Here is a 72,089-nt window from a genome sequence, read left to right on the forward strand (position 1 = left end):
CTTTAACTCCGTCGTTGTACTTTTCAGCTTCACTATATTCACTTCAATATCGTTGGTTTTGCATTTATTTACAAATCCATGGTTAAAAGCCGAAGTTAACGTGACGGCGGTATTCATTAAATCCGCTAGCTCACGTCATTAGCGTACTCCCATCATGCCTTTCGCTGTTCATGTACGCGCCGAGCAAGTCGATAACGCGGACGGCTCGTTCACATTGCCGAGGGTAATTATGGTAGGGACACTACTGCGCATGCTCTATGGGCCCCATAACCCGGAAATAAACGCGGAAGTCAAAAACTTTTTTGGCATATGCGCTGGGTGAGCAGCTTCATAGGAATGAACGGAAGCGAAGGGGCGGAGCTCTATCCAGTTCATATTATACATCCATGGGGCAGACGTGCAGTTTATGAACAGGCAAAGCGGCGGGCAACTGCTTAGGGCCCCGAGTCGATAGGGGGGCTCCCGACACTCGGAGCCTAAATGCATCAGTGAGCAGCTGCATCCCCGTCCCCCTTAAACAACAATGGTTGATTAGCAATGACATCTCGGTCGGAAACCTCCCTAAAGGGGCCCCACGTCACCTCACGTTAACCTGTGTGAAGCTGAAGGAAAATGAAGAGGAGTTATCAATCAGGAAGTTAGAAGAGGAAGAAAAATAGAGGATGAAGAAAAGAAGAAAAGAAAGACACACAGTTGTAAGTGGCGCTGCTGGCGCAGATAATGATATAATCATAACATTAACAGTCACTGTCTAACTAACGGGGACACAGACAGCAGCTAACATTAGCGTCAGAATGCTAGCTGACGCTAACGCTAACTAGCAGAAGCGGTGCTTCAAAGTGCTGATGAGGAATTTCCTGCTGTGGGTTTAGTAAGAAAACTATTTAACTTCTATACTTTATATTTTGTTTATAATGTGAGTTATTTACAGTGCAATGTATAGTTTTTAAAAAAAAAGTTATTTACAGCATTTTATTTTTTTTATTTATTTATTTATATTGTTTTATAATGTGTTTTTTTTTTTTTTTTTACAATGTAATGTTTCTTTTTTACTAAGTTTGTATAGGTTTTTACAAGTTATTTACCGTATTTTATTGTTCTTTATGTTTATATTTTCACATACTTTATTTATCCCTCCGTTCCTACAACAATATAAAGAGAAAATTAGAATTTTTTTGGGCATATTTACGAATGGTAATTAATCGTGATTAATCATGATTAATCCACAGCTACCCTGTGATTAATCTGATTAAAAATTGTAATCTTTTGACAGCCCTAGTATATATATATCTTGTTTTTTAATCAAGTCAAAAAAAAAAAAAAAAAAAGGTATGACCAAGTGCTTTAAAGATTTTAACCGGCACAGGTATAAAACATAAACTCAGTAAAATAGTGACATAATAGAATAGTAAAATGGTCAAAACTACATAGAAGTGTCCGGGTTGACTGTTTTGATGAAGGCCAAGGAGAAGAGGTGGGTCTTTGAAAGCAATTTGACTAGTAAGACAATTTGGCATACTAGTAGAACTACTAGGGCGCACTAGTAGAATGACTGAGTCTTACTAGTAATGTTTTTCCACTACTAGTGCCACTTTTAGTAACACTACTCGGCCCGACTAGTTGGCATGTGTCATGCACTAGTAGCCTCCTGGACCCTACTAGTAACACCAAAGGGCCTACTAATAGCAATAGTAAGCCATTTTTGACCTCACTAGTACTACTGGTAAGTACAAAAATGCCCACTAGTAGTAGTAGTAGTAGTAAGACCCAAAATCTCCAGTAGTAGCACTAGCAAGGTATTTTTGACCTCACAGGTACAACAAGTGAGGCTCAACATGTCTATGAGTAATACTAGTGAACATTTGGACCCTTACTAGTGGGTGTTTTTGTACTTACTAGTAGTAATAGTGAGGTCAAAAATGCCTTGCTAGTGCTACTAGTTGGCATTTTGGCGCTACTAGTAGGGTTCAGGAGGCTACCAGTGCATGACACACGCCTACTAGAACACCATGAGAAATAAGGGTTCCAAATTTTGAACCCTTTTAAACCCCTTTCCTGAATAAAGGGTTTTAAAGGGTTCTCCTATGAGGACAAGCCGAAGAACCTTAAATGGTTCTACTTAGCAATTTTATTTCTAAGAGTGTAGGGTTTTTACTAAAAAGTGGCACTAGTAGGGGAAAAACCTTACTAGTAAGATACAGTCATACTACTAGTGTGCCAAATTGTCTTACTAGGACAAAAAGCTCAAAAAGCATGGACCTTAAGTTCGATATTAAGGCTTTCCATACTTTCCGAATCAAATTGGATTGGAATTGGAAACTTCCAGATGTGTCAAACCTGAGCAGCACACAGCCAGACGACAAATGCACAAACCCACACCTGAAAAAGAGAGACTTTGAGCCTTGACACATGTCATTTGCATTTGACGCCGGTGCCCTTGTGACTAACCCAGACATCAGAGAAGTTACGACCTGCCATCAGCATTTGGCCAAGGATCCAAAGAGCACATGACCTCATAAAAAGAAGCTTAAAAAAGGAATGAGGCACCGGCAATCACCAACAACAACAGCCTGGAAATTCCATTGTTCGCGACGGCACGGCAGTCGCATTTTTTTATTGTTGGAACTAAAATTACACGCTGACACAGAGCATGCAGGGGGGGGGATTTAGCAGCTCTGTTGCAGTGGCGTTGCTGCGTTTACGGAGGGCAAACACCATAAAAAAAAAACTGTAAAACGGACAAATGTAGAGTCTGTGAGCATTTTATGGACTTTTACGAACACCACCAGAGGAAACGGCGTCAAATCCTGTGCAAATGGATTTCACCCCCAAACCTGAGACGCTAACACGTGTCTTTAACAGCACTGACATTTACCAGCATATAAAAAAGATTGCACACATTTAAATTTACAATTTAATTAACGTCACACTTACCTTAAAGTTGCCTTAAGTGAGTCAGTGAGTTCCTGTCAGGAAAGAGAAGAGTATTAGAAGAGTGTGAAGTGTAAAGCAAAGTATGTAGCTGTTTGGAAAAGCTGCATCAACAACTTGTCTTTCATGTGAAGCCCAGTATTTACAGCACACGTGGTTGAGCGGTTTATTAGGTGTAAACTAACACGGTTCTGCAATAAATCATTTTCCGTGAGGTTAATAATGCTCAGATTTTTATTGACAGTGTTTCGGAGAGGTGGTGGTGGAGGTGGTTCAACTTGAGGAGGATGCCATTTGTGACGCTGCTGAACATGAGACCGTTACGCAGAGAGGCATTTCAGCTATTTAGCCGAGCCACACGGATATAACCGAGCTGGATAAAGTAATAGAAACACCTGTCATCGTAACGCGGCATAATTTATCAGCACCAACACAAACAGCAGCAGGATCACACAGTTAAAGGACACAAAACACATTTTTTAGCCACTTCACCAAATCTACACCTGCTTAAGTCTCTTTTTTACCTACACCAACATCCCCAGAGATAACATAATCCACTGCTACCTGCATCATTAAGATTAAATGTGTTATTTTAGGTGATGCAAACTTACCAAACAAAAGTAGATCTGCAGCTCCTGTGTCCTGCAAACTGAAAACAAGAGATTTTTCTCTGTCATGTGGTTGACTTACACATCATAGACTTAAGAAGCACACATTGTATAAGGTGAGCCTTGTATTAAGTGGCTTAAATCATCTGTTTTTCTTCCTGTCCACACTGGCAGGCATGTTTTATTTGTTTTTTTTTAGTGACATTGTGCCTGCCTTAGGCCCCTGTGTTTCTTATTGCAAAAGAGCCAGCAGGGGGCGCACACAGCTCAGACAGCACAGAACCACACTCTAAAAAAACCTGAGCTAAGCACCTCCATATAGTATTGATTATCAAGTGAATTTTTTATAATCTTTATAATCTCTTTTAATAGATCAACATCAGATTAAAAGGCTTTCAATTGACCAAAATTACTAATCATTTTCAATCAATGAATATAATCTCACACACAGTTGTGTAAATCACAGAATAAGCACTTAATACACAACACAAACCAATGCACTCCAACTTTATCTATAAAGCACTTTAAACACAACAGCAGAAACAAAAGTACAAGTCGCACAAATATGTCGCACAATAAAAACACTAAAACGAGGCGAAGCATATCACACTTTACCTCAGTAGTGATGCATCGCTCCGAGGTTGAGTGGAACTGGGGTCACGTTGGCTGGTTGGTTGACCTTTGGTTCCATGGAGTCTGAGCCTGGGCCTCCTGCAGAGATCCAGGACCTCGACAGCCGCCGGGCGAAGGTCAACGTCTGTCTCCTCGTCGGTCCTTTGACACGGAACAAATAATATGTCTTAATTTAATTTGACCGAATGGTGTCCAATGGTGAGACGGCAGCTCGTCACAAACACAGAACTCCTCCGCTCTCAACTTCCTTTCACGAGCGAGAAAGAGCAATCATACATATTTATAGACCTGTAAATACTTTACATTTTGAATTATGTTAACGCCAAGTTTGGGGTCACTTAGAAACGTCCTTATTTTTGAAGGAAAAGCAGGTTTTTTTCAATGAATATAACATTAAATGAATCAGAAATACACCGTATACATTGTTAATGTGGTAAACGACTATTCTAGCTGCAAACGTCTGGTTTTTAATGGAATATGTACATAGGTGTATAGAGGCCCATATCCAGCAACCATCTCTCCAGTGTTCTAATGGTACAATTGTTTTCACTATAATTTTCACAGGTTTACTTTGCTCTTGGAAAGAACCATTCATTTTACTGCATTTTTATCCGTTTCCACCGATGTAACCGTGCTACAATGCGGCACCTCAGCTGTCTGGGGTGTCTGACCGCACGCTAAGCCAATGAAAGTATTCCAAATATAGCAGACAATTATAATGACGCTGATTGTTTTGACAGTTGGGCTTTCTTTTACTGGGCAAGCAATGTTTTCTCTGCCGTGCCGTCCATTCACATTAAAACTCTGCGTTTCTGAACACTGATTAATGTACACTACCTTTCAAAAGTTTGGGGTCACTTAGCAATGTACTTATTTTGAAAGGAAAAGCACTTTTTTCAATGAATATAACATTAAATTAATCAGAAATACACTCTATACATTGATAATGTGGTAAACGACTATTCAAGCTGCAAACGTCTGGTTTTTAATGGAATATGTACATAGGTGTATAGAGGCCTATTTCCAGCAACCATCTCTCCAGTGTTCTAATGGTACATTGTGTTTGCTAATTGCGTTAGAAGGCTATTGATGATAAGAAAACCCTTGTGCAATTATTATTTTTTAATTATTATCCCACCCGAGAGCAAAACAAATGTATCTTAATACCATAACTGTCATCTGCTATTCTTTTCTCCGCAGCCTGCACCTCGTCCGTCACCAGCAGCTCCAGAACTCTGGCTCAGTCTTACAGGCAGTAACGTGAGAACATTAAACATGGAGCTGAATCACGTTCGAGATCAGCGCTGCGGTAAACAGACAGATGACAGACGTAACGATCGGCCGACAACATGACAAAGCAGATGGATGTGAGAGCAGGAGAGACTGTGGCGGGCCTGTGTGGCAGATGGACCACCGTGAAAGTGCAAGGACGGCACCAATCTGTTCCCTCCTTCTTCGTCTCGTCCTCTACCTTAGCCGATGAGCGATGAAGAAAATATGTGTTATTACTGACAGAGATGGTGTTAGAGTCAAGCAATGACTGATTAGTAGACGAGTCCAAGTCAAGACATTGACAAGACTAGAAATAATGGAACGGAAAAAAATGTAGACATTTTCTTTTTAGCCCAAAATGTTACCAAAACGTCCTACTATACTATGTCATCGACCTCAATGTCATACTACACTATTTCGTCCAAAATCTGACAATTTTTTTGAAAAAAAAAATGTTGGTCCAAAATTTGACAAAAACGACATACTATACTATGTCGTCCAAAATGTGACAATTTTTTTGAAAAACATTTTTTTGGTCCAAAACTTGACAAAAACGTCACACTATACTATGTAGTACGTCATAGTACAGTATGTTGTCCAGAAATGGTCAAAACTGGTCAAAAACGTCATACTATAGTATGTCGTCCAAAAATGGTCCAAAACGTCATAGTATAGCCCTGAATGATAGTATCACGTTTGTCCACAGGAGGGCAGTTTCAACAGTTGAGCATCCATGAATAATGTAATCTCACGTTTGTCCACAGGAGGGCAGTTTAGATAAATCCATCCGGAATCTTCCACTTCCTGTTTGCCATTTGGAGCCAGCAGGAGCAGGAGGAGACAACCGGAAGGAGGATGAGGAGCAGCGGGGACAAACATGTGGTAACTGCTGCTTAAAAATGATCCACACATTTCTTAGATGTTCTATTGATGTTTACAACTGTTGTTAACATCCGTGATCTGATCACAGGTGTTCACATGCCACCGGCTAATGCTAATGCTAATGTGACGTCACTGCTCCACAGTAAACAAACACCTTTCATTTAATTTGTCTTCACATACGAATGATGTTGTTTTCTGTTTGTTACAGAAAGACAAAGAATGTTCATCAATGTTTCTCAAACCTGGAATTTATGATTCTCAAATGTCTTCTCTTTTTTTTAATCCACAAGCCAAAAATTATTCTGTTTTAATTATTTCTTTGTTATAAGGAACAAAGAAAGCAGAAAATGCTCAACATGTGTAATAAAATAAAACCATTAAAGAACCAACAACAATTCATTGATCATTAAAGTAATAGCCAATTCATTTAGTAATTGTTTAATAATGCTAATCCTTGCATCCCTACTTGTTTTATATATATATATATATTATTATTATTATTATTATATATATAAAATGTGTGAAATAAAATGTCATAACCCCCTCCTGTCATGTCTGTGGGGGGCCGGGGGGCTTGAGCACAGCCCCGATCTCCCACCACCACCAGTGAGTAATCTCTTGGGACTGCGAGGTGGAATCGAACCACAGACTGGCATAACCTTACAGGTGCGAATGAAACCACTACGCCACACATCCCTTTGTGATTTAGGAGCTCTTGGTGTTTTTCAGTATTCACTTTGGATGTGGAACCTTAAATGTTGGAGTATAAGGGAATTGAACCCACAAGCTCAACATCCTGAAGACTGCTCCTTAACCAGTTGAGCTAACCACACACTCTTGCTTTCATTATCGAACTCCTTTTTTCTGTTTGTGGTTGAATATTGTATTCAAAAATCAGCCCATGCAAGACCCAAACCTATACTCACAGGAACCAAGGGTTGGACCCATAATCTCAGGATCCTGTGTGTAAACCATTACACTAATGGCGCTTTTCCACCGGCCCGACTTTAAACGGCACTACACTACACGACACGGTTTAGCGAGTGTTTCCACTAGCGTAGTACCTGGAACTCGGCACTATTTTTAGTACCTGCGGTGGTGAGGTTCCATTCGTGGTGCCGGTACTATGCGCAGGTACTATGCGCTGATTGGTCAAAACTGCCGGTAACTGATTGGCCAGAAGTGTCGTCACTGGGTGCGTCATGAGCGCGACATAAAATACAGGATGCAGGAGTCTATTTCACCATTTTTCGAAAAATAGTAGCGCGCAAATACTTCGACATGGCGACTCTGCATAAGAACACTCCATGGTCCAACGACGAGGTCCAGACTGTCCTGTGTTTAATCGGAGACGACAAAATACAGAGAGCTGGACGGAGCCGCCCGTAACGAGCAGGTCTTGCCGGGAGTCGATGTCCGCTCACGGCGTAACACAGCAACTCCAATAACTCTGCACACGCCAACGGTAAGTTTTTTATTTTCAGCCTAAGAGCAACGTTTAACTACTGCTGAGAATAAACTCGCTTAAACAAGACATTATAAAAGTAACATCATGTGTGTCGGTAATCTCTGTCCGTCTGTTTACACGAGACAACGTAGTTGGCTAGCTAGTTAGCAATGTCGCTATTAGGTGCTCAACCTACAACAAAACATTACGTAAACCTGTAAAAGAAACCAGATTTGTACAAGTCATGAATTAGACTTACTACCGTGTAACGTTTTGTCTTTGCGTGTTAAAACAGACTAGACCAGAATATACAGTATGGGTTCTATATTTACATTATAGACAGAGAATGAGCATCGGATATTATATGTCTATATTACACTTTTTCAAAAAGACAGTATATTGCACATGGGATGAGGAGCCTGGTTATATGTTGTCTACTGAGAGCTAACAGCTGCAGGGAGGAATAAAGGATAATAATAATGATAAAGCTCCTTCATTTAGGGTGTTTCAGTCTGTGGCTGAATATATATATATTGTTATGCGTGTAATTACAGCGTATGTATACACTTCTTTTGTTCAAGAATCCCATTCCATATGTGAGGAGTGTTCATCCACCCCAGCAGAGCCATCAGCTGCTTCGTTATCGGGGGCACCAACTTCGCCACAGACCACAGATCTGTGCAACTGGTAAGAAATAATAAACATGATTTACAGCATTTGTGTATTTCCTTAATGGTTTGATTAATAACCCCTTTTCTCTTCTCTATAGTGTTATGTAGGGAAGAGAAAAAGAAGCACACAGCTGTCCTCGCAGAGCTTCAGGTGGAAGATGTTCAGTAGCAGGAGTGGAACCGGACACAACGTAACCGCCACATCACGAGAGTGCTGCGTTCAACCACGCATTCCTTTGAGTGATTGGGCAGCTTGTCCAGGCAATAGGTGGCAGGAGCATGCGACCTATTTCCTCCCTCCTGTCCTAAGACTCCACCACCTATGTACAGTTTATTTGATTTGCTGTGCAATTTAACTTTGGTTTGCTGTGTTTTTTTGTTTGAATAAACAACAATGTGACTTATGTGATTACGTCATGCGTATTTCTTTTCTTTTAATTGTGGCAGCCTTTACAAACAAAACGTATACAGACAAAAGGAGACATCTCTGCAGAAAGTACAAACTTTTATTTGTAATTCAGTGAAAAACAGTACAATAATAAAGCATTTTACAAATTCACAACAAGTGACACATCAGGCCCTCACCTACATCTCTGCCATCCTCTACACCCTGTGCCACTGCCACCACAGGTTCAACCACTGTAGCTGCTGTGTGTGCATCTCATTCAGTGTCATAGGTCTCACCATGATTTTCACACAGGTTATGCAGAGCACAGCAGGTCATCACCACCATGGATTTCACCAGCTGGACATCACAGTCATTCCTTTTCAGGAGTGACAGAACCATCTGAAACACACAGGCAGCATGCTTACGTTAATACCAGAATACCAAAAATAGAGATTGCTTTCGGTCATTACTACGCTGTACAATTGTACAGTACTATGTAGAAGTCTGAGGCCACCATTAGATTGTTGCTATAATGACAATAGAGGATCATTATTTCTATTTCACCATACTGGAACACAATCAGAATATATGTATGCAGTTTTTTGTTGTTTTAAAAAAAACATCCTCTACAGGTGTCCAGTATTTAGTGTGATCGACCCTTACACTTGAACAATAACACAACTCTGTTAATACTGGAGTGGAACCTTAATTAATGTTTCTGGTTCAAGACATGCATGAGTATTACATACTCAAAAAAACAACATCGTTTCTGCACAGTACTGTATATGAGCTAGTTAGCGATAGCAACTATATTAGCTTACCCTCACTCGTCGTCTCGTAACATCTCATCTTCAGTTTCATGATGTATGACTTCCCAAACTTCTCTGTACTCCTCCACAGTATTTCTTCTTGCCGCCTGTAGCTTTTTCTGGCGATCTTCTCTTCTGTGTGTGAACAAATGCCACAGACCGAGCAACAGAACGAGTCCACGTCCGTCATTGTTTATATGCGTGTGTGTCTCGCGTATAAGACGTCATAGCAGTTTCGCGCAGCCGGGTTGCAGCCGTGTTGTGATAACCACGCCCACGTTGAGAAGGTACGTTCTCTGTAGTGGAAACACAACTAAACCGTGCCGTTTCGTGTCGTGTCGCTCAGTGCCGTGTAGCCCGGAGCTAGTGGAAAAGCGCCATAACTGTTTGGCTGGGCTCTCGTGCTGAAAAGACATTATCAAGTAGTTCAATACGTTGAAGTCATAGGTTTGATTATTGAAAGGCTTCCAAATTTAGCAAATAAGCACACAAGGACAAATAGCTCATGGGACTAAGAGAATGACTCAAGTTCCTGAGATTCGTGTGAGTATGGGTTCAAATCTTGCATGGCCTGATTTTTAAATACAATATTCAACCAGAAAGAGTAAATAGGAGTTCGAAGAATCAGAGAAAGAGTCTGGAGTTAGCTCAACTGGTTAAGGAGCAGTAATCAGGATCCTGAGGTCATGGGTTCAACCCTTGGGTCCTGTGAATATGGGTTTGAATCTTACATGTACTGAATTTTAAATACAATATTCAACCACAAACAGTAAATAGGAGTTCGAAAAATGAAAGAATGAGTGTGGAGTTAGCTCAACTGGTTAAGGAGTAGTCATCAGGACCTTGAGGTTCTGGGTTCGATTCCCTTATCCTCCAACATTTAAGGTGCCACATCCAAAGTGAACACTGAAAAGCACCAAGAGCTACCAAATCTCTCAGGGATGTGTGGCGTAGTGGTTTCGTTCACAACAGTAAGGTTGTACCAGTCCGGTGGTGGCTGGTTCGATTCCACCTCGTGGTCCCAAGACATTACTCGGTGGTGCGGAGCGGCATTAGAGTGGTGGTGTGGTGGGACCGAGGGAGGGGCAGGAGCTTCTCCCCCGGCGTTTCCAGAGACATGAATGGAAGGGGTTATGCCATTTTATTTCACACATTTTTGACCCACAGTAAATCGGTGTGGTGTGTCCCACCACACCACACCACCGTAAATCGGTGTTTCCCACCCCACCACACCACCGTAAATCGGTGTGGTGCGGGTGTGTCACACCCCACCCCACCCCACCCCACCACCGTAAATCGGTGTGGTGCGGGTAACTGAGAGGGAGAGTGTTTGTTGTGAAGAGCTCCAATTTTTGTCAGCAGATGTTCACGGTAAACTATTGTGTGATCAAACTTATTCCAATATCAACAATTTTGGGAGAGCCTCCAGCGTCTCCTGTCTCTGGCGCTTTTTAACGCGAACAACCTACATGCTTACCATGTAGATGGATGGATGGATGGAGGGAGAGCAGAGAGGCAGTGACACAAAGCTCCTGTGCCACATCATCTGTCAGCTGACTTGGCGACAGGCAGCAGGGTGCGGGGTTGTTGATATGTGATATATACGACATACACACAGAGCAACAGATCTGCTCTGTGTGTGCAGGCCAGCACCACAGAGGGATGAGGTGTGCTGTCAGTACCACACCGGGCTTACGGGGGGACGTGCTGCAGATGCGGTTCCCCCTATAACGAGACGCAAATTAGAAACAGCGAGAAGGGATAAACGACAAATGCTGCAAAGAGAGCATAAACATGTCATCATCTACTTGAAGCACCACTTCACCCCTAAACAATATACAGTTTCTTTTTCATCAGACAGTGGCTCTGAGATACAGTTCTCATTCGCACAACAACAGAGGTAAGGTATTAAAAATGATAATAAATACATCTTCTACCGTTCTATCCAGGGCCGGGTCGCGGGGGCAGCAGTCTGAGAAGGGATGCCCAGACCTCCCTCTCGCAGGACACTTCCTCCAGCTCTTCCGGGGGAACCCCAAGAACTCCAGCGTGTCCTGGGTCTTCCTCTGGGTCTCCTCCCGGCGGGACATGCCCGGAACACCTCCCGAGGGAGGCGTCCACCTGACATAAATTTGACCGTGAAAATAAAAGCCATACACTGCTCGACACAGTGTTTCTGTCAATTACAACAAGTATTAGGATCAAATTGAATCCAACTCTCTAATATGACGTGACTTTAAAGAGAGATAACATGCTAAATCAACCTTTTAATCATTTTAATACTCAGTCTAAGTACAGGAGTTAAAACGCGCGATGTCGACTTCCGCACTCATTGCTACGTCGCAATAGTATCCGGAAGAGCGGAAGTGCGCAAAAAGTGTTCTATTCTCGGCTCCACAGTGCCGCACACGGTTTCTACACAAACTTCCAGCCTCAGGAGGAGGCTCAGAGGATTTACGTGTCCAGTGGATATAGTTTATATATGACCACAATGTGCCGGCTAGAGTCGGGGAAATGATGGCTTTTTCAAATGCTAACTGCTGTTAGCTGCCGTTAGCGCTGACCTAGTTTCCTGTGTCTCATTTGCATTTGAAGAGACAGTCACTCAAAAGCGAGCGTTTTGAACAAGGCTGTTGTGAACTGCTGTTGTGCTTCATTCTTAAGGTATTTTGACCAAAATCATGCCACAGACATGTTCATTAGGACACCAGGGAACTAGGTTAACTTGTAGAAATAAGGTATAATATGTCTCCTTTAAAAAAAAAAAAAAAAAAAAAAAACCACAAAGAGACTTAGATCCATTGCAACACAAGATCAAGTGATGACATAAAAGGTCCAGTGTGTAGCATTTAGGAGGGTTAGGGGTTAATAATCGATCCTTCATTCATTCACCTTCTACCACTTTATCAAAAGCTCCTAAACAGTAAAGAACATTTCAGGAAAGTGAAGCTCTCTGAATCACTGCCAATGTGATGAACTAGTGACAGACAATCAAGAATGAAAAGGTGTCATGTACAGCATCTGAATGAGTGTTTCTCACACACTCAGCAGTGTAAAAAAATGTAAATAAGCGCTCCATAAATACCAGATTATGGCCTGTGGTGGAGGAATAACAGCTGTGAGCTGAGGTGAGATGAGGGGTTGTTATTTCTATTTTCACTTCAGAAGTGTGAATTATTTTGTGGGAGAAGCTGGAGGAGAGCAGCACAGGGAGTGAAATGTGAAATCCTGAAATAGAGCCAGACACTGACATTCAATATTTTTTTTTTCCCGGTTTCACTAGCAATACCACGTCGTCATCATCATCATCATCATTACGCACAAACTAACCCCGCTCTGCTCATTTTTGCTTCCAAAGGTCAACAAAAAAAAAAGGCGGCTGACGTCAGTGCTCCTGTGGACCGAGACGATCCGCACATCTGTGGCATCACAATAAAGATCCGTCTGCGGAGGTCACGCGCTTTAAGACACAGCAACACACGTCAGTGCGAGGCGATGATACGCCAGAATGAAAGCTACGCCATGTGCGCCATGCGGGCTCTTCCCCCCCCGGTACACTGCAACTCAACAGGATCAGTGGCATCAACAGCAGAGATGTGAGAGCAGCGTGACGTGTGCAGGTTTGTGACCTTGACGCCCCGACAGCTGCTGACCTCATCTCCACCGCGTCCTGACAGAGGGTGAAATCTGCTGTTTCCTTCTGTTGTTTCAACATAAACACAAATATGAATGATTAAGCATTTTGTTATGAGCCCTTTGTACGTACATGGTGTACTAATATTTACAAATGTAGTCAGAGATGTTTCCAAAGTGTAGATTTTCACATTTTTATCAATTTTTAAAGCAAATTTAAGACCTAAACTTCCTAAAGTCCTAACTAAAGATTCAGAAATCTCTGAATGGCAGGAAGAAATCTTTGAATCTCAGAGAGAAATCTTTGAATCTCAGGAAGAAATCTCTGAATCTCAGGATGAAATCTCTGAATCTCAGGATGAAATCCCTGAATCTCAGGAAAGGAATCTCGGGAAAGAAATCTCTGAATATCAGGATGAAATCTCTGAATCTCAGGAAGAAATCTCTGAATCTCAGGAAGAAATCCCTGAATCTCAGGAAAGAAATCTCTGAATCTCAGGATGAAATCCCTGACTCTCAGGATGAAATCCCTGAATCTCAGGAAAGAAATCTCTGAATCTCAGGAAAGAAATCTCTGAATCTCAGGAAGAAATCTCTGAATCTCAGGAAGAAATCTCTGAATCTCGGGAAAGAAATCTCTGAATATCAGAATGAAATCTCTGAATATCAGGATGAAATCTCGGAAAGAAATCGCTGAATCTCAGGGTGAAATCTCTGAATCTTGGGTAAGAAATCTCTGAATCTCTGGATGAAATCTCTGAATCTCGGGAAGAAATCTTTGAATCTCAGGAAGAAATCTCTGGAAAGAAATCTTTGAATCTCAGGATGAAATCTCTGAATCTCGGGAAGAAATCTTTGAATCTCAAGAAGAAATCTCTGAATCTCAGGATGAAATCTCTGAATCTTGGGAAATAAATCTCTGAATCTCAGGATGAAATCTGAATCTCGGGAAGAAATCTTTGAATCTCAGGAAGAAATCGCTGAATCTCAGGATGAAATCTCTGAATCTCGGGAAAGAAATCTTTGAATCTCAAGAAGAAATCTCTGAATCTCAGGATGAAATCTCTGAATCTCGGGAAGAAATCTTTGAATCTCAGGAAGAAATCTCTGAATCTCAGGAAGAAATCTCTGAATCTCAGGAAGAAATCTCTGAATCTCAGGAAGAAATCTCTGAATCGAGAAGAAATCTTTGAATGTCAGAAAGAAATCTTTGAATCTCAGGAAGAAATCTCTGAATCTCAGGAAGAAATCTCTGACTCAGGAAGAAATCTTTGAATCTCAGGAAGAAATCTTTGAATCTCAGGAAGAAATCTTTGAATCTCAGGAAGAAATCTCTGAAACTCAGGAAGAAATCTTTGAATCTCAGGTAGAAATCTCTGAATCTCAGTAAGAAATCTCTGAATCTCAGGATGAAATCCCTGAATCTCAGGAAAGAAATCTCTGAATCTCAGGATGAAATCCCTGAATCTCAGAAAGAAATCTCTGAATCAGCCTATCCCTCGACCGATTGGGGTGAAAAGAAAAGTGGGGACGGCAACGGCAAGAGGGAAGCGAGGTACAGTTAGGGACAGAGGAGCAAATATATAACAGTTGTGTCAAGTGAAATAAATTGTGACAGTTTAACATGCTGTTAAATTGTATGTTTAGTTGACCTAATAAACACACAGGGTTGTATACAGTCATGCTCTTGCTCTTTCTCCTCTTCTTCATTTCCTCTTTAGCTGAGGAAGCGTTTTCCACATCGAGGACACAAAACACTTTTTAAGATGTCAAACCACAGACTGTGGTGTTGGAGCAGGTGCAGTAACTCGGGAGCGAACAGCTTGTAAACTGCTGATCAAGCACACAGAGGCCTCTTGTTATTACAGCGTTTGAGGAGGAGTTTATGACGCCAACTACAGCCACTGAGCCATATATATACACACACATATGTACATGCATATATATATATACACACACATATGTACATGCATATATATACACACACATGTACATGCATATATATATATACACCACACATATGTACATATACACCACACATATGTACATATACATACATACGCACACATGTACATTCATATATATATATATATATATATATATATATATACACACATATGTACATACATATATACACACATATGTACATACATATATGTACATATACATGTATATACACACATGTATATACACACATATACATATTTATATATACATAGGCTGGTTTTTCTCTTTTATCCTGTGAAAAAACAAAGTGTGATTAATTGGTTCATTTAAAATTAAATAAATCCACTTAGTCACGAATTTAAATAAAAGTAAAAGTTGGATTCATTTAAAAGGTTTAAAAAAAAACTTGTGAGACAGACCGAACCATGTGACTATAAAGGTACCTGGGGCACAGCACCACCTAGTGACCCTTAAAAGTCACATCCAACACATGGATGCTGCATGCAACATACAGTTTTAAGTGTTTTATTATTTTTGTTGTGAGTTTTCAAATAATATACGTATATAAAAAAAGAACATAACTTTTTTTTTAAAAGAATCAGATTTGAAACTAGGTTCAACACATGAGAGGTGTAATCCCAAACTAAATATCCATTAAGGAAAAAGTGATAAATTACAACTTAGAGCTCAAGCTGTGAGTCTCTAAAAACACTGCATCACTGTTTTTTTTTGGGAAACATCAAGTCAACAGGCTGTGTTAATGTCCCAAATGGATATCTAATGGAATTGAACCTTTCACATGTTTAAATGACCTAAAAACAGGAAATTACACAATACAGTAACAAGAACCACAGCTATAACATTGAAGCCACTGGTGGTTGCTTATGACAGATACATGTTAGCATCGTTTCAGGAATACAAAGAGTATACAATACAGGAACCTCGGAGCAAACAGGAACGTTAGGGTGTCGACAACTACCCGAATAAGTCCCGCCCATTTCCACTGAGCTTTAAGATTTCACAAAACAATCTCTCCATCTAAGTCGTATCAAAAGCGTTTTTTTATTGTACACGAGAAGACTTGTTCTCTGAAAAAGTCTTGAAGCTTCGTAGCATCTAAGCTTGATTTGAAACGACAGATTACCAAACCTCAGCTCATGAACATTGTTTGTAAGAAAAAGGGAGGTGGGGGGGGGTAAGTAAGCCATGGCTAACAACATCAAGATGAACATGAAATGTTATTCCACCTCAAGAGAAAAGCTGACTCTTTCTTTAAGATGACTATTTTAAAAAAACCTGGTGGATTGGGCCAAGATGTAAATGGCTTTGAGCTACGCAGTGCATTGTAAAGGTGGAGGAGGTGATAAGAGAGGATGATGGAGAGCTGAAGACTTTAACCATGGGTGGTGTCATCCTCCACAAAGTCTTTGGCCTGCTCCGCTGTGATGACATCAATGTGACTCACCTAAAAACAAAAAAAAACAACATTCAAAGACCGATGAGCTTCTCCATTTTTGTCAGGGCCGACTAAACAGTTGTTGGAGGAAATATTGTGTTTTTGACCGAGACAGATGAGCAGAAAACAACAAATGTGAGTCAATGGAGAAGAATGGACTGAAAGCAGAAACAGTAATTGCACCAAAGGGAAAATACAGCAGCCACAATCAACTGAATTTACACAAAGAGACCTCATTATGAAGATGTCTGACGGAACAAAGGTAATTCTGCTGAAAAGGACGAGGAAAACTTCCCTTCCTTCCCCGTTTTTGTTTTAGTTAAAGCTCACATAGAGTGGTCCTGTTGCACATATATGTTAGTTATGGAGGTCTACTTACATACATTAACTTGTTTTTATGGTCAAAAACCTCAGAGTTGCTGTAAACGAGCTGATAGAAATCCTCTTTTCTGACGCTGTTGCCCAGCCGCGATATTTCAGACTCAACTCTCACACCCAGAAGACAGAGTCTTGTGATTGTGAGTGCCCGGACAAGTGCCCGGACAAGTGCCCGGAGCAGGACGATCTGCTGTTCCGGAGAACCAGTGTTTACGTAACCGGACCGGGTTTTTTCAGAGATCTCGCTGAGCCAGAGATTACAATAAAACACAGTGTTCTCAGCAGTGGCTGAACTGTTTGTTTAGAACCTTCAGGGCTTCTTAAACAAGGTAAGAACACAGATACACACCAAAAACAGCGTTAATTGGAACTCCTGGTCTAGGTCCGCTTTACGACTAAACAAGATAAGGTTTAAATTGTCCTAAGAGACCAAAGAACATCTCACAAATACATAATATGAAAAAATATCTGTTAATAACCTAGAGAAACCTTACCTTGTTTCTAAATTTCACACCATAGAACTTGTCGGCGGACTCGAGCAGCTCAGGCCGGAAAGTGGTGGTGATGAACTGGGCGTGGCCGGCCAGCTCAACAATCATGTCTTTAAAGGTCACAAAACAAAGAGAGATGAAAGATGTGTCTTCAGTTGTTCAATAAAGTGAGATTTACTCGTCTCTCTCTTTACGCATTTTTTTTACCTGAGACGGCCTTTCTGTGCTGGGCGTCCAGGGCCTGGTCGATCTCATCGAACAGGTAGAAAGGTGCGGGGTCACACTTCTGGATGGCAAAAATCAGAGCCAGAGCCACGAGAGACTTCTGACCTCCGGACAGCTGCTGCATCTCCCTCATCTCCCCCTGCTTCCCTGTGAACGACACCTGCACAGGACACGTGTACAAAGATTAGACTGGCGAATCTAAAAGTCGAGTATTCAAATTTAAAAGTATAAAAAAAAACGACAGGAAACAAGTTCTCACCCTGATGCCGACACCAGTGAACTGGTCCACTGAAGGAACGCTGCTCTGTGAGCCGGAGCCCCTCTCGCCGTCTGCTCCACTCTCACTCTCATCCTGTGACTGGCTGCCTTCTGCGTCGCCCTTCTTCATCACCAGCGTAGCTTTGCCACCTGGCACCAACTTCTGGAAAACCTCGCTGAAATTCTTTGACACCTACAAGAGACACGAGAGGATGGTGAAAGTGGATTATTAGTAAGATTAAATTAGGAAATGAGACTCCAAAACATGACAGATTACTCAAAGTATGAGGAGGACAATGAATAACTAATAACTTGTTGTGTACCTGTTTGAAGGTGAGCTGGATGGCTTCATACTTTCGGAGCTCCAGCACGTTCATGAGCTCCATGATGGATTTGTGGCCGCGGTCCAGCTCGTCCTGACGCTTGATGAGTTTTTCCTTCTGCTCGGAGAAGTTGACAAACTGGTCCAGGGCTTTCTTGTTGACATGGCTGTACTTCTTCAGCTCTGTGTTGCACTGCTCCAGTTTTCTGAACAACTGTTGGAAAAGACACATTAAAAATGATTGGTTTGTCATATTAACTTCGCCTGGAGCTAACCTGGAGGAGATTGGTGCGGAGCTTTTGAAATTTTAAGGGTCTGAGGGTACCCAAAGGGGAACATTGTTCTCATTACACCATACAGTTGCATGCAAAGGTATGTGAAACCTTTGGAATAACCTGGATTTCTACATAAACTGGTCATAAAAGAAACCCAATATCCAAATGTACACTACCGTTCAAAAGTCTGGGGTCATTTAGAAATGTCCTTATTTTTGAAGGAAAAGTTATTTTTTGAATATAACATTAAACGAATCAGAAATACACTCTATACATTGTTAATGTGGTAAATGACTATTCTAGCTGCAAACGTCTGGTTTTTAATGGAATATGTACATAGGTGTATAGAGGCCCCTAATAGCATTAGAAGGCTATTGGATGATTAGAAAACCCTTGAAAACTCGTGTGCAATTATGTTAGCACAGCTGAAAACAGTTTTGCTGGTTCTTTAACGAAGGGCAACATTATCATTTTTGAATAAAAATCACTATTTCTAATCTTGTCTTGGCTATATTTTCTATTCATTTTGCAACTCTTTTGATGAATAAAAGTTTTAATGGAAAACACAAAAAATTGTATAGGTGAGCCCAAACTTCTGAATGGTAGAGTATATTCTTGATGGGTCATTTTCATACCTTTGTATCTAGATGAAAGTTAGCGCAATGGTCCTCAATTTTGAGCGTTGGCCGCAAATCATAGTGTAACAGGCCAATACGCTACCATGCGCTAGCTAGAACCTTGGCAAAGCTCCAACAAGGTTGCAGTTTCCCACATACTTCACCGTACAAGGTTAACAATTGTAAAAAGAAAAAAAACTAAATCTGTCCTTCAGGTTTCGCACATATATGTCGCTCCTCGACATCAGAAGAAGAAAAAGCAAGCAAAAGCATAACTCCCTTGGCTGAGGTAATCACTAATGACAGAGGGCACATGAGCAACAGCCATTATCACATGCTCCTTTCAACACTTGTGCAATCAGTGGGCCCCATGACACGTGGAGAAATATTGACACAATTATGAAAGATGTAGCCAAGTTCACTTAATGCTCAAGAGTCCCAGTGGCAGCTGGCTGAAAATAAATCTCTGACAGATAACCAGCTACAGTCTGAGTCACAGGTGAGTGGGTGTGACGCGCTGACCCTGGGCCTCGTTTCTTTGGAGAAGTGGGTCTATCTGTGTGCATGTCAACTTACACACAAGTGTGACTCAGGTAATTGAAGAAACTGAAATATCTACTTGGTGTTAGTGCCGCTTCTGCTGCTGTGTCAAAAGTCACGCTAGGAAAGTGAGGATTAGGATTACGACAGCCCTGAGTCAACAAATTGAAGACTCAAACTGGCTTTTACGTTTCAGACACAACTATAATTTCTTATCATCGTCACCTCAAGGGACCCAAAAGCTGCAATAACTGTTTCCAAACAACTGTGGCAGCTTAAGCTTAATAAGTATCCAACACATTTGACACCTCATAATTGCACTGCCGTTTCACTGAAGAGCTGTGAATAGTGTTTTTGGTTAGCCTGGGCAAACAAATATGAATATCTGTCAAGGTCACACTAACCACCTGCAGCACTTGGAGGAACTGGCAAATTGTACTTTGCGCTGAAGCTGTGAGCATTACCACAAAGCGCATACATTCTCTCCTTGCATACCTGTTAATTGGGTGTATATGTCTGACAGTATACTCATAAATCCTCACCCTAACTGATCTATACATTATATTTATAAGAGTCAGTTCACAACAGACAAAAGGGATAGAGGTTATTTGATCATCGGGGGGACAATAGCAAGACTCTTAATGCTAATGTGTCTGCACTGTTTGTACATAAACACCTGCTTGCTGGCACATTCAGTAACAGCTTTATCAAGTCAATAACGGCATGTCACTGTGTTTACAGTTTGCTCTGCAGGGCGTGCTATTTGGAGATGTTCTCACCAGCTGTCCTACATTTGGTCGTTGTCAAGGCCTGTCAGATTTTCATGCTTGTCCAATTTTACAACATCAAACACAATCACCGGCTGCCTACTACACATGCACAGGCTCCACAATAATGAGAGTAGAATTCGTTTTTTAATGCCGTGGTTAAATTTAACAGCTCACTGTTACTGGGTACTGTGTGTGTGTTTGCGTACCTGTTTGAGTGTGAGAGTCTGGTACTTCTCAAAGGCCTCTTGAGGAAGTGAGCCAAGCTCTCTGATCTTCTTCATGCACTCCTCTTTCTTCTTGAGCAACATGCCTTGCCTGTTGGTCATTTTCTCCAGCTCCTTGGTGTCATGGTTGATGGCGTCATTCTGCTCTTTCTCAATGTTCTTCCAGCGATCCATGCTCTTAATGTGGTCCTTGATCTCTCCCTCCGTCTTGTCAATCATATTATCGAGTTCTGCGGAAGACATAGGAGGAGGCGATAAGGGTGATGGATTCCAAACCAAATGTGGTCTAAATGTGCATATATTAGTGAAGTCTCTGGCTGAGAAACTTAATAAAACTGTCACAGACAAGATGGGTTTTAAAAGGTAGTGGAATTCACTTAAAAAAAACACACCAATAAATAAAAGAGGAGTTTGAGCTTCCTTTCCCAACTACAATTAGAATTAATTTGGCTAAATATCATTCTACTGACAACACTCTAATGTGGATGCTCTTTCAGCCAGATATGATAAAAGAAGTCAAAAGAAAATCAGATCAATGAATCATAACTAGAAAATATCAACCTCGCAGCACCAGCAGAACATTTCTACAACTATGTAACCAGTCTCATGGAACATATTATCCAAATCTTTGAGTCAGATAGCAAACCCTGCCATATTCTAGGGAAACCATCCCAATGAATGAGTAAAGTAAAGGTTAGTAAAAAGGTTTTAGATGGCAGAAGAAGGGAATCATTTTTGTGGCAGGTTAGACACAACTATAAGGTTAAGGTAGGGGAAACACCGACGTTGATGTCAGATGTCGTTTCTGTTCTTTAAGTTTTAGTCTACATATGCATGTATATGATGATTGGACCAAAAATCAGATGTTTTGTCACAGTTGACTCTAAAGGCTGATACAGTGCAGAACCATGTAGATTGCAAAAAGTGAAGCTGAAAAGCAAGTAAACAATATAGAACAATAAAGAGATTGGTCAGGTGACATATCATCGTTTCTTGCATGATCACACGTACAAGTCCTGGGCTTTACTCAAACCTATTATGAATAATGTTGCATCCGTTTTCTGATTTACATTTGCCCCAGTGCCAAGAACTGCATTAACTAAACATTTTAATATTGCTGGATAATACATTACATTCCAAATTGCTGCTGTACTCAAGCAGCCAATCAGCATCCACCTCCAACAAGAGCTACATAAGTAAAACATTTATAACCGTGTTTATATACTACATACTAATGAGTATTCATGCTTTATAAATGATTAATTCAATATTTATTAATGCTTAACAAATGCTAATCGTGTGTACTTATTATAATTTTCTGATTCTCTTATATTTGGTTTGAAGTAAATGTAAACAGTGGAACTCCAGGCCATTCGGGGGCTTCTATACACATCACACTACCACCCAGTAGAGTCTTAAGAAAACTGTGTACCGTCTGATCGAGCCAAAGTCTCTTTGACGCGTTTATTGATGCCATCCAGCTCAGATGTTGTGGCTGTGAGCACTGTGCCTCCCTCTGTTTCACGCAGCTCATTCAGCTCCTGTGTCAATGGAAATTAGGCCACATAAGAACAAAATAGTCTTGTAAATTCAAATACCCCTCTTCTTCTGATAAGTGTGAATGAGAGCATTAAATCCAAGACTCCATTTACATAGACCACAATTCAAACATATTGTATAAATAAATAACAATACAGTTGTTTTACATACATCTTTCATAATGTGACAGAATGCATTTGATATGCAGAGACTTAAAAGAGGTGCACGCCATGTTTCAAGGGACTTCGAAGGGACAGTTTACCTGCTCCACTTGGTCAAGACGTTTCCTTAAGTTCTCATTGAGATACGTTTCCACTCTGGTCATAATGCCTTCAAGCTTGATCCTCTCATTCAGCAACTGTCTGTTGTCCTGTGGTAGGGAGACCAAAATGATAGACCTGTTAGGAGGCTGCCTTGAGTTGTTAAAGACATAAACCATTATTAACTGGACAAAAACCTCAGTTATTTCCAATTTGAGGCATAACATTAGCATTTAAAAAGTGAGATTTTTATCTAAAAGCCCATTTTTAGATTATCTGTCCTTGGTATCTTACCTGGAGTGACCTGCTGTACCCGTACCTGCTGCCCAATAAAATAAAACCATTGCTAAAACTGACAACTAGTGTCTGCTAAAGAACGGCTACATCTTTATTTATCTGTGAACTACGCGTGAGGACACTCGCAGCAATAAATAATCGCACCAAAAATTTTATAAAAATATCACCCCACGAGTACATCTACTTGTGTCAAGGAGAAAGTGTTATGGCTGACCCGAAAGTAGATCAACAGTTGCCAACACTGTAAAGGCTATACATGAAAAGCTCAATGTTGAAGGGGGTGGAGATGTTGCGTAACGATCGCAGGAATGGTTAAGAGTTCATCGAGGTGAAAGCCGAGAGCAGCTGGCAGCGAGAGAAAAACAGTGGATCACAGGAACATCCCACACACAGCTGCTGCCTACTTCTCTCACCTCAATCAGGTCATTTGAATACACAGGCAGGAGGCGGGGAGGGGATGGGAGGGGGGAAATAAAACAAAACAAAATGTGGGTAGTAGGTATTTTCTCCCATCTATTTTAGGGCATGATTATCCAAGCACCACAGCATGAATAACCAACATGCTTTTGTTTGTCGCACCATCTAATATTAAATATGAAAGTTTTCAGGTCCAGACTAATCATTTTATTTAACACATTAATGTAGGAAAACTAGTAAGGCAACAGGCTGTGCATCCATGGGTACATTTTGGATGAATTGCTGTCAGGTCCACAATCAATTTTGAATTAAAAATAGCAGATACTAATATTTTCAAGTTATCTATCACAATATTATTTAAAATAAGTAATACTAATGGCTAAAGAAGAGTTGGTTTATATGCAAGCAGCAGGTAGCTCCTTAGTTCGTTTAACAGTATTTCATGTTGCCGACTGACAATATGATCAACTGGCTTGTTTCTGGCTTGTTGTTCTCCTGACCTGCTGCAGCTGACGAATCTCATCGTTGAGGTCATCGACGCGCCTCTGGTCCTCCAGGCTGAGTTGAGAAAGCAGATCTGTACCCAGCTCTGCCTTCAGTGACTCCCTCGTGGACTCCATGGCATGGAGACTGGCCTCCAGACTTTGCAGACTGCGTTGCTGAAAAGGAAAAAAAAAAAAAGATGATTTAACTGGACAGCATAGACATGAGGTCAATGTTTCAGTTGAGTCAGGTCTTAATGACCATTACAGCATCAGCGAGTGATCACCTTGGGCATGAATGTTTTCTCCGACTGCTGCCTCTTCTCCTTTAGCATCTTCATCTCTGAGAGAATGCTGTCTCTGGACGCCTTAAACTTCCTCTGTTGTGTTTCAATCTGCTGCATCTGGTTCATCAGTTGGTCAATTTCATTGTTGATGCGTGGGGGCAGCAGTTCAGGAAGAATGATGCTACCATTGGATGTTGATTGGATGCTACCGTTTCATTATTTTCCCAGCAGTTTTTAAGCAACAATAACTCAATAACCTTCCATAGATGTGTAAAAAATTAAAATTGTGATTCTTGATTCCTCAAATAGTAAATTGATTCAAAAGTTCCAAAAATATTTTTTAAATGAGGACCCTGTCGTGCCACAGAACAACCGTGAGCAATGCATGAGCAAGCCAGCTTGGCTCGGAATTAGCAGTGTTAGCATGGGGTAGCAAGTGAGTATTTTGGTGTACTTTGGATTCTACAGTTTATAGGAAGAAAGAGCTCAACATGACTCACAATATGCAAGATGTACAAGTTCTAGTTGTTGGAAATACAACAAATGCAAGGGTGCAGGCGACATGCCATCAAGTCACACCAGCAGCTAACCAGCGCACACTGCACCACTGAAACAAACTTCCAAGCTATTATGACTGGACAAAAAGAATAACTACATCCATACTCCTCTTCATTTCAAAACACCTGTGCCCTTTCAGCACAGTAGAAAATGGAGGCTTTTCTGCGTGTACAGGAGGCAAACAATTTGGTTTCTCGTTGCTGCTCTAATTGGTGAATTAAGTCCTGTGTAGCCTTAAAGTTCAAACCAGAAATGTTCAGTAAGTAGGCTATGACATCAAGGCAGCGGCTGTCCATACTCATCACTGAGCTAATTTAATAGACAAGCTTATCGATCTTCTCAGACTGTGGCACACCTCTGGTCCTTTGAGGTTCAACAGGATTCAATAAAACAGAGCACAAATCCATCAGCTGATTTAAATGGCTGATGGATGTCAGAGGGCTGATCTGTTTGCCATCCAGGTCAAGTGGAAAGAAAATAAAGATTTAAGACCTCCAATAATAAATTATATTACATACATACATACATATACATATATATACATATATATGTATATATATATATATATATATATATATATCATGTACATTTCAATTACTTTCTTTAAAAGCAGTTATGAAGAGACAAAGTTCAAGGTCACAGCATGACATGAGAATGGCACCTAGAAATAGAAGGAATAGGTAAGATGCATAATCTAATGATTAGCAACTGGGCAAAGGTGCAGAGTGAACAACAAGAGGCTTTTAAATAATTGATCTGTTCGCTGACTCACCGCTGCAAGAGGAAAGGACAAGGGCTATGTCATCAGCTCAGTCATTCATTTCCCCTGCCTACACACACACGTATGTAATCCCCAGCTGCATACACGCTACTGGCTTGAGTGGGTAGCAACGCAGTCACACAGGTGTGTAAACTGAATCATACCCTAGTGGCTAACTGGCTATATCAAAAAACATGTTCTACATCCAAACACAATTCTTCTCTGGTATGCCTGTTTTGCTTTCATTGGCTGTTAAGTGAGTCATGGCTCTGGCCAATGTGACCTGACTCGCACAAATCTTTTCTCAACCTGCTTAGACCCTCTTTCGAGTCAGCCTCCTGTTGGCTTTGAAGGAGCTCCACAGCCCAGATTGGAATCTCATCTAATCTACATTTAAAATATAGACTCTGCTATATGATATATCATATCATCTTGTAGTCAATAGGGTAGACCTGAAGAGTCTTCAGCACAAGGAGCCAACATTGCCTTGTGCAAATAATATAACATTTATCTTGACTAACTACTTGATTTAGTAAAAAGGATATGTTCAATATTTCTGCGCAGATTCTCATTGAGCTTGGCCTCCAGTTCGCCCAACTCCTCCTCAGCCTTCCTCATGTCTTTCTGAAGCTCCAAGCGAGACTTTCTGGTATCGTAGTAACCGCCCGTTAACGCTCCACGGTGGCTCACTTGGTCACCTACATGTTCACAACACAATGCAATGTAGATAACAGATACTCTATGTACAACATGCAAGTCTTTGTAAGGGACATTTACATAGATGCTTTACATAAGATTGGTAGCTCAAACAATTACACAATAACACCGAATATTACATATTATAAGATTATATAAATACTGCTGCTGCAGTCAATACAATATGTACTTTGTCTTGAACAAGTGTAACAAATTGTCACAGACACAGTGTGTGACTAACAGTACCTAAATATCCAGACATATTCCTATTTGTTCTTCCTTTGTTTTAAAAGATGACTGCTGACTCAGTCAGAATCTCTAGGTTAAATTTCTTCCCAACTGTACCGTCAACAAGATTCTCAGCTTACCCTCCAAAGTTATACAGTCCATGGTGAAAGCCCTGGCCAGCTGGGTGGAAACTTCCATGCTGCGACAAATCAAGGTCTTTCCAAACACATGCTTGAAGGCCTTGTCAAATTGGGTGCTATAGCGCAGTTTGCTGATCATAGGAATAGCATCCTTAAGGAACAAAAACAAACTGGTATGAGCACAACAGAACTGGGATTTACTACCTACAATGTACCAGATGCATCAAATAAATGTCTCTTACGTTGGTCTCAGGATAAGCTGTGTCTCGGACGTCAAGCTTGGTCAAGGGCAGGAATGTGACTTCTCCAGGCAGGTTCATTTTGTTGAACTCCATCAATATTTTGGTGCTGACTTCATCTGTCTCCACAATGTGGTAAAACAGTCTAGGGAAACATGAACATATTGACAAGCAGGTTAGAATACATGACAAAGTGTATCTGAATCAAATGTAATCTCCTCCCCTTAGGTTTTTGGCAATCTGCTAAAGGGAGGAGAACACAAACCTACATTCATAATCAGCCGTAAAGGGTTATAATCAGACTGTGTATTAAGTTCAGAAGGTACTCGTGAAAAAAAAAAAACCCTCACCTGGTACCAGCAGTCACCTCCACACAGGTATAAAAAGCGGGCTCACACTCAAAGTTATTCATGACGATGCCGTGGTAACCGTTGATAACATGCTGGTTAATCCCTTTCCGACGGAAATGCTCAAGAACTTTGTTGATGCTGTCAATGCCATTCAGGATGGCCTAGAAGACGAGATGAAATCATTTTAGACAATTTGACAATTGTATGAACATACATGAAAAACTTTGCAAATATAACCATGATGTTTGAACCATTTTCAAACAGCAATTCAATCAAGAAATCACAATTATTTTCATACGACTATCAATTTCTTACACCACAAAATCACATAAAATCTTTTGAAATGAGGAGTTTCTAAAATGATGAAATTGGAGCTGAAACGATTAATCGATGAATCGATTATTTATCGATTACTAAATTAATCGCCAACTATTTTGATCATCGATTTGAAGCTTTTTTCATTATTAAAACAAGACTTCTGATTGTTTCAGCTTCTTAAGTGTGAATATTTTCTTTGCTCCACATAACAAAGAAATCATTAAAACGGAATCATTTTGGTTTGTGGACAAAACAAAACAATCGAGAACATCATCATTTCCAGCTTTGGCAAACACTGATCAACGTTTTTTTAACATTTTCTGACATTTCATGAACCAAACGATTTATCGATTCATCGAGAAAATAATCGACAGATTAATTGATTACGAAAATAATCGCTAGTTCCAGCTCTAGATGAAATGGTGCACTGTGAACTGTTAGTGAAAGTTACAAAACTACAGAATGAAGATGATCTGTTCTCTTCAGTAAAACCATCATTTGATATGCAGATTGTCGATTACCAGATCAGTTTTTGTCACTGCTCGCTTTAGTCTCATTGCGCTCTATAGACTTCATATTACTATACTATTGCTTGCCTATTTATCAAGTAGGAGTGCTGTTGTTGTGAAGTTATTTTTGTCACAGTCAGTGGTCATTTCAGCACTACAGCGACATTGAACAGCTCCTCTGCTCTGGCTTGCGCATTGTTTTCACCTCAGTGCGGTTCACGCTTCCCCTTTGACCTCTCCTCTCTACTAAAATACGTATTGTTATTTATTTAAAATATACTATATAAATGATAGACAGCATTCGCGACTCCAGGACTAGAGATGACATGCATCAGCCAGCACCCATGAAAGAAAAAGTATATGCAAGACATTTGTCCATGGAGCTGCAAACAACCTCCATTTAGATCAGCCAGACATTATTCAGAAACTCAAAAATGTTGGGTACCATAAAACAATAATGGTTAAAAAAAATGGGTCTGTTATCCTGGGACGCACTGTTGCTACAAAACACTAAAAGCTCCCACCAAGATTACAAGGAGGACCTGATGGAGTCTGTCAAACTAAAAAGAGGGACTAGTCCACAACCGTAGCTTTAAGCAGTTACAAGCAGCATGTGCAAGGCATTCAAGAGGCACCAAATATACATGTACCTCTAAAACAAGCTACAAATGCATTGCACATATTGTATGAGCTGGAAGCAAGTCATATTTGATGGTATCTCATATGGTTCTGCTACATCCTGTTTAATTCTATTATACTGATTTGAAGCTCGACTGCTGTAGTTAAGTTATGCAAGTTAGTAATTGCGCAGTCATGCACAAAGTAACAGACCTTGCCAGTGGCTGCTCGAAGGAGCTGCTGTTTCTTCTCCAGATCCTCACGTTTGGCTGCCAGGGCCTGCTGCTCTGCGTTCTCCTCACGCCACAGGTAGCTGGACAGACACAGACAGTCACACACTGTTACACTTCTGTCACAACGAACACCAAAACCCGACTGAAAACATGATGCCCCCAGGAACAGCAAACAAGGAGAGAGAGACAGGCATAAGTATTATATAATTGTGCACATATAAAACAGGAAAAACTTTGTGTACCCATTTGTGTACATACAGAAGTTCCAAGTGAGGTGTTCAATCTAACGAATTACGGGTAATTGTGCACATATAAAACAGGAAAAACTTTGTGTACCCATTTGTGTACATACAGAAGTTCCAAGTGAGGTGTTCAATCTAACGAATTACGGGTCATTTGGTTCGTACTTGATTTTTGGAAAGAGTGCAGCTCCAATTACCCATCATTATGAGTTCATTCTTATCATATCTGTGATCTTTTGGATAGAGTCCTGTATTTTCAAAAAAGAGGGTCCATTTTTTAGATCCAGATGTAAATTCTTCAGTGAGATTATTTTATGGATCTTTTGTGGAGCATTTGAGAATCTAGTAAGCTACAGTAAGGAAAACAGGTACTAAACACTAACACTATCTATCCATTTTCTACTGCTTTATCCTCCACAGAGCGGGGGGAATATTGTTTTTCAGAACACTTGAAAATTGAGAAACAATCATTTCAATTATAAAAGCAAGGACACTGTCAAAACATCACCCTCTTGTTTCCATTAGGGTAATTTGTGTATGCTGATATTTTTAGATTATACATTTATACATGGTCGATAGCTTGCAGCTGGGGGCTGTGCGATTTTGAGTTCCTTCTATCAAAGCTGTCATTATGCTGCTCTTCACCCACTAGACTAAAACAATGGATCACAGTGGAGTGCCTGACAGATTTAATACAAACATAATTTTTTTTTTTACTTTTTGTTATTATTGTCCTTTATTAAACTAAATCAGATTCAGCTCTAACAAGAGAACAATGCATACTTTTTAGAATTAAAACAAATCATTTAGGGGTGTGTTATTTTTCCACAGAGGGAAACTTAAACTAAAAAATGCCCAATTTGTTGGATTTGTCAGTCCAACAAGGGAAATCTTGTCTATATTCTCATGTTAATGCACTGCACAACGCATCCAGCCTGCGAGACCTTTTACAGGCATAGCTGGCAGCAGCATCATCCTCTGTTACATATATCAACCTCATTGTTTAGGAGGACAGGGATGCATGGTGACATTCAGACAATTCTCCAATATGCAGCTAAAGGTTGCCAACCGGAAACAGTATATTGCTTAAAGGAGGGGTGAACAATTCAACCTTTTATCTTGATACAGGAAACATGATGACACAGAGCAATGTCAAATCTGAAAACAGTTCCACTGAGATTTTGTGTTGAGGATTATAAGTTGCATCTAAAACTATGGCTCTGTAACTCACAGGAGCCATAGCAAATTCACCAACTGCACCTGCTCCTACACTACTGCCTTTTGTTTGCTAGCTAGCTGAGATGTCTTGGCCCTAAAAATGTGTCTTACCTACACAAACACAGTAACGTGCTGTCACTTCATTTTAATGTTATTTTATCCTAGTGTGCGCCTGCAGGTACCACTTGTAAAGAGGAAGAGGGGGCGAACTGTAGTTAAACCAACTCTGGTTGTGTATAGTATGATGGTTACTAGGATTAAAAATGGAGAAAATGTCGCTACTCTGCATATTTCTTAAACAAGTGATTTAGGACTGGAGCATTTACATTTATATTAAGTACAAATACTGACGAACAATGACGTTCACAGACTCTGGTCCTCAGTTAAGCGAGTGGGAGAAGAGGACAGAACTCCCAGCAGACTTGGACACATGCAGGATTTAAGTAGGGCCAAAGCATCACTTCTCTAAATGTTTGTTGAACGGGGAGTTAAATAACCAGAGCACACAATGTTGCTCTGGATGTTGAATTATACATGATTTCATATACGAAGACAAAGTCAGAAGAGATATTTTCATCATCTTACAGGGACTTGAAGGATAAACTTTAAATTCGATCAATGAAAAGGCAAAAAGATAAGAAGGATCTTACTTTCTTTCACTCTGCAGCTCATCTTTCCGGTTCTTCACTTCATAGTATTTTTTGTCCAGCTCCTCCACACGGGTCTTGACCTCATTAAGGTCTTGATCGAGTTTCTAAAGACACAAGTTGAAAACAGGTCAGATATGTGCCACTGTCAGGTTAGATAAAAAATATAGAAGGTAACATAATGAAAAATAGACTGCTTAGTTTCAGGGTGTGTGCTGATTCCGAGTTGCACTGTCCTGACTTCCGTTGTGAACAGAGCCACCATTAATGTGATCAGTACCAAATGTTTTCCCTTTAAAATCAGCAATTAGCAATGCTTTACATTCAGCAGAAGTCATGACTGAACACCAAGGTCACAAATGCAAGTGACTATGTCGAGATTTTGTTTCTGCCCGTCCAGAAGTTAATGCAAGGAAAGAGTGTTGAAATTGAAAATGTGCAGTGTCTCTCTGTGAATTCCAGAGTAGTACCAGGTGTGAAGAGGTCAGTATTGTAAGCTGAAACGTTTTTGTATGGGTGCATCCCATAAATGAGCACTTTAAGTATCAGAGGTAGAAGGAACATGTTATAAATTTAGTAGCAATTGAAAGGTAATTCCAAATCTTCCTTTCTAGAAAACCAGACGGTATATTTATAGCTCTGAATTGTCTTACACTGTACTGCTCCAGGTTCTTCTCTTTATTTGTCTCCGTGTCCTCCAGGTCTTTGTGAATGGCTGCAATCTGCCTCTTTTTATCATTGATGGCCTGGTCCAGAGATTTCAGCTCCTTCTTAATCCACTTGTCCCTCTCCTCTTTGGAGGTAAACTGGCTGCCACGTCCTTGCTTAGCGTACAGGTCTGTTCTCTCCTGAGTAGCTTGGGCGAGCCTGGAAGGATAAATGTGTTGACTGTGAATGATTGAAAGCTAAACACGTTCACACAGGAAAGACACACGTTAAACAAGTCAAACAAAAGAAAACGTGCACACTTTCAGTTATTGCTACACATTTCCTGCTGGTTGCCCTTGTTGTCTTGAAGAACAGGTGTGATTTATTTAGGACTTCCAAATGAATGAGTAAGAGCTAAATAGGAATTTATCTTTGTGGACTTGAGGTCCCCAACTGTTTGCAGCAGTCCAACAGGCTGCTTTGTAGGAAAATCAACAAATTACAGCCAAGAAATGGAAAACATGGCTTACATGGCTTCAGTACATTCAAACTGAAGTGAACTATATAAGCCTACTTATATTAAAACCAATTATCTTCAATTTAGTGCTATAACCACTTCTTTTTCCCCCAGAGTTAATGTGCTGAAAATCATGACCTAAAGAACAAAAATGAATCTATGTCTTTATACTTCCAATCTGAACTACAAAGTCTATCCACCTACTGAACTCCCGGGTTAGGGTTAATTCAATTCAAAACATAATAAATGACTCATTGATGCCTAGTCACCGGCTGCTCAAGGAAACGTAGTGGAGGATGAGTCATTCCTACCTAGAGATACCCCGCTCTTCTTTCTCTTTCACCATGTTAAACTTGGGCTCGGTCTCCTGCAGCTCTTTTTGCTTCTCCTCAATTTTCTCCAACAGCTTCTGACGTTCCTTTAGCAGGCGTTTCTGGAAGAGCAAAAACATCACAATTCACATTTTCAAAAATATCCAAATACAGAGGATGGGAAGTGAAATTAACAAAACGTTGATAGTGGAGTGATAATTACACAAAGATGTAGAGAAAAGACACTGACACAGACATGTTTAAGAAAAATCGAACAAAAACAAACTATCTCAGATGTAATTGTTACTTCCCTGAGGGAGTCATCCCAAGGGATCAATAAAGTCAAGTCTAAGTCCAAAGTTTCCTTATGACCTCAATGAAGTTGTGTTTAAATGCATTTATTCACATGCAATTACAATGTTTTGTTATGTTTTTTTCTTGGTTGCACCTACAGACTACAAAATGGTTAGAGGGCGTTGACATGCTGATAATGCAATAATCAGCGGGCTTGGTACATCCAACATAAAATATAGAGGGACGTCATGCATTATCTGCGACCACGCCTGCCCCATTTTGCCAAAGCCAACTAAAACCTAATCAAACCAGGACCACCAAGCAGCTAGTAACAGAATTCTGTCTTCCGTCCTTCCTTCCTTCCTTCCTTTTCATTTTGCTCCAACAACTTTTGGCTGATGCTGTGCCAGCCATAGCCAGGTGGGCCTAATCCAACCACCAGCCAACATAGACGCACGCTGAACACAAGGCCATGCGGAGAGTGATTTGTGCCAGCTCAGTATACAACAAATTGTGCTAGAGATACATAGTGACGTTCCAGGCTACTCTGCTTTAATTCTCATATTCTTATCCTTAGTCCAGCAAAGATTAATCTGTGAACTTGGCTCAATATAAGAAACTTTTCCTAATGTACCAAGTTTTAATGTTCTTCTCTACATACAGTATTGACGCAAGGGCCAAGGGAGGGGAAGTGTTGGTGCAGTATCACGTGTGCCTAGTGACGCAGATGGGAGGCTTCCATACCCTCTGTTCGCTGTTGCCTGCCAGCTCGTCCTGCAGGTCCTTGGCCTTCAGCTCGAGCTTGGTCCTCTGCTTGATCTGCTCCTGGCGTTCGGCCGACAGCTGCTCTCTTTCCTCCTTCATGGCGGAGATTTTGGACTTCAGCTCCCGCACAACACGTTCCGTCTCCTACAGAATTGGAGATACAAAAAAAGACAGCATCCTGGATTCACAAGTTTGATAATGTATTAAACAAGGCTGAGCGGCTTGCTTGCAAAATCAGGTCACATAGTATGAGTTAACAATATTCCTTTTCCTGGGTACTGGATTTTATTTTTACCTCTACTTTGTCTCTGGCATCTTGCTGAGCATCACGTAGCTGTCTGGATTTGTCTCCACAGGTCTCTCTCTTTGAGGATAACTGCAAACAAACACAAAAACAACTAAATAAATACCACACAGAATGTTACACAAAAATCTTTGGTATGGTAAGCGATACTAAACAGAGAATAGTTCAAAATCTTCAGAGCAAAAGCCATGGTGAATGTCTGATTATATATCATTCCATAAATAGAAAAATGTATGATGAAATGTATTCTACCAATTCATGTTAACTGCTTGATATTTAACATGGTTAAGGGGACAAGACAGCGGTCATATCAATATTCACTAAAACAGTAATTCCCACTGCCGCAGCGATGCATTACCTCGTCCAGTTTGGCGCGGGTCTCATTCAGCTCCTGATTGTAGATGGTGTACTCCAGGGCTCTTCTCATCTTGTCCCACTTCTGGTACTGAGCCAGTTCTTCCTTCTCATCCTCCAGGGTATGCAGACGCTCCTCAATGTACTTCAGCAGCTCATTGATCTTTTCTCGTTTCCCCTCTGGGAAACAAACACGCCAGGCTCTTTTTAAATTCAACCCAAAATGTAGTGCAAACATAGTTCTGTGAGTGTCATTATTTAACACCAGTGATTTACCCGTCTCTTTCATGAGAGAAATACTCTCCTCCTTGCGCTCATCATACACCCGTGTCCCGGCCACCTCTCGCAGCAGCTTTAGACGCTGTGAGTCGGGTGCTGTGGCCATTTGGTTGATCTGATTGACACATTGAAAGAATGCATTGAAGGAACACCCTGTTGTTTAGTGTACTGCTTTCCTGACAGATATTAGCAATACCTTTACCACATGATTTACCACCATTTTGGTGCTAATAAGGCAATGGAACTCTTTATAAAGTCTTGCTTTCATACTGTAAAACAGCAGTGAATCACAAATGATGTTATGAGTGTGTGAGGTGGCCACCCACTCCTTTCTCACCTTTCCCTGCTTGACGATGTAGTAGGGGTTACTGCGGGAGAAGCCAGCACTCTCCAGAAGGTTCATGACATCATTCTTACTGCAAAAATAACAGACGCCATCAAAAAAGTGGTTGTGCAGCATCACAGAGTTGTAATTTCCTGTGATTACAGGGACAAAGACAGCCACCCCACAACAATACTTACGTCACCATCTTCTTGTCTAAGAAGTACTGGTCCTTCTTGGCGCCAATGACACGGCGAAGGGAGACTTCCTCCTTGTCAATCTGAGGGAAGAGATGTTTATTGCTAGTCAAGATGAGAACAGTGCACTTGGCTAGTTGTGCTTTAGCAGTATCAGGGCACATGATTAGAGTTAAAGACTAGGTTAAAAACTATCTTTGGATTTATAGCTCAGTTTTTCTACCCCATCTTAGTCATCAGAATAATAACAACTATGTGTGCTAGAGAGTTTACTGCATGGAGACTACAATCAGTGGTCAGAGCAGTCATCAGCAATTCAGACAGGCATTATTACATAGGCTTACTGAAAAGTGTGATCAAGTTGAAAATAATCAATTATGTCAACATTTACAGTAATGGGATCACTATGAAATTTTGGCATTCCTACCGGCAGTCGGTTGTCAGAGTTGTCAAATATAATCTCCACAAAAGCCGAAATGACACGAGGACCAGTTCCTTCCTACAGTGAAAGGGTAGGAAAGCACATAACCATGTCTTTATTAATGGTTTCACAAGTTAACATGCCCCAATGTTAATGAAGCTCACATGATGGAACAAATTCCATTTCTTAACAAAAATACTATTAACATTTTCATAATGCACAAGTTACTGTAAAATTGCACATCCTTTTGTCAACATCATCATATCCAGCAAAAAACTTTTAAAGAACTACCAAGTCCCCAATATCCAATTTGCCAGTACTTACATGGAGCAAGGCCAGGCGCTGTTCAGGTCGTAGGTGACTGAACTCATCACTGAGCACAAACTGAATGGCTATCAAAACAGAAGAGCAACAAATTTAGAAAACAAAAACGGCAACAAAAAAATACACTACCGAATGATAAACTGAGGATCTCATACCATAGAAAAAGTTACTTTTCCCTGAGCCATTTCTCCCGACTGCAATGAGATAAAACAAGATGAGAACATGGCATTTGTTCACAGCACCACACATGAATCTTCTGCAAAATCGTTTTCAATCTGGTAATTTATTACAGAATTACAGAAATGACTATTTCTTTCAAGGAGTTTTATATTTTGGACTGCACTTGTCAGTAAGCAATATTATTAAAAAGTGTTAAGGATGAATTTGGACAAAAAAATAATAATTCTGGGCATGTAGGTTATATTACAAAAACAAACTTTTAGGTTTCTGTAGTGATGTGGATGATGATTGTAGACATTTAAAAATAATTGTTATTAACCTTGAAAGATAACTGACGATCAAATCTTCAGTATCTATCAGTAGAGCATACACTTACCGATGACATTGTGCTTTGGACTAAATGGGTCAACCACAGTTTGGTCCCTGTAACTTCGGAACCCCTGGATGATGACCTGTAAAAAAAACAGAGACCCGTCAACGTACTACGGTGTACGACAGCGTTTATCTAACACACAGGACGGGTATTTTAATGTGAAAGGACAGTCAAAAAATATCAAGACCGATCTCTAAATGCTCCAATTATTACAGTAACCTCACATACTCAACGTGTTTATGTCATGTGCTAAGCGCTGCAACAAATGTGTTATGAGCGGACACGGCTTCCAGCAGGGCCTTTACCGACTGCTACTCATTCATGAACCGGTGTGCATGTTTACATATTGATAGTAACGGTATGGGGCAGGCGCTATACAATCGAAACTCGTTATTACATACATTAAAATCGATAACAGCATGTGGGTGTGCAACGTGTATGGTAAAATGATGTATTGGCCAAGTTAACGTTAGCCCCGTTGTGTTAGCTTAGCATCTAGAGAAGGGGGCGGGCAATTCAAGATTTGCCCGGGTGCCGTTAGCTAACATTAGCATGCTGGATATTCAGCTTCTTCAGTAGCCGGTGCGTTAAACTCCGCTACGTCAGTCAATTAATTGTGGACAGCGTGCAAAACCACAGACTTCCCGAGTACAGCCATTTACCCAATATCACTTAAACGTAACATAATCTACGTCAGGGTAGTGACAGCCGGGAACACCAACGAGTACGATGTTAGCTTACCTGTTTGATGTACATTGCAGCGTAGGCTGGACGTCTCCTTTGCTGAAAATTTAGTTAAACTCCCCCCTCTCCGGTTAACAGGAGAAGCTGGGACTTTAATGCCCGAAAACCAAGCAATATTTTGCGAATTATTGCATTCAATTTTCGTAAAAAGGCTCTGTGGGTAAAGAGAATAACATGGAAAATGGCGTCGGGGGCGGGATAGAATGGCTCATACCATTGTGTGATAGAAAGGGTTGTGGCGATTAACACTTTGTAATTATTTGTGGAAGTTGTGTGACTACAAGAAATAAACACTCGATAATATCGACATCGCAGAAGCTGCACTGGAAGTTAAATGTGACTACGTGTGTACATATACAATAATTCCGTCACTTTTGATCATATTCTCCTTTTTTATTTGAGCAGTTGGTAGAGTCCAGATGTCTGCCCAACTCGGCGCCAAACATTGGAGAGACTTTCCTCGGAGTACCATACCCCGAAGAATACGCAAGACTAGAGCCAAACTATATAATATAGGTTTATGATTTTGCTAATCTATTTCTAAAAAGTGTAACCAGTTAGAAATCCAGATCAAAATGCATGATTTTAGTAGTTGCACCAACTTGACCAAAAACCCTGGCACATGCAGCCTCATCAAGGCAAAGTCAAGTCACTGCAGGTGTCACTGTTGTCTACTGTTATGAAGTCAGAACTAACATACTGTGAATCTGTTTTGAACAGTTTTATTTAAAAAAAATAAATTAAAAAACAATCAATCATGGGTTTTTTCAGATGATGCAACAATGATTACATGACAGCAAGTTTATTTTGTGGTGAAAACATTTATTAAACACATGTTAATAGCCACATCGTTGAAAAAGATCGGACATACAGTATCTTTCAAATAATTTAGATTTAAATGCATGACTTTATTTTTTTTATTTTTTTTGAATAGGCAAATAAATCACAATATTAACCTAAGGCATGTATATTGCAGTTTATTACTGTGCTGTGTTGTTTCATATCTGCAGCTCAGACGGAAGGAAACCAGCATTGATACCTGCTGCGGGCCATTTATTTGTTAGCTTTTTCCACAGAAGCCATTTTGAGATGTCACAGTAGGAAAAACCGCATTTGTAAATAATTAAATAATAGACATCTGTGTCTTTCCTATTACAACAAGTCAAAAGAACTGCCGTAAAAAAGGCCACTTTCCCAATCCCCATACAAAGAGTACTATTATGTGATCTCCAGTCTATCAGCTGGTTTCAACACCAGGCACGCAGAGAGCAATTCTTTTTTTTTAACTTTTCAAGTAAGACTACAAGCAGTCACAGTTCACTTTAAGGCAGTGCAGTTATTGGGCTCAGTTTGAACTGTTGGTGGACCGGGGATTGCAGGTAAGAGGTAGGAAGGGCGATCACGGACGGCTCAAAGTTTTTGGTGTTGAAGGTGGGGAAGTCATTGGCAAAAAAGGACGCCGACTCTGGGATGCAGGGCGTGGCCGGCTCGGGTGTGGCGGCGTGAGTCGGCGCCGTGGACAGGACCTCCGACTCGAACTGCAGCAGCTGGCCCATGAAGCTGAAGTTAGGCGAGACGACGTCCCTGCGCTGCTTGATGATGTCGAAGGCGGCGTCCAGCTGCAGCTGCTGCGTCCTCATGATGTAGGCCATGCAGATCGTGGGGGAGCGCGAGATGCCTGCTTCGCAGTGGACCAGGACCCTCCCCCCTGATTGCTTGACGTTATCTGTTGGCAAAATGGGAAGTAAACGTTAGAGGTGCATTATGTAATAAAGCTAAAGCAACTGGTCATAAAATCCTCCTAATATGTCACAGAGACTCAGGAATAATGTTCATATAACAAACTGAACTCACCGACAACAACAGTACAGCCAAAATATTTACATTAAAAAAAATATTTTGCAGACTGCAAATCATGTTTATGTTTGAAATCATGTTTTGGCATGTGGCGCCACCAACCAATCATTGCAGTCAGTAGAGTCTCAGCTGCAGAGCAACCACGGGTTGCCAGTCTCGTCAAAAAAAAGTATTTTGAATTTGAATGTAGTAACCGTTTTTGGCCAAATTCTTACATATGGCACCTTTAATAATAGGCTCTAGTGGAGATTTATTACCTGTGTCATGTTCATTATTAAAAACAAAACAGCCATGGTTGTTGCATCATGTGTTATTTTTGTTTTGCTAGTCTGTGTCTGTAATTGATCTTTTTAAAGCGGTGGTAGAGAAGGGTACAATGGATCGACGGGAAAGAACACTTTGATTATTCCCTTTGTATTGCCCCCGATCATCAGCCCTTTCAGGAACGCAGTAAATGTACACACATCCTATACCAGTTTCAGTTGTGCGCACAGACACGAGTGAGTCACAGAGCACAGCTGTATGTGAGACTTCTACCTACGCTGCAGTGGGTGCTGCTGCAGAGTTCACCGTGGCACAGAGCTGTGTTCTAAGTCAGAGCCGCAGCACTCCTACACGCACCTATCCGGATTATCTAATGCCAGCGCACGAATCCCACTCTCTGTCATCTGTGTAAGTGTCGCTCGTGTGACGCATTTCAAGACTCTCTCAACTCCTAGAAACGCTGCTCATTCATCTCACACGTCTACATATAGATACAGGCAGAAAAACCTCCTCACTGTCTCATGTAATCGCTCTCTCTCTCTCTACAAATGAGGGCCACTTGTGTCTGGTCCTGAGAGCCACTGCAGGTAGAACAATGAATATTTCTGACATCTCAGTGAATCACGAATTCCCCCCATCTGCACAGCAAGAGGGGCGACAAAGAAAAGGACTCGGCAGCAGCAGCAGCAGTGGGCGTTTGTTTTTAATGACCATCCTCAACTCAATGGCTGGAGATGGAGATGTTTTCATCCAGAAGGTCAATAATATTTATGATGTCCTCCCCTCCCGACAGCACATCTGTCACCAAGTCAGAGTGGTTGATGAGTTTCGGAGGCCCTCTCTGAAAGCAGGTGACGCTTTTTTGCAGCGTTATGTAACCGACGGTGTTGCTCAAAGGCACTTCAAAAGGTAACAATGCACAACAATAACAGCCTCAGAATTGGTCAGCCAAGCTGCTTGTGGGGGCGAGTGCTGCCCTTGGTTTTGCCTGGTTATAAATAGGTACCAGCACATTGTGTACATCTTTTGCCACTGCTGCTGCTGCTGCTGCTGTTATTATCCTCTCCCACACACACACACACACATGCTGCCTTTTCTTCACAAACACATTCCCTGCCCTCCAGCTGCCCTCAGGTAAATCAATGATTTCCACCTGTACAACAACTGTGCCTTCTATTTGTGTCAATCAGAGCTCTTATCCTCCACTAAACAACCCTGAGTGTATGTGTGTGTTTTTTTTTCTTGTGTGTGTGCCTCCTCTACCCCCGCCATTAACAAGGACAGCTAACCCACTTGTCACACTGACTGGCCACACCCGGTGGACTAAGCCACTCAGATTAGGCCTAGGAGGGCAATGACGGCATGGGAGAGTCTTTTTAGAGTTAAGACGGAAGACAGGGAGGGAGGGGATGGGAGGGGATGGGGGTTGAAGTGAGCAAATCCTGAATGAACGCAGACTGGCTGGAGAGGATGGGGGGGTGGGGGGTGGAGGGTGTTGGGATTGAAACCAGGCGTTCAAGTGATTACAGCCAGGTTTCTTTTTTAGCGCTCTATTTGCGAATGGCAGCGGGTTTGAGGGCTTATTTGAAGACATCCATCTATGTATAGGTGTCAGTGTTTTTGGCACCTTCAGCACCCTAAATATACGAATGGTAAAGCTGGTGTTGGAGGAATGTGTTTATTTCCCTCTCTAGGCGGTGGCTATCAGAGTAAATCATTTTTTTTAACAGAACAGAACACTATGTGATCAGGAAAATAGTAAAAAAAAAGTGGTGTGTTGAACTCACCAATAAAATCTATGGCCTCCTGGAAGTGGGAGCTGATGTCGGCCATGTGGCTGTCCTCCACCGGGATCCACTTGTAGTCGTAGTGGCCCTTGGCCGGCTGCAGGTCCCTGCGCGACACGTTGAGCAAGGCCGTGATGTGAAGGTCACTGAGATAGTCCTGTCTGGAGGCGTGGTAGGCACTACCGAGGTAGAGGAAAGGCAGGATCTCGACGGGTTTACCCTGAGAGTGCAGGAAGAGAGGTGGTGGTGGGGGGGGGAGGACATGGTGAGATAAGGTTTAGGACACAACACACGACCCACAGTCCAAGCCACAACATCCAAGCACCTGCGAGCAGACAAAATGTACGCTGATCCCAGGATTAACGTCACCACAGAGTGAAATGACCTACTATACGACAACCTCAAAACACCTTAGTGTTCCGCAGAGGTTATAAAAGGTCAGATATGAAAGCGTGCTTTTCTGATGTCAGCTGGGCACCAGTCAGCGACCACTCGCTCAACTTTTTTGAGCCAAATATATGATGGCTTGGAAAGCGGTGAAGGTCAAAGACTATCGCATGCACATTGATACGGTATTTTCACGAGCAAATGCCAAATATAAGTCTGTCTGATGTCAGCAGGGGCTTGGATGTGTTTTGTTTCTTATAAATATACGAGGTTATAAATAAGCGAGAGGCTGCGTGAGAGCGCACAGAGATGTCAGGGGGGTGGGGGGGGGGGTGGTGTTTTCATACCTGATCATAATCTGGTTTGTGGCGAGAAAGCTTCTCGTTGTGGGTGTTGACTCTTTTCTCGGTTTCAGTTCCGCTCTGGTCAGTGGATTTCACCTCAGTGCAAAGTTCGGGGTATTGAGAGTGGAAGTTCTCGTATCCTCCTGAGAACAAAGAGTTGAGGGAGTGAGGGGGGGGGGGGGTGAAACACAGGAACATGAATACTGTAATACTGAGAAAGAAAGAAAAAATGCCACCACCTGCACCCACTGACACACACACACAAACACACACACACACACACACACATCTTGAGCAATCGTTTATGAAACAGTCTTAACATCGGATTATAACCTTTATAACCTGATTACACGGGGCGTAATTATGGAGCGCGAGGCTGGTGGTGGACCGCTAATCCGTTTAGGGCCAACATCCTGAGGACGCAGAGGTGACAGACAGGCGGAAGTGCGTTTGAACGCGTTATCACGGACGTGGAAAGAAAGAATTTAATTTAAGAAAAATAACTAAATTAATCTTTTTTTTTTAAATTACATTTTTTTTCTGATTTTCGTCAGTGGAGTATGTTGCGCCACATTTGCCCCGTATTTCTTCTTCTCGCGCACTGACTCATCCGCTCCGTTGACGCACACACACACACACACACACACAGGACATTTATCTCCACAAGAAGAAGTGAGACTGTGTATTGAGAAAGATAATGGGAGAACATTCGCTTTGGCTTTATGAATCAATACCGTGTGACATTTTAAAATCGTCCCTCAAATATGGCTCGATTTTATTTATTTATTTATTTATTTATTTAGTTTTAGTCTCATTTTCTATTTTTAGTCCAACAATGGAAATACTGGGGTTAATAACTATTTCAAGCCTCGAGACACAAAAACTACTTTGTTATAATCTGTATTTAAAGAGAGTCTACGTAAACAATAATAAAAAAATAAAAATATTAAAACATTAATTGCTCACCTTTCAGGAAACAGACGTTAGCTCCGCTCGTCAGATGTGACAGTGTGTTTATTACTATTTGTGCTACGCTGTCCTTCTTCAGTTTCTGCCAGTGGGACGTCCGGTCATCCACAGCTACGATGGCCGAAATGCTTCCCTCCCGAAGCCGTAACAGGGCGCTCTCGTCCGGGATGACAAACTGCAGAGGCACCGGTCCTCCCCGGGACCTGCGCACCACCACCGAGTTGAGGTTGACATTGACGGAGCCTCTGATGTTCGAGTTCGTGAACGACAGAAAGGGCCGACAGTCCACAATAAGGCAGCTCCCACACTCCTTCCTGATGATTTTCCTCAGATGCCGGCAGTCGATGCTGGATACCTTCATGTCGACGCCGCGGGGATGTTGTTGTTGTTGTTGTTGTTGTTATTATTGCCTGGAGAATAAAAGCGCTGGATGCGGGCGACAGTGGAGCCCCGTGCGCGTCTGTGTCTACATTTCCTCCGAGGGGATTCCGGCCGATCGGTTTTATGTGAATGGGACCTCCGGCGCGTGACGTCACGAACCACATATGGACACCGGTGAGGAGTGATCACTGCCGATAACCACGCCCACAACGATGACGGGGGGACTGTGACTCCTCCCCCCCGAGCCCGGGGAGTAAAAACCCCTACTATGCTGTTGTGTTTGATTCAGCCATTACTCACTGTGTGTGTGCTCTGCTCCCGCTCCACGTTAAAGCTGCACTGCGTAACTTTTGGTAAAAATCTTTTGATTATGATGATGATATAATTTTGCTTCCGTTTGATCTTATTAGACAGAAATGATGTAGCATTATTTGTATGTTGAGTCCTTCATCTTAAACAGGCTTTGTCAAGCAATACTATCAGACCTGAGCAAGGGACAGGTGGGGGCAGGAGGCATTTATCCCATATATTATATATGTATTTAAATATATACATATACGTATATATATATATATACATATATATATATACGTACATATATATACATATATTTTATTTTGCCGTGGAGGTACCCACAATCAATTACATGTAGAGGAAACCCTGTATATATATACACACACATATATGTATGTGTGTATATATATATGTATATGCATATATACATATATATATATATATATGTATATATACATATATGTATATATATATACACACACACATACATATATATGTGTATATATATATTTATATGTATACAGGGTTTCCTCTACATGTAATTGATTGTGGCGCACCTCCACGGCAAAATAAAAGCCACCACACCTTCATAATTGTTTTTGTTGTTTTGTTTTGTTGTTTGTTTTTTAACCTTGTTTTCATGTTGTTTTATGTTTATATTAATGTAAATTACTGCATGAAATGTGATTTTGGCACAAAACATGGTTGTTTTTTGTGAAATGTGATGCTACACTGCAAATAGCCTACTCTTATTTTGAAAAACCAACACCATATGCATACATATACTATGCATGTATATACATTTACATATACATATACATATACATACCGCAGGTTTATCCTAACATCACATTTACGCTGATAGAATAGCACATGATAAATGTGATTAAGTATGATATAATACATATCTGCATTTACCAAGTCATAGACGTCCACACAATTTTTCATTTAGGTCACTCATGAATAATCTCTCATGTGATATATGGAGTTCAAGGGTAGTTCAGATGAAGGATGGAGTTGACCAATAGCCATCAGTGTGTACGCATTATATCCCCAAATTAATGAATTTGACATTCCCTGCTTTTACATCACGGCACTCAATCCTAACACATGGATCAAATGTGTGTTTGCATATCAATATGTATGATGACTGTAGTCTACATAGTCCAAATTCTACAATTTTTAAACCAGACTATGTCATACTTCCTGAAAATAATGTTACTCAGTGGCAAGAGTTATATCTTCAAACAAAAGCACCTTTATAAAAAGAATAATCATTTTTAAGTTGTAGTTTGACAGTTTGGGAAACTCTGTACTGTATCATCTGTACTGTAAACATGACAACATAAAGATTGTAAAGGGGGAAACAGCTACAGCTTCTTTTCAAAGGAAACAAAACCAAAAAAAGCTTCCAAATGTCAACCTGTTTCCACAGATGACTGAAGATACTTGTTACTGTAAACTTCCCCATTACATTGAAGCATATACTGTTCCTGGGACGACTTGATCATTTGATCTTATCTCTTGTAAACAGAAATAACACAGACGCGGATCCATTCGCTTACTGTAATCAGAGAGCCGTACTAACTCATGGGGAAATGAATTCAACGTAAGCAAAGTGACAAACACAACACAGACCACCACTGATGTCATCTCTCATTATAGTAAAATGATGTCCTCTGGCAGGCACGCATCCTGTCTGTGTTTCTTAACCCGAGGCAAGGAGTCACACAATCGTTACTTTATGATCGCTCTATGTAGTGACGGCTCTATGTGATAACAATATAAAATGGTGTACAGCATATTAAAGAAATGTCGTGTTGCGTGTGCTATGATGGATGCGAGGACCAAACCCACGGTTTAGTAAATGCTCACACAGTGAATATGTGAGACATGCAATGTGTTGGGTCTGCTGAATAAAATGAATGAATGAATGAATGAATGAATGTGTGGGAATGAAAACGAGGGCAAAACAGACAGAGAAACAGAGCGGCACTGAGCGGTCAGACAGCGAGGCAGACACAGACACAGATGGGCATACTACAGATACAAACAAACAAACAAACAAACAAACAAACAAACAGAGGCAGCAGAGCGAGAGAGAGCACTCCATGCGACAATAGACAGAGCGATGGATGAACAGACGAATAGACAAATGGATGGATGGATGGATGGATAAGGAGATGCCTAGATGGCGGCTGAGGATTAGAGGGACAGCAGGCAGCGTGCCATATGGTCCCGTCTAATCTGGGCTTGTGACATCATGGCTGACGAGCGGGGAGGCCCAACATCCGCTTTCCAAGCCCTCATTTTTTAATGGGGTTTGTTAGTGTCAGCCACAGATAACAACAATGGACTCAGATAAGCCAGATCAATAAAACCACGTTCTACACTCTTAGAAATAAGGGTTCCAAAAGGGTCCTTCTACAAGGGCTGAAGTTCTACCTGGAACCATTGGCTTCTGAAAAACCCTTTCCCGTTCTTGGTAACGCTAAGGGTTCCAGTAAGAACCATTTTGATCCAGAGAACCTTTTAAAACCCTTTTCCTGAACCCTCCAAAAGGGTTCCAGGTAGAACCTTTATAAAAAGGTTCTACCTGGAGGCAAAACGGGTTCTCCTATGAGGACAAGCCCAAGAACCTTATATGCTGACGTTGCTAATTACGTCACTTCCAGGTACCTGGCCAATCACAAGACAGTTGGGAAAGCTCTCGTTGGCTGGCCAATAACAACACAGTTGTGTCTTCTGGGGGTGAGATTTCGGTGTGAAACAGCTCGGCTGATGAGAGCTTCAGTGAGGAGAGATTTGGATCGGGTGATTTCCAGCAACTAGGAGGTTTTTGACCATAAAAACAAGTTAATGTATGTAAGTAGACCTCCATAACTCACATATATGTGCGATAGGACCACTCTATGGGAGCTTTAAAGCAGTGGGTCAGTATGTGTATCTCTGACCCACTTAAAAAAACAAAGAAAGAGGCTGGACAAGGAGGCTGATGTATGTTGCCAGTTTGTGTTCATAAGGGTTTTTCTTTTCACAATGATGATGACTCACTCAGCACGATTGTTGTTTACATTATGTTTTGTTGACAGAAGACTTTACACTGGGGCCGTTTTCATGTGTCCGTTTCTACACTACACGCTATAAGACTCCTTATTGACACCAAACAATGACTGCTGTGCCGACTGAATTAGTACGGTATGCGAGTGCGTCAAGTCACTTCCTGTTCAGAATGTCCCCTTTTTTCCATGTAACTTATAAAAAGCCCTCGAACACAATGGGCTGCCTTCGCTGGGACATGTGTCTCCCGCTCGCTGCTGCTCCCCGCTGCAGCTGCACAGGTGCTTCCTGGTTTGCTGACGGAGCCTTTCAGATGATGATGCTGTTTTCCAAGTAGGGCTCACATTACTCATTTCACCTCAGCTGACCACTGAGTATCACGAGCTGGAATTCCACTCCTACTGAAAATGACTCAAAGAAGAAGTTTCAGTAGAGACACACTAGCTGGCTGTACTTTTATTGGGATAACTTGGAATAATGGTCATTTCTGGAAAATGCTCCCCACAGAATTAAAGGGAAAATCCAAATATGTTTTTTTTTTTTTTTTTTAAGAGAACTGATTTATGATGACTCTGAAGTAATGTTTCAAATACTTCTGGCCACAGTAAATTCAAGCCAAAATGTTTTTTCCAGCTCTTTTGAAGTTCAGCTTCAGCAAAGACACATTCATCATATTTGTCTTCTCTCTGGAAACGGAAAAACAACACAGGCATGAAGGATCACAGACTGACTGAGAGGATTTGTCAAATACTGGACTAATCATTTTGTTTTATTTTCTAAATGCACTTTGTTCATTTTAATAGAAACCTTAAAGAATGTTTAATGAAAATATAATGGGAGTGTAGCTTGAAAGTTGGAGTAGTGTATCAACAATGTCAAGACACATGTATATGTATACATATATGTAGACACATATGTATACATATACACATATGTATACATATACATACATACATGTATACATATACACATATACATTTATGCATACATATACACATATACATATATGTATACATATATACATATATATGTATACATATATAAACATATATATGTATATATATACACACACATATATACATTTACATACATATACACACACATATATACATACACACATATACAATGTATCAACAATGTCAAGACACATATGTATACATATATGTATACATATATACATATATATACATATATACATATATATACATATATATGTATACATATATATACACACATATATACATTTACATACACATACATACATACACATATATATACATATATACACATATATATATAAAAGTGGTACAGTGGGTCTTCTTCCTACCATAGACCCAGACTTTGACTTCTGACTCTACTCTGCACACTGATGTGTCCCTGCGCGAGACACTTAACCCCAAATTGCTCCTGTTGTGTTAGCAGCGTGAGAATTGACATGACCGATGCGTGGCAGACAAATGTGACTGTGTGAGTAAAATTGGTGTGAATCAAAGAATGGCACGACTGTAGAGTGGTCATCAAGACCAGAGTGGCGCTCTATAAAAATAACATCCACCAATATAGCGCCTGGTAACCAGAAAAATGCAACAACAATTGCACGTGATTTCTAAGTAATAACGAAACGGGGGGGAATGGCGAAAGCGTGTTGTCACATGCTGGCTCTTGTTTGTGCAGCACGTCGAAAGGCAGCAACAACAAACGTCAGCACAGTGAGTAAACCACACACTGCAGTCACAATCGCAACCAGTGTGGCAATGGCTGCCAAACTCAACACGGGCCAAGAATGTTTGGTATTTTCTGAGCTCAAGTCATGATATGATGGCCCAGATGACACATGCTGAACACACACACACACAAAGGCTTGAGTCACCCCTCCTTTTCCACCCACTGCTTACCGTCATGTCGTGACACTTGAAGGAAACTGAACTCGGAGAGTTGTGTATCTGTGGCTACGTGTAAGACAGAGAGAGAGAGTTGTGTGTGTGTTTGTGTACATTTTATTTCAAGTTAGACATAAAAACCTTCCTTGTTGATAACGCTTACAGTTAGGCCTGGCTCAGGGAAACCTGAAGCATCCCTTAGTCATGCTGTCGTAGACCTGAGTGAACTCATGTGGTGCACTAACAATCACGCCGTCACACTCAGGGTGTGAATATGACTTCATTATACGTCATTAACCTTGTGAATTTCCATCTTGTCCCCTCTCTCTCGCTCTCTCTATGGCCTCATCTTGTAGGCTGCAGGATCCAGATCCAGTTTCAAGGCTATTATTGTTATCATTAGTCGTATTGTCATCATCATTATTATGAAATGTTATCAATAATCTATGCTACTGCTTGTCATAACTCCCCACCCCCCTTTCTGTCCCTGACCTCGCCTCCATTTTTCCCTTTCACCCCAACCGGTCGAGGCAGATGCTGCACATTTTTGAGTCTGGTTCTGTGAGAGATTGCTTCCTGTTAAAAGGGAGTTTCTTCTCTCGTCTACTGATTCCTAGTGCTTGCTCATTATCCTGTCTCTCTATAATAACGTAAAGGTTTCTGCCTTCAGATAATGTGTGTTGTGATGTGAAAAATAAAATTGAATTGAGGGTTTTTCCATCTTCTCCTAGTACTGGACGGAAAATTGACTCTGGGTTTCCAGGCAAAACGTAGAGTCAAGGCCTGAGGCGGTGACACATTTAGCTCACGTTTTCAACGTAGAGGTGACTGTGCCGTGGGAATTCACTGTACTGAACTTGAGGCACTGAAACCACCACTTGGTCGAAATGTGAAGAAAAACAAGCCCAAAACGACCTGCTGAAGTTCATACTGAACATATGATGATGATATACTATAGAGGACATTGAATCCAACAAACTGCAGATCTCTGCTGGAAGTTTCATGCATAACCATATCTAGTGTTTGCAGAGTCACGGTCATAAAAAATAAAAAAGGAGAAAAAATATCCAGTGAGCAGCAGTTCTCTGGGCACTGAAGCAGATTATGCTACAGCAGCAAAAGTCCACACATAGGGCCTCATTCCTGCCTCTTTGTTAGGTGCTCTGTGTACCGAATACCTAAAGGCAGGTGAATATTTAATTAAAGGGGTCATATTATACCCTATTTCACCCTATTACCCTATTTGTGTCCTAATGAACATGTCTGTGACATGCTTTGGTCAAAATACCATAAGGATGAAGCACCACAGCAGTTCAATCACCCTGCCAAAACAGCCCTGTTCAAAACGCTCGGTTTAGTACGATCTCTTTAGGTCCACCTTAAAGGTCCACCTTAAAAATAAAGTAAAACGCAACTTAAGGGACAGGAAATGACATCAGCCACAGAGTTCTACTGGGAGCTAACATGTACCCACTGGACAGATACATCCTCTGAGGCTGGAAGTTTGTGTAGAACTCTGTGCTGCACTGCGGAGCCAAGATTAGAACTTTTTCGTGGACCTTGCGGACTTCCGGTTTTCGGATACCGTTGCCCTCGCCAGCACTCTCTTGTGTTTTACGGACAAAGCGGAGCTCCGCGAGACAACAATTCCAGGAATTTAGCGCATTGTTGACGTCCCAGTGAGCGCCAAAGTCAACATCGCTTGTTTTATCTCCTGTAAGACTGAGGAGGACCACAAAAACATCTTTTTTCACACTTTGCCGACTGATAGGGCCTCCAGAGTCCCAAATATAAGGATTTAAATCATTAAAAAGTTGATTTTGCATAATATATCCCCTTTAACAGTGAACTAACACTATCAAGTACATCTAAATGTTTCCTTTGCACTAAAAAAACTACTGTGTGTTTATCTACAGTCGGTGCCATTGTGAAGCCATGAATATTCACAAGGAACTGGGTGTACATAGGCCACCGTTTGAAAGTTGACTTTTTAAAGTCAGTATCAAACCATATATATATATATATATATATATATATATATATATGTATATATATATATATATATCGCGGATCTGTCTGGGAACAAAAGGACCTGGGGCTGAGTTCCGACTATTGACAGATGCAGCGATGAATTGTTGTCGTTTTCGTGGGATTTGTCGACGATGAGAAACGTTACAGAACAATGCAAACTGTATTATCTGAAAACAGACCCCATCAGCCGTGCTCTTCAAAAGCTACACTGTATGAAATTGATGATCAGAAAAAGCAGCTTTTCTGCAAATTTAATATTACAGACTCTCGCCTCTGGCTTCTGTCGTCAGACTATTTTCAGAACAAAAGAAAGCTGCTGCACATTTCGTATATCTTTGCTGTATTTGTACACCGCGGACGTCACGGTCACGCCGGTGACGTCTCTTTCTCTTCTTTTTTCCTTTTTTTTCCCCCCTTTTTTGGCTCCCTTCGCCTTCTTGTGTTTCAGCAGAAAAAACGTTGGGCCAGAAATGCAACTGCATGAAATCCTCACGGCCGCGGTGATAAATCAAGTTGAGAGTATGAACACAAGCATGGGAAACTCTCACCCTCCCGTCTGCCTGCTCTGCATTACTACGACTCAGTATTATACGACCGCTGTACAACGATACAAAGCCGTATCCTCTCCTGCTTTGCCCCCAATTAAGTTCAGTGCCTATAAATACACACAGTATACACCACGTTTTTTTTTTTTTAATATATGTCCTCATTTGTGCTACAGCCACAAAACAATAGGAAACCATGTGATAAATGAACAGCAGCAGAGAAAATGCAGCTGGAGTTGTGTTAATGTTACTTTGAGGTGGCACTAAATATCACTTATAGAGTCAGATGGCGGATTATCGACATGCACTTTGCATGGCAGAGTATATAGGTTTTAATACAATAGACTTTGTGGAGAAGTAATACATCACAGTGGCCGTGAACTTGAAGTATTAAACATTATTTACTAACAAGTCTACAGGAAGTGTGTCAGTCAGTGTTCGGCGCATTATTTTCTTCCCCTGCGCCTTTTACGGGCACCGTCAGCAAACAAAAGCCTGGGGGAATTAAAAAATGATTTACAGGCAAAAACAGCCTTCAGCTTCTAGGGAGGATTTCCCATCCTGGCAAACCGGCTTTTGTTGTTGAAGGAAGTACGATCTCTGAACAAGCTCGAAAACATTCCTGTAGACAAGTGTTTGCAGTGTGCAGCTGCGAGTGGAAATGCGGGTGAAAGTGGACAAGCGGCGGAACCATTTTTTCGACAAGATCGCAACCGAGGAGTCTAGAGTCACGTCAAACGCAGAGTCCAGATGGTTTCAGCGCAAAGTGAATTCTTGTTTTTTCTCAAACATCTGAGCAGTACCAATATACCAGAAAATTAGATCATTTTAAAACCCTTTAACACCGAACGTATCGCAGACGACATGTTTGCGCGACCGCAATTACGCGGCGGTTCGTGCGGTCGGAAAAAAATCCTGTGGTTTCTGAAAGCTGAGAAGTTGCACGTGTGGCTATTGCGGTCATTTCACTCGCGCTGTTGCAGGAAGCCGGAGAACCAGCGTCTTTGTCGAAAAACACCTGTACACAAGTGTCCATTAATTTTTTTGGCCTGTTTCTGTACATTGAGACAAACACTCAAACAAATGTGACTTTAAATATGTTTTATACTGTTTATATTTCAAATTTAAAGGTGCAAGTTGCAAAGTTTTGATACCTGAGGGCCAATTTAGGAACCCAACATTGGACTGAGGGCTGCCAAAGGAAAAAAAAACAGAAAGAAATCCCATTTGTAATCATTTTAATGACCAGATTTCATTTCTACAGTTTAGCATTAACTAATATAAGCGTTAATATAATAACACTTTATAATTTACTGGGTAATTACCCAGTATTTTGGCCATTTTTCTTACCTTCCAATTACAGGTTAATACCAAGTAACACATTTCTGTTATATTTACTAGCTACCTACTTATTACTAGCTTATAACCCAATAATACACTAAAATTCACCATATAGAAACCAGGTAAATACCCAGTATTTTTGTTTACACGTATTGGTCTGTATCCAGTAATGTCCAATAAACATTTAACAAGCTTAGTAGCTCTTGGATTAAAACTATCAACTGTAATTCATTGCGGGCCACCAGAAATGTTTCTTCGGGCCGCCATTGGCCCCCAGGCCGCACTTTGAGAACCAATGATCGAAAGCAACTGGCCATAAGTCACAGAGACTCAGGAATAATGTTCATATAACATACCGAATTCACCAACAACAACAGTACAGCCAAAATATTTGCATTAAAACAAATATTTTGCAGACTGCAAATCATGTTTATGTTTTGAAATCATGTTTTGGCATGTGGCGCCACCTACCGCCGTCTACCAATCATTGCAGTCAGTAGAGTCTCAGCTGCCCGAGCAACCACGGGTTGCCAGTTACGTCAGAAAACGAAAACCCTAAAAGACCTCGGAATTTTGAATTTGAACGTAGTAACCGTTTTTGGCCACATTCTTACATATGGCACCTTTAACGCGCAAAAAAAATGGTGTTGGCGTACTACAACTGTGTTTTTATTCTCAATAAAACTTACTCACAGGACATTTTCTGGCCCCTTTTAATGGTTAATGTACATTTTGAGGCTTAAGTGCATTATCAAAGAGCGTCCTCTTAAGGAGTGTTGCATGAGGCAAAAAACATTTGCTTGGAAAGTGAACACACAGTATAAACACTGTCATTTCCCCTGAAAGAGTGGAGGTCCGGAGCAGCAGCTGCCTCCAAATAGGGAGATTATATGTGTGTGTGTGTGTGTGTGTGTGTGTGTGTGTGTGTGTGTGTGTGTGTGTGTTGGCTATTATTTTAAGAATCGCCACATCCCTCACATCAATGTTTTTCCCCCATTTTCTCCAACACACTGGCACCTGCTCCCAGCGATAACAGTTGAGCTTGTGTGTGTGTGTGTGTGTGTGTGTGTGTGTGTGTGTGTGTGTGTGTGTGTGACACTCATGCCTCTTACTACTTCCTGTGACGTGGGCACTCCCTAGACGCCTGAGTCCTATCTATTACATCTTTCCATCCACTGTGTGTGTGTGTGTGTGTGTGTGTGTGTGTGTGTGTGTGTGTGTGTGTGTGTGTGTGTGTGTGTGTGTGTGTGTGTGTGTGTGTGTGTGTGTGTGTGTGTGAGATTAAAGTATAGCGGCACAATCTGTAAGGTCCCAGCGAGTTTAATTCCAGCTGAGTGGATTTGGCTTTGTGCCTCCCACACAGGTGATGAGTGGAGAGGATGGACGAGGAAGAAAAGAAGGGGGTGGGGGGGGGGATACAGGCTGGACAACAGAGGATGAGAGAAGAGGATGGAGGAACAAAACAGAGTGAGAGAGCGAGGGTTGGTACAGACAGACCGACGGAGGGAGGAATGGAGGAAGGAGGGAGGGAGGGGTGGGTGACTCTTAAGTTCCGGTCTTATTATGAATTTATAGAAAAACTGCTTATCTCGGTGGATTCATGCGTGGGAGGGTTTCTGAAATGGCTACAGGTCTCGCAAAATTAGTTTACATGATAAGATTGTGGTGTAAAAACACAAAATTTGCATTTCTAGACATTACATACACAAGCAGTACTGGCAAGTAACAGTGACATAATTACAGAACCAAATTGATTAGATTTTCTTTTAAGCCCCTTCCTTTGTTGTTCAGTCTCTACATGAAGTACAAATGCTGTGTCACAGGCAACAGAAGAAAGCTTATTTCTTCTACTTTCCTGGTGACGTCAAAGAGAATTTCAAGCCGTTTGCATTTTGCAACACAGGGTCAAGTCCGTACGCCTTTCCTGGTGTAAAATTCAAACCCCCACATTTTGTCTTTGCATTGACTTTGTATGTGACCAGGACTTCCTGGAAGGAGAGGTCTGGTATCTCAATGGGACCCTGCACTCTAAATAAAGGATAAACAAACATCAACTTCGAGAATGAACGCAATAAATGGGTCATTACGTGTTTTTGTGAAGATCGAGGGTTTTGACATTTCCTCTTTTCGCTATCGTTCTTTGACAATCTCTCAGAGGAAGAGGAGCTGAGGACAGGACGGTGACTCATACTTTTGTCTGTCTCCATGCAACTTCTCCAATCGGTGACGGAGGTCGCGGCTCGATGCACCGACTCGCTCGACTCCCATTTTCTTGTGTTTTCGTGTGTTTATTTTTTCGTCTAACATCGACTTTATCTCTCCGAGAGCACGGCGCTCACCCATCGCTTTTTGTTTGAGGCATTCCTCCCTCACCCCCCACTCATCCCTTCCTTCCTCCCTCCCTCCCTTCCAACTAACTTTATCTGGATAACCCACTGCCTCTTGATATGGCTCGTCTGTGGGTGGGGTGGGAAGATAGGGTGTTGTAAGGAAGGCAGAAGAGGGAAAGACACCTGAAGGGGGCAATAAATAACACAACACAAGCATTCCAGCTGTGATCAAGCGGCTGCACCCTACACCGGACAAGACTCCAACACGGAAACGGCAAAGGGTGACCCGATGTGAGTTGACCATGTAATTTTGAGGTCGTCTCTGATATACTTTTTGTTGCATACAGCAACAACAGAGACAGGCCAGTGTGGAATAAGTCTGAAATCCTGCTCGCTGACAGACTGAGTCACAAATGTGGGCAGCGCAAACACGTCCAGACCAAACCACCATCTCTCGCAACCTTAAATTCTGGGCCAACAGTGAGTGTCCCAACAGATACTGACAGCGTCAAGCTAATGCAACGGAACTGTGGCAAGAGGTTTTACGCATCAAATAATTCCAATGACACATTACGCTCAGTGAAAACAAAGGCGTGTCGGTATGTGTGTTTTATTTTGTACATTATTGACAGTGTAGTTTGAACCATGAGATCTTGCGGTAAAAAAGAAAATGTTGAGTAATTTGTCTATTCCTAACAAGACCATTTTATAAGGTACACTTGTTCAACTGCTTGTTAAAGTTGACATATTATACCCTATTTCTCCGAGTTAAACTAGTTCCCTGGTGTCCTAATGAACATGTCTGTGACATGCTTTGGTCAAAATCCCTTAAGTATGAATCACCACAGCAGTTCAATCACTCTGCCAAAACAGCCCCGTTCAGAACGCTCGGTTTTGAGTGCCTGTCTCTTTAAATGCAAATGAGACACAGGAAACAACGTCACTGAAGCTCCGACAGCTAACAGCAGTTAGCATTTGGAAAAGCCATCATTTGCCGACTCTAGCCGGCACATTGCCGTCATGTATAAAATGTATCCACTGGACACGTAAATCCTCTGAGGCTGGAAGTTTGTGTAGAACTCTGCGCTGCACTGTGCAGCCAAGAATAGAACACTTCGCAAACTACCACTCTTCAGGATACTATTGCCCTCGCCTGCACTCTCGCGGTTTTTTTTTGGGGACAAAACGGAGCGTCGAGAGACAACAATTCCAGGAATCTCATTGTGACGCAGCAATAAGTCCGGTAGTCAACATCGCGTGATTTTATCTCCTGTACTCCTGTCTCCTGTTTTTGACACTTACTACTAGTCCGAAAAATAAAAGTATTAAAATGATTAAAAAAAGTTGGTTTTGCATAATATGTCCCCTTTAAGACAAACATTTAATCAGCCAATCGAAATACAGCAACTCAATGCATGTCGGCAAGGAGACGACCTCCTGAAGTTCAAAGCATCAGAAGGAGCAGGATATGCCATTTAAATATTTCACATATTTCAATATTTCGCACAGTATAAAAGTAATAATAGAGATAAAACATTACTATATTGGCTGTTAGTATTGAAGAAATGAAGTTAATGGAGTGTAGTGATCAGGTGGATCACTGCAGTCATGCTTGCCTGAGCTTATTGGCACCACCTGTTTCATTCATGCTCCACCATTGACCAGTGACATTGACCGCCTGCATAAAGCAGGCGTAAGAGCAGGTCGTTATAACCCGACACTGCACATTATTACTCCGCTGGTACCTTCATGGCCAATGAATCAGGGCGGTTCTATCAGCTGCTTTGGTCACTTTTACAGATGGCGATGACATAAATATTGGCAGGCTAACTGCCCACAGTGTGCTCCGCGTCTCGTTCAATGTCAGCTGGCATTGGCTACAGCTCCTCCCATGATCCTTAAAGGTGAAGTAAGTAGTTTATAGTGCCATCTAGAGGAGAGGCTGAAATTTACAACAAAGAACTGCTCCTCTGCTCACCCCCTCCCTTCCCTGAGCGCTACGGTGTCCTCAGCCAGTCAAATGTCGTCCTCGTCGTCTTTCTCCGTGTCAGCAGATGAGGTTCGTGAGGCGAGGGAGAGGGCGAGCTACCGCGGCCGTAGCAGACGAAGCGGAGAGAGAGGAGGCGGGACTTCCGCTACGACGCTTGATTTGTTCTCTCGCGTTTGTCTATACAGGCTCCCGTAGAAACATGGCGTCGTGGCAATGCAGTAGCGGCCCGCGACCATGTTATTTTACATGACTTTTTGAAACACTACGAAAATTAAACAAAGAATATTATACAGCGAATAAACAATGCAGGAGCACATAATATGTATAAAAGAGTGGATTTTGGGACATATAAACCCATAAATACTACCCAGTGTCCCTTTAAAGGATAATAAATGAACGAATGTTAGAAAACGTGTTATTTGTAATGCTGTAGCTAGGGCTGCAGCTATTTTTTAAAAATCCGATTACTTGATTAATTGAGGAATAATCGGTAGAATACTCGATTACAAAAATATCCGATAGCTGCAGCCCTAGTCAGCTACATTAAATCAGGTAACATCAATGTTTACGTTAGTGTGTGCCGGAAGCGTTAGCAACCGGCTCAGATGCTGAATCATTGAGGACGTGCTGTTGTGGTACGCCAGTTTTAGTTGTAACCCAACAAAAGCTAAGATGATTGGTCTGGCGACATGAAGCTGACCACTGCATACGTCTGAGCACTCATTCATGGGTTTAGGGTTGGATTTTTACCAATGATATGACCAGAAAGAGCCGAGTTGAAAAGTCACAGTTTGACCTTTTCTTTTGACCAACAGGCTCCTGACAGTTATTGAGATGGTGACTGTGGATGAGTCACCAGTCAACTGGTGAAAATCAGCCTGAGTCACTGAGAAAGAAACAATGAGCAACAAAAGTCAATATGTATATACTGAAAGCAGTCAGAAATGTCTTCAGGGATTTCCCTCTCACCATCATTTCCAGATCAAGACTAAAGGAACCAACAGCACAAAGATTCAGACATGAAAGGAATTGTGTCACCATCCGAACAGTCGACCTACTCACGGAGATGTACTGTTAAAGAAAAGCTTGTTGTTGACGATGATCAGCGTTGAGATTCTCCAGACTCTGCACGTGGAAACGTATCATTTTTGTGCGTGGACACTTTAGCTCTTGTGGAAACGTCTGCAGAGTGTTAGCAGAGTTGTTTCAATTCCTACATAATTCAGCAGACCAGGGAGACGGAGAAGAAAGCGACCACACAGGTAAGTTGCGTTTGCCAATCCCAAGATTCAGGACACCTGGGTTTATTAAATACATCCGCTTCAACAAACAACAATAGTGACTTCCGGTGTCCTTCAAAATAAGAGCGCTACTCAATTAGAGAGCATAGACCAACACCCCCACTTGCTCTCAAATGTTGGTAGTTGGTATATTCAAAACATAAACAGAAATACAATCTTTACAGTATTACAGATCTTCATGAAATATAAACGTTTCTTTTCATGCTGCTAAACAGAATTTTTTTTTTTTTTTTTTTCCTTCATGTTGCCCTTTGCATACATTACATAAACATAAACATCCATAAACATATTACTCTCCAAACATAAAAGTCATAAACTTCTTTAACTTAGATTTTGTTGGTGGTTTTGTCAGGATGTCTGCCACCATTTGCTCTGTTGGGCAATAGTCAAGCATGACTTTACCATTACTTACAGTTGACCTTACAAAATGATATTTTATGTCAACATGTTTGCATCTTTGCCTTTGTACAGGATTTTTAGCTAGGGCTCACAAGGTGTTGCTCGTGGCTTACAATCTTGCATATCAAATCTGTCAAGTATTTTCTCCACATATCTTTTCTGTGACATTTTCACACAGTGATCACTTTGCTGAAAATCAATACCCAGAAAGTTGTTTAATTTACCCAAGTCTTTCATTTTAAACTTAGCAGTAAGCATTTCTTTGACATTCATCATCACATTATCATCACTGGCTGCAATAACCAGGTCATCAACCCATATCACAATGATCACTTTCTGATCTTCTGCTTCTTTGGTGTATACACAGTGATCAGCAGGATTCTGAGTAAAGAGATTGTCACTCAAGTAATCATGCAACATTTTGCTCCAGTTTCTACCTGATTGTTTTAAACCATACAGTGACTTTTCCAGTTTACACATCAACATTTCACCTTTGTCAGATGTTAATTCATAACCTTCTGGTTGTGTCATATATATCTCAAAATCTATTGGAGCATGTAGATAAGCGGTTTTGACATCCATCTGATGTAAAATCAGGTTCTCTTGTGCCGCTTTTTGCATTAACACTCGTACACTTGTCAGGTTAGCAGTGGGTGAAAAAGTCTCATCATAATCCACTCCCTGCTTCTGACTGTATCCTTTGGCTACATAACGTGCCTTGTATTTGGTGAACCCATCAGCATTGGTTTTGAGATTATATACCCATCTACCCCCCACTGCTTTCTTACCCTCTGGGAGTGTGGTCAAGGTAAATGTGTTGTTGTCATTAAGTGATTCCATCTCCTCATCCATTGCACTGGACCATTCTTTTGAGTTAGGTGAGGTCACAGCTTCACTAAATGAGAGGGGTACATTAGACACCAACCTGTAACAGTAATCTATGGTCATCTGTACCTGGTCATCACTTGCCTCAGTTACATTATCACCATAGTAATCTGGTCTCCTCCTCACTCTAGAGGGGTAACGCCCGGTCTCCTGTTTGATTGGTTGTACCTGGCTCTCCTGAGGCCCAATTGTAGGGTCTAGCTTCTGCTCCTGTGTCTGTCCTGTTGGTAAGAGAGGGAGAGTTCGTCTGGCCCTATCAACCCGCCTCAGTACCTCAAAATCATCATCGGCAGGCATTTCTGTCTGTGTCTGGTGCTCTGCAACGGTTGGGGTCACACACTTCACTAGCCTGTGTTTTTGAACTTTACCACTGCTAGGATAGTATACTAAATAGGCTGGGCTATTCTTGTCATACCCAACAAAAATCCCCTTGTCACATCTCGGGTCAAGTTTTCGTTTGTCTTGTCTGTAGGCGTAACACACCGACCCAAACTTCTGCATCTTCGCCAGGTTTGGTCGCTTTCCTGTTAGCATGAAATAAGGTGTCTGCTTTGTGCGGTTGTTAAAGCACCTGTTTCTCACCATAAATGCAGTCTGCACGGCATAGGTCCACAGCTCTTTTGGTAAGTGGCTTTCTATTATCATGCATCTCGCCATGTCAAATAAAGTGCGCCAGTTACGCTCTGCGGTGCCGTTCTGATGTGGTGAGTATGGAGCAGACCTTTCATGTTTGATGCTATTTTTGCTGAGCAATGCCTGATAGTTTTTACCCATGAACTCTAAGGCATTGTCAGATCTAATTCGTTTAACCTTCCCATAATGGGATGTATCTGCAAGGAATTTCTCAGTAGCCTGTACAACATCACTCTTGTATTTTAGAAAATACACAAAAACAGCACTGGTATAATCATCAGTGAAAGATACAGCATACTTATGACCATTTATGGACTCTGGGTCTATTGGCCCTGCTAGATCTGTATGAATCAATTCTAAGGCTGATCTGGCTCTAGTATCTGGCTCCCTGTTCCTGGTTTGAACAAATTTACCTTCAGTACATACATCACAGTGCATGACAGATCTGTCAGTTTTCCCTTTGATTTTCATTCCTTCAACCACATTTGGTAATCTCAGAATATCATCATAATTGCAGTGGCCAAGGATTTCATGCCATGTTTTTATATCGTAACACACATTGCACTGGTCATCCACACAATCATCTACAGTGTTCAAGTAATAAAGCCTGTTGTACACATATATGTTAAAGTTTGTACCGTCTTTGCACTTGAGAAGGTTTTTACCTCTCCTGAAGATGACCGTGGCTCCTCCGGTGGTCGCAGCCTGCACGGAAAAGATGTCCTGTGGGTAGGTGGGAATGTACAACGCCTGTGTCAAGGTAGTTTTGTGGCGTTGCCCCCTGCTGTCAATCAGCACCACCTCCGCATCTCCCCTGCGCTCTGCAACCCCGCTGCATTTCGTCCCATCAGCCAGCTCCATGAAGTGAGTCTCTGGCCGGAATCCGTCGTCGAACCTCTTGAACCTCGTGATGTCCGTGATGATGTGAGAAGTCGCGCCTGTGTCGACCATCAGGCCCGTCTGCCTGACGTGGGGTCTTTGCTGGACCTCTGAGTCGCAGTCACTCACCCCGAACGTGAACTCGTTGCTGCAGTGCGCCTCCGACGCTCTCCTCACGTCGTCCCGCCACTGCGGTCTCCTTCTGCAGTTTGTAAAACGATGTGAAGAACTTTGGCAGTGATTGCACCACTGCTTGTGGTGGCACATTCTGGCTACGTGCCCCCTCACACCGCATCTGTAACACACCACATCCGCGTTGCTCCCATTCCCCCGTCGGTCACCGGCACCTGCTGGAGCGCGCCTCACTGTCGGCCGCACTTGTGCCCGCATGACGTTGTCCTCAGAGGCCGTTGCCCCACGCATCCTCTCGGTGTCCTCGAAACTCCTGAGCTTGGTTTTAAAGTCTGCAAAAGTCACTTGATCCTCTCTCTGTGAGATATGAATTGCGAATGGTCTGAATGTTTCTGGTAGTCCTTTTAAAACCATCGCCACTAACATGCCATCACTCAGTGTCTCTCCAGCATTTCTCAAAGCTGTAATTGCAGTTTCTGCACGTATGACGTATTCTGTCACACTTTCTCCGCTGGCCTTCTGTAATGATGTCAGCTCAGTGTACAGGCAAATGATACGAGGCTTACCTTTGCCTGCATAATAGTCCCGCAAAATCTGCAGCGCCCGGCGGCCATCATCAGCCGCTTCCCGCATAACGAGGGACAAACTTTTGTCATCCAGGAACTGGATCAGCTCCGCATAAGCCTGGGCGTTTTTAGTCTCATCGTCTTCTTCCCCCTCATCGTGGAGGATAGTTTCTTTCAATCCCTGCAGCACCAGGTGTCCCAAGAATTTCGCCTCCCACAGTTCATATTTTCTCTCGTCGCCGTCGAAAACCAGCCGGGACCAGCTGCGGCTCGACTCAGCTCGCGTGGTCATGCTCGCACGCCAACACTCGCTCTCACACACATTGCCTCGCCACAATGTCTTTCGCTCTGCAGGCGGTCACCTCATAGACTGGGCCCATAACCTGTTAGCAGAGTTGTTTCAATTCCTACATAATTCAGCAGACCAGGGAGACGGAGAAGAAAGCGACCACACAGGTAAGTTGCGTTTGCCAATCCCAAGATTCAGGACACCTGGGTTTATTAAATACATCCGCTTCAACAAACAACAATAGTGACTTCCGGTGTCCTTCAAAATAAGAGCGCTACTCAATTAGAGAGCATAGACCAACACAGAGAAGAAACCATCGTCTCGTGTGGTTTCACAACACCGTGCAGAGCTGCTGGACACAACTTGACGAGTTTCACCGTTTTTTCGGGGAGCTCCCTATGGACGAGAGCCGCCTCCAGCGATACTTTCGCACGACGAGCACAGTGTTTTGAGAAAACCACACAAGATGACGGTTGCTTCTTTGCAGGTGTTTCCACTACAGAGAGTGCAACGTTTGGTCGGTGGTGAAAAGAAATGCCCGTTACTTCTGTTTAAAATACGGGCGACTTGCGTCAATCGTGCCACACGATGTAAAAAAAAATGACACCGCGGCGCCATAGACGCAATGGGTGCGGATCGACGCTATAAATCATATCCGGTGTGAACACAGCAGCACAGTGCAACACCACCCTGAAATTGAGGAAGCCAAGAACACTATCTCTAATTGTGTTTAATTTAGACCTGTGGTTTTCCCTTCTGTGACCTTTCAACATGGCTGCTGGCCGCATCGAACAACATTCAAACAGAAGAATAAAAGACTAATCTGTTTTCAAGGGTTACATATTATGCAAAATCAACTTTTTTAATCATTTTAATACTTATATTTGGGACTCTAGAGGACCTAAGAGGAGGCAAAGTGTGAAAAAAATGTTGTTGTGGTCCAGGAGTACAGGAGATAAAATAACGCGATGTTGACTTCCGCACTCATTGCTACGTCACAATGACACATTCCTTGAATTGTTGTCTCGTGGAGCTCCACTTTGCCTCTAAAAAAACGCGAGAGTGCAGGCGAGGGCAATAGTATCCAGAATAACGGAAGTCCGCAAAGTGTTCTATTCTTGGCTCCACAGTGAAGCGCAGAGTTCTACACAAACTTCCAGCCAGAGGATTTACATGTCCAGTGGATACATTTTATATATGATGACAATGTGCTGGCTAGAGGCGGCAAATTACCACTTTTGCAAATGCAAACTGCTGTTAGCTGCCGGAGCCTCAGCGACGCTGACGTAGTTTCCTGTGTCTCATTTGCATTTAAAGAGACAGACACTCAAAACTGAGCGTTCTGAACAGGGCTGTTTTGTCAGGGTGATTGAACTGCTGTGGTGCTTCATCCTTAAGTTATTTTGACCAAAGCATGTCACAGACATGTTCATTAGGACACCAGGGAACTCGGTTAACTTGGAGCAATTAAGTACAATATGTCTCCTTTAAAGTCTCACTTCATCAGGATGTGCATGATGCATCCTCTCAGTAGCCAAATCCACTCCCACCTGCAAATCAGCCTGAACAAGCCTGGGCATGTTCTCTCAACATTTGTGACTTTCATTAGCTGGAACACATGGAGCAACATGAGACAAGTTGATGCAAAGAAGACGGAAAGTAAGAGGAATTGTTACTACAAATCAAAATGTCAAGGGCGATGACGGCTGATAGTTTTAGGAGCGTCCAAAGACGTACGTAAATGTCCTTTAATTATCAGCAGGGGAAATTGCTTCCCTGTAATATTCAATCACAGTGATTTACCTCCTCCTCATTCATCTGTTTCCCATTTATTCTTCATCTTCTGACACACGCGACAATGACGGTTTAAATGAGAAAAGTTGTACATGTTGTCAGAATGGCCAGTGCTGCATCAAAACAGTACCAATTGCACCAATCGACAGTCTCTATGACAAATATTCTGTGTCTGTTTTATAAAAAAAAGCAATTTGCTTGTAAAAAAAAAAAAAAAAATGGTAAAAGAAAGGTTCAGAAGGCAATTTCCTGTCTCTTGAACGTCAAGCCTCTGACGCACACTAACGGCCATTTAAACTACCGCTGCTACTGACAGAGCATTTTCTCTGCGATCCCTCCCTCGATATAATAAATGGTAGTAGATATATTCAGAGCCAGGTTATCTCTGCTCCGTGCTTTGTTGACGTTTCACCGGCAATTCATGCAAACGCTGGAAGTCTTAATTAGGAGAGGCTCCGTGGTGTCTGGTGTCATTTAGGGTAGAGATCAATGCCCTTGGAAATGAGCCTTTCTACCTGAATTCAATCAGCGACGGAGCTGCAGTCTGTTATCGTGAAGGATCTCTGGCACAGATGAAAGGAGACGCGCCCCGGCCGGCCGGCCGGACGTCTCACCGAGGAGAGGAGCCGGGCAGGGCCGCGCATTAGCGAGGCATTTCCCCCTCTGAGCGGGATTCCTAGAGAGGATCTGAGAGGAAATGGTGATCGTCTCGATCTAACAGTGATTAGTGAACACACAGATAGAACTTCGAAAACCAGGAGACTAATTTGACTCCAAGATAATACATTTTACGAGTAGTAGTAGTAGTAGTAGAGTGGCTCTCTCATTCTATACTTCATAAATATTATACAACCTGTCACTATTTGGACAAGTTACACAAATACTTAATAATAATACATGAATTTTATTTTGTCTGAGTATATTATTAAATGCATGTAATTATCATTTAAAATATATAACACTACACCAAGCACAACCCTGTACACAAGCAGTATGAATTTATCCAGGTGTTTTGCAGCAGCAGCAACAACAACAACAACAAAAAGCTGCATATAGTAGGACTATGGCCGAAAACTACTTCTAAAAATAAACATGGACATTCAGTAAAGGACATCACAATCGTATTTTATTCACGATCATGGTTTTTGGCTTCTCAAGAATGTCGGGTGGTCTGAAAAATGCACGCGCCGAGCAAATGCCCGACTCTGTGCCTGTACTGTCAAATCCGGCTGCTGCTGTTCCTGGACCACGCAGCTCCCAGTTTCCTGGATAAAGTCTGAAACGCCCATATCCACGCACAAAAAACAACAACCTAGTTACACCGAAAAACAACCTCTCACTAGTTTGTGTCGCGGATAAAAAAGACCACACAGCAGTTCCGCATAAAAGGCCCCGCCCACATTAAGGAACTACTATAGCTGTAGAAAACAAACGTGCTATAATACCAAACTGAGTAGAGTCCAGTCCAGTCGAGCCGAGTAGTGCTAGAACTCTTTCTCTCTAGAAGAAAGGGTTAGAGGACACAATCTCACAAATAGCCACTAATGGACACTGTTATGACTAAGACGCGATAAACACGATAAACGCCTGAAAGACAAAACAAGCGAGTCAGAGAAATGACCTGCACTCCCAACTCCACCAGCACTTCATTTACCACTCATTTCAAGCCATTTGATCGCAATTATCTTGCCTCTCGACTCTTCCCGTCAAATTGCTATTTATTTTGCTCCAGGTGTAAACCTTATAAATGTCAACTGAAATAGCTTTCGCTCTTCACACACACACACACACACACACACACACACACGCACTCTCTCTCTTACTAAAGTCGACTCTACCTGCTGTGCAAGCTTCCTTGTTGGACCTCGCCATTTTCCAACTGACGTCAGAATGCTGAGTTTAATTGACTGTCAGTTTTTGCTGCGGCTGCATCTTCACAAGATCCACACACACACACACACACGCATGCATTTCCCCATTTAGCTAACACCAATTTTCTCTGACTGTGGGGGTCGCCCATCGCTCAGTGAGTCACCGCCATGCCTCTCCACCCGCCTGCATCCTGCTTGCACAATTAGCAGCTGTCATAGTTAGCGCGGAAGTACAGCCACAGATCTCAGGGGGATGACTCTCTGAAGACGCGTCGAGAATCCACTGAGCAAACTGCTGAGGTTTTGGGTGTGATTTCATCGGGGAGGGGCCATGTGAGAACCTGGTGACACCGTGACAGCGTGCAAATATATGCGAGGGAGGGTTTAAGCCGCGGTGGGACGATGTCTCAGGCAATCACAAAGTAACCTTAAACTTAACACAAGTTCATTGCTGCAAAGCGAGACTTGGGAGTGTGTAAGATTTATGTGGAAATACAATATAATATATATATATTATATAACACAATCAACTAAATGCATGATGCATGTATCTTTCAGAGAATAAGTCCATTATATTTATATCAGGACCTGATCTTCTTTTCGATAAGCAACAGCTCCAGCTACCATAGGTTCCTCTACAGCAGAGGTCTCAAACTACCGCCACTTGATCAAGTTATTTCTGTTTTCTTTTTGTTATTGATAGATTCATTTTGCATCATAAATACATTTATATTTACATGTCGAACAAACACTTTTATCTTGAAATTATGTGAGCTATCATCATAAATACTATTTCGATATAATAATAATTATATAATGTTATATATTATGGCTTGACTGGCCCCCTGCTACGGTGGCCCTGAGGTGCAAAACACAAACGCAAAACAAAAAACAGAAACGCAAAACAAAAAACACAAACGCAAATCAAAAAACAAACGCAAAACAAAAAACACAAATCAATAAACAAACGCAAAACACAAACGCAAAACGAAAAACACAAACGCAAATCAAAAAACAAACCCAAAACAAAAAACACACACGCAAATCAAAAACAAACACAAAAAACACAAACACAAATCAAAAAACAAACGCAAAACAAAAAACACAAACACAAATCAAGAAACAAACGCAAAAAAAAAAACACAAAACAAGAAACACAAACGCATATCACAAAACAGGACTCACAAAACGCAAAAGCAGAAAACATTAACTAAGTTTGCGTTTTGTGATTTGCGTTTTTTGTTTTGCATTTCTGTTTTGTCAATTGCGTTTGTGTTTTGCACCTCAGGGCCACCGTATCCTGCTGACCAAACTAGACACTCAGTGGCAACATGCAAAGTCACCAATACGCTCATCGCTAAACACACTGTTCTTCTAATGGAGACTCTGATACAAACAGAAAATGAATTTGATTGTAGCTGCATGGAAAATGTGGAGATAATTGCGTTCACACCTCTGCAACAATACCACGAAAGCTGAACATTATTAAAAACACTGACATTTACACTGGAATACATCTTTTGAACATCAGTTATATAATGTTATATAATGTCAGGGTGCTTTTCTGATAATAACGCAAACAATACAAACCACAATGTTCTGCCTTTTGCAAAAGCTCCCCACACTCAACAATCTATAGAACGTACCAAGTGCAACAAAACTGTAGCTTCAGCACTAACAACCCTGATTAGAAAGGTTATCCAAACATCACTGTGGACAATGTTTGACATGCTGAGAAGAACGGTTTCCTGTTGGCCGGCATAGACTTCCTGTCTCTATTCTAGTGAGTGGCACAGTGTTAGGAAATGGCGTGACACTTCTGTGAGCAGGTTTGAAGCTGGTTGGTGAACTTTGTCGCTACACAAATGTTACAGTATAAGTGTAGGGTTTTATGAGTTTTACCGAAACAAAAAGGACAGGTGGGAGTTTAGTTTCTCCCAGATTTAAGCTGCTCATAAGAGCTTAAACAACACCAGCTACAGGCGATGTAGTGCATGTATTTGGGTGGATGTGGTCAGTGGAAACTTAAGAACCATTCACATCACTGCGGGGTGTTTTTGAGTCATCGAGGCAAGCTCACGGCCCGTCAGCATGAATCGCGTTTTCATTGTGTGAAGTAATTAACAAGGCCTCTGCTGCGCAGTACATGGATTACACCCACATTTGGAGGAGGTTTCTTGAAGTCAAACACAAACATGTTCGATCAAGTTCCTCAGGCACATCCTGTATCCTGAAGTGCCACTTCCTGTTGTATTCTCGCTCAGACAAAGTGTTAAGATCATTTTAATATGCAAATGTGATCATGGGCCAGTGAGTCACAGCCGCAACATTTTGGACAACATACTATACTATGACTTTTTTGTCCAAATTTGGACGACATACGACAGTATGACTTTTTTGTCAAATTTTAGACGACATACTATACTAAGACTTTTTTGTTCGACGTGTTCGATCAAGTTCCTCAGGCACATCCTGTTTCCTGAAGTGCCACTTCCTGTTGTATTCTCGCTCAAAGTGTTAAGATCATTTTAATATGCAAATGTGATCATGGGCCAGTGAGTTGCAGACGCAAAATTTTGGACTTTTTGGTCAAATTTTGGACAACCTACTATACTATGACTTTTTTGTTTGACATGTTCCATCACGTTCCTCAGGCACATCCTGTTTCCTGAAGTGCCACTTCCTGTTGTATTCTCGCTCAGACAAAGTGTTAAGATCATTTTAATACGCAAATTTGATCATGGGCCAGTGAGTTGCAGACCCAAAATTTTGGACTTTTTGGTCAAATTTTGGATGACATACTATACTATGACTTTTTTGTCCAAATTTGGACGACATACTACAGTATGACTTTTTTGTCAAATTTTAGACGACATACTATACTATGACTTTTTTGTTCAACGTGTTCGATCAAGTTCCTCAGGCACATCCTGTTTCCTGAAGTGCCACTTCCTGTTGTATTCTCGCTCAGACAAAGTGTTAAGATCATTTTAATATGCAAATGTGATCATGGGCCAGTGAGTTGCAGACGGAAAATTTTGGACTTTTTGTCAAAATTTGGATGACATACTATAGTATGACTTTTTTGTCAACTTTTGGACAACCTACTATACTATGACTTTTTTGTTCGACGTGTTCGATCACATTCCTCAGGCGCATCCTGTTTCCTGAAGTGCCACTTCCTGTTGTATTCTCGCTCAGTCAGAGTGTTAAGATCATTTTAATACGCAAATTTGATCACGGGCCAGTGAGTCACAGCCGTGCTTGGTTAGAGTGTTTCCAAATCGAGTGATAAATAATCATAGTTATGTCTCTGAATATTTCCACAGATACATAACCAGCGGCTGTATCATAGATAATTCTGTCTTGAGGTGCAGTCTCTGCCATTATTCAAACGTGTATTTACTATATCTTTAAAGTTCATCAAATGTGTCGCATTATTTATGTTACGGTCTCAATTTGCATCTTCTCTCACGTACATAGTAGACTGTCAAAGCGTTTGGATCATGGCTGGGAAGGGAAACAGATCGGGTGGGTGGTTATTTGGCCCCAGCACTCTGGGTCCCCGATTCCCCCTGTTTACCCACCAACATCCTGCACAAACAAGCCCCAGATAAAACACAACAGTGAGTAATCTCGCTCAGTCTGTTCCTCTGTTCCTTTGGCTTCGGCCTCCTCCCAGCAGGATACAGCCCCAAGCTGAGACCTCCAAAATTACGTCACGCGGAGCCGTCGGGCAGGAGGGCCGCGTGCGCTGTTTGTGCACGCAGCTGAGCTGGCTGTTAAATTAGCTGCGATCTCCGTGGACGCGGCGATTACAGGTCTCGTGTGTTACTAGTGACGACGCTGATAACCAGGTTGATGCACAATACAGTAGCAAATGGGAACCCATAAGCGGAGAAGTGCTGATCAGAATTGTAGAAGATGAAGAAGATAACTGGACACAGTTGTAACGTGTCTGCTCCCGGTCTCTATCTCATCTCCCCCTCTTGTCCTTTCTCTAACACTTTCTGTCCACCATTTTCCCTTTCACCCCAACCGGTCGAGGCAGATGGCTGCACATCTTTGAGTCTGGTTCTGTTAGAGATTTCGTCCTGTTAAAAGGGAGCTTTTTAACAGAACTATAGTATGACTGTTTGTCAAAATTTGCACAACATACTATACTATGACTTTTTTATCAAATTTTGGACAACATACTATACTATGACTTTTTGTCAAAATGTGTATGACACTAAAGTATGACTTTTTTGTCAAAATTTGAGCGACATATTATACTACGACTTTTTTTTGTCCAATTTTGGACGACATACTATGACTTTTTGTCAAAATTTGAATGACACATTAAAGTCTGACTTTTTTGTCAAATTTTGGACAACATACTGAAGTATGACTTGTCCAATTGAAATACTACACTATGGTTTTTTTTTTTGCTGGGTCTGTGATTGTGTGTCGTTACAGGAACAAGTGAGAACGGCCAACAATAACAGTGGATCCGGTTATACTGTGACAGCTAACAGGTGTGACCCGAGAGTCACTTTCACTTTAAATGAGCTCGGTGTCAGTAAGGGAATTACACGGGGAAGTTAAGTTCAAGGAAACGCAAGCCAAACAAAACAACAAAACGTGTGGAAATCACCTTCAACTCCCCGTTTCTGTACTTTTCCCTTTTGCTTTTTTTCTGGTCTGCAATTACAGAGAAATCCATTTCAATCTAAAAGGTCAAGTTTGTTGTCCTAACAAACACCCAAATGTATCAGAAAATACAGAAATACATTATTTTCCATGGATGGCCAGATATGTGCACACTAACAAGAGCATTGTTGCAACAAAGACATCCACTAAGACGTGACTGTTTTTACTGGCTCCCTCTTCATTTTTCACCCAACACCTTTATAAGTCGTATTCAATTTCTGCCAATAAACCTCGTAAATGTCATACATTGGACATTTGTATTATGGCAGATTAAAGTGATTCAAATAAACTTCATTCTGTGATTCATATTTTTCTCACTTTAAATAAATATGAATCATTTATTAGGGGTTAGAGGACACTGATTTCATATTTGTCCATTAAGCAGATGGTTATCTTATCTTAGCTGTGACGGTGCGGATTTACACCTCTGTCATTTGCTAAATCTAAAAGGTGATGCTACCGTTTCTGTTTTGACTGTGTGCTCAGCTAGGAGCTAACTGGTTTATTTTTTTTTTTTTTTTAAATAATTATTCTGTGTTGACATTAGTTTCGTGTGAGGCCGTTTTTACTTTCGTGCCCTGCAGACAGGAACAATGACACCGTCGTTTAAGAAGTCAGGGAGTGCTGCACAGAGGCGAGGCTGCAAACTATGACTCAGCAATGACAGCGCTCTGCTATTAACAGGACTCCCACAACTTACATTGCATTCCCATCACTGCTCTAATGCCATATTCATTATTATAGTTTGTTTTTCCTTTAGGTCAACATTGACAGAAACACTCCCTGCATACGTATACGCAGTGCAAGAGCCTGACCAGAATGAGCATTCAAGTAATTCATATTCGTTGGAATACTAATTGAGATTAGTTTAAGCAAATGAGCAGCATGAGCGATACACAGCAGGATGTTGTGATGCGGTGTTTGGGTGTGTGTCCATCAGATCCACATCTGGCCTGCACCCACTGACCCCCACTGTACGCGTGTTTCTTCTCTGCGAGTCATCTACATTTTGTGCATTCTGAAATTAAAATTATATATAAAAACCACCAAAAACCACAAAGCGAATACGGGTCTGGTTCTAAGTTAAATAGCAAAAATGTTCATGGTGATTCTCAGGTGGGAATCTGCACCCACAGATATCTAAAGACACAAGAATGATTGTGTGCCGTGTCATCTGTTCCTAATAAAGCGTCAGGAATAGATTGGTAGACGTCGGCTTTTGCATAACTTTGTGTCTGGAGCGGTTATTCGAGTTGCCTTTATGAGTTATTGTTTCCGTCGACCAGTCTGACTCTTCTCCTCCGTCTGTCTCCCTTTCTGTAAACCCGAGACACGATTGTGTCTGAAAATCCCAGCAGATCAGCAGTTTCGGAAATACTCAGAACAGCCCGTGTGACGCCAACCGACCACAAATCACCTTTCTTTCCACCTCCGATCCTCCGTTTAAACTCCAGCAGGTCGTCTTGACCATATCTATTATGCCAACACGTATCGAGTTCCTGCCATGAGGGTGATATTAGCCTTAAAGACATTATGCTAAATCAACTTTTGAATCATTTTAACACTTATATTTGGGACTCTGGAGGCCCTATGAGTAGGCAAAGTGTGAAAAAAGATGACTCAGTCATGTTTTTGTGGTCCACCTCAGTCTAAATACAGGGGAAAAAACACACAGTGTTGACTTCTGCACTCATTGCTAAGTCACAATGTGACATTCCTGGAATTGTTGTCTCGCGGAGCTCCGCTTTGTCCCTAAAAAATGCAAGAGTGCAGGTGAGGGCAATAGTATGCGGAAGAGTGGAAGCCCCGCAAAGTGTTCTGTTCTTGGCTGCACAGTGCAGCACATGCAGAGTTCTACACAAACGTCAAGCCTCAGAGGATTTACGTGTGTCCAGTGGATACATTTTTATATATGACGGCAATGTGCCGCCTGGAGTTGGCTTTTCCAAATGCTAACTGCCGTTAGCTGCCGTTAGCCTCGGTGACGCTGACGTTCTGAACAGGGCTGTTTTTGTTCAGGGTGATTGAACTGCTGTGGTGCTTCATCCTTAAGGTATTTTGACCAAAGCATGTCACAGACATGTTCATTAGGACACCAGGGAACTAGGTTAACACTGTAGAAGTAGGGTATAATTATGTCTCCTTTAACAATCGCTTGAACATGTGTTTCTAATAAGGCGGCTGGTGAGTGTGCATGATAAGTCATAGAATGCGAGCGCTCGAAACAATAACATCTGATCAAAACAAGCAAGTCCCTGTGTGTCAGCATCACACCCTAAAGATTCCAATGCCTTTTCGTGTTCAGTGGCGTCTCCCGACGGCATCAGCCCTTTCCCCCCT

General features: G+C 41.6%; 2 protein-coding genes and 1 long non-coding RNA gene across 3 annotated transcripts; 1 reads left to right on the forward strand and 2 right to left on the reverse strand.

Annotated features, from left to right (window-relative positions):
- The first annotated feature begins 7,531 nt into the window (after positions 1-7,531).
- On the forward strand, positions 7,532-8,742 carry LOC310941282. The gene is made up of 3 exons (XR_014593082.1): positions 7,532-7,791; positions 8,355-8,460; positions 8,543-8,742. It is a non-coding gene; the product is annotated as an uncharacterized lncRNA (long non-coding RNA).
- Positions 8,743-15,830: 7,088 nt separating this feature from the next.
- Positions 15,831-36,984, reverse strand: smc3 (structural maintenance of chromosomes 3). Its single transcript, XM_083906383.1, has 29 exons — positions 36,846-36,984; positions 36,108-36,183; positions 35,707-35,745; positions 35,552-35,619; positions 35,234-35,305; positions 34,810-34,889; positions 34,625-34,703; positions 34,285-34,402; positions 34,013-34,188; positions 33,646-33,726; positions 33,330-33,494; positions 32,292-32,413; positions 31,469-31,682; positions 30,819-30,922; positions 28,689-28,788; positions 27,031-27,191; positions 26,684-26,825; positions 26,442-26,592; positions 25,923-26,075; positions 24,060-24,211; positions 23,791-23,949; positions 22,579-22,686; positions 22,210-22,318; positions 20,760-21,007; positions 18,353-18,565; positions 18,031-18,222; positions 17,754-17,931; positions 17,550-17,656; positions 15,831-16,686 (listed from the first exon to the last, which is right to left on the reverse strand). The coding sequence occupies exons 1-29, from the start codon at positions 36,858-36,860 to the stop codon at positions 16,615-16,617; spliced, it is 3,654 nt and encodes a 1,217-aa protein (XP_083762509.1). The 5' UTR covers positions 36,861-36,984; the 3' UTR covers positions 15,831-16,614.
- Positions 36,985-37,671: 687 nt separating this feature from the next.
- On the reverse strand, positions 37,672-42,916 carry dusp5 (dual specificity phosphatase 5). Its single transcript, XM_083906124.1, has 4 exons — positions 42,454-42,916; positions 41,491-41,630; positions 40,757-40,976; positions 37,672-38,574 (listed from the first exon to the last, which is right to left on the reverse strand). Exons 1-4 carry the CDS (start codon positions 42,815-42,817, stop codon positions 38,171-38,173), a joined length of 1,128 nt encoding a protein of 375 aa, XP_083762250.1. The 5' UTR covers positions 42,818-42,916; the 3' UTR covers positions 37,672-38,170.
- Positions 42,917-72,089: the final 29,173 nt, after the last annotated feature.

Source organism: Microchirus variegatus, assembly GCF_963457635.1.
Source record: "Microchirus variegatus genome assembly, chromosome: 19".
NCBI classification, from domain to species: Eukaryota; Metazoa; Chordata; class Actinopteri; order Pleuronectiformes; family Soleidae; genus Microchirus; species Microchirus variegatus.

Bases quoted from the DNA above. Each gene is read 5' to 3' on its own strand.
- smc3 (XM_083906383.1), bottom strand. The intron at 28,789-30,818 runs GTAAGATCCTTC...GTGTCTGTCCAG, and splicing joins GAGCTGCAGAGTGAAAGAAA to CTACCTGTGGCGTGAGGAGA. The intron at 17,932-18,030 runs GTGAGAACTTGT...TGTCCTGTGCAG, and splicing joins TCACTGGTGTCGGCATCAGG to GTGTCGTTCACAGGGAAGCA.
- dusp5 (XM_083906124.1), bottom strand. From the start codon at position 42,817: ATGAAGGTATCCAGCATCGACTGCCGGCATCTGAGGAAAATCATCAGG. The intron at 41,631-42,453 runs GTGAGCAATTAA...CTTTGTTCTCAG, and splicing joins TAACGTCTGTTTCCTGAAAG to GAGGATACGAGAACTTCCAC. The intron at 38,575-40,756 runs GTGAGTTCAACA...TTTTGCCAACAG, and splicing joins GGAGGCCATAGATTTTATTG to ATAACGTCAAGCAATCAGGG.